Genomic DNA, 72089 nt, shown 5'->3' on the forward strand with positions numbered 1-72089 from the left:
ACTCACCCCTCCCCATCCACCTCTCCCTTCCCCCTCTCCTTCTGCCTACCCAGGCACTTTTCCTTGTAACCGCAGGAGATGCAACACCCTCATTCAGGGATCCCAGCAGCCCTTCCAGGTGAGATGGGTTTACTTGCACCTCTCCTAATTCGCCCAATACATGTACTCTTGAGTGGCCTGCCTCCTCTACATCAGTATGACCAAACATAGACTGGATGACTGACTGTCTTGCTGAACACTTGTCCTCTGTCAACCAGAGACAGTTGGAACTCCAAGTTGTTGGGAGTCCGAATGGCATATTGAAAAAAAGTAATCATGGAGTATGTCCTGATCACAACATGTTGATAGCACACATATTTAAATATACAGTACATCCTATTAGTTTTAAGTGTAAAGCTCATAATTAGCTGTTTACTTCGACAAGTTAATAATGGTACACACAAAACTAGTTTCATGAGCGCATGTTGTTTTAATGATCATTTGGATAAAGAATCTTGCAGGACCTCACATCAGAGCTTTCAATTTCTGTATCCATTATCTGTGTTGCAGACTGAATCACTTTTTTTCCTTATTCCAAAGGTTGACATGCTAAAATCTGTGCTCAATTTGGAATAAATATTCATTCATAACCACTCCCTTTGCATCTGATGCTTAGGTGAGGAATTTTGGCATTTGCCATAAAATAGTTACTTCCCCAGGAAGTTTAACACAATTCAGTATTTGATTGATTGATTGAATGATACAGCACAGAAACAGGCCTTTCGGCCAGCTGAGTCCACACCTACCATCAATCACCCGTTTACACTAGTTCTATATTATCCAACATTTGCATCAACTCCTACATACTAGGACAATTTACAGTTGCCAATTAACCTGCACACCCTTGGGATGTTGGAGCTAACTGGAGCATCCAAAGGATACCAATACTGTTACAGGGAGTACGTGCAAACTTCAAACAGAGAACACCCGAGGTCAGGATCAAACCTGGGTTTCTGGCACTGTGATGCAGCAGTTCAACCAGCTGCACCACTGTGGTACCCTCCACCATCTTCATGGAGGATAGAACCCCTTCAGATCTTCATACAATTAATTTGGAAGTCATCAAAACAGGCTTTGTGCATTTGTGAATACTTAAACTATCCAATAAATCCACCACTAAAAGTGATAAATAGTGTCACCTCACAGTAGGGATGAGGGTTGGAGTGGGTGGGTTAGTCACATTTCCCGAAAAAGGACGACATCTCAGATGCTCTAGAGTGGAAAATCCTACCTTGTGAACAGATGCAGCAAAGATGGAGAAACACAAATGGACAAGAGACAAGGTGTGAGGAGGTGTAGTCTAGGTAACAATGGAATTCAGTGGTTTTGTAATAAATGATGATGGATAATTTGTCTCCTGAGATGGAGACAGTGAGAACAAAAAAAGGGGAGAGGTGTCAGAAATAATCCAAGTCAATTTGATTCATGGGTGGAAGTTTGCAGCCAAGTTGATGAAACTGATGAAGTCTGCATGAATGCAGGAGGCAATGTAGTTATTCAGATCACAAGGAGTGCCAGAGTAGGTTTAGAACAAAGACTTCCATGCAGCCATCGAAAAGGCAGGCATAGCTCGGGTTCATGCAAGTGCTAAGGGCTATATTTTGATTTGTAGAAAGTAAGAGGAAAAGAAAGATTGTTCAGAGTAAGAACAAGTTCTGGCAGACAGAGGGAAGCTGGTTGGATCCATGTTTCAGGAATAAATGGAGAGCCCCTATGTTTTATTGATGTGGAATGTAAAGGGACTGGACATACATGGTAAATATGAGGTAGTAGGGCCAGGAGATTGGATGTTGTTAAAAATGTTGGAGAACATGCAAGGTGTCCTGCATGTAGGTGTCAAGATAGAGTCCAGGTAAGAGGAGATAGGTTCAATTGGGCAAGAGCAGGCAGAGGCAATGGGACTACCAAGGCAGTCCTGTTTGTGAATCTTGGATGGGAGTTAAAAACTGGCAGTACAGGGTTGGGGAACTCTCAGGTTGGAGGATATGGAGGAAAGATCTCCTGAAGTGATAAGATCTGTGATGGTATGGGAGACAGTGCCTGGTGATTGTTGGTGTGGTCACAGTCCAGGAGGTGTCCAAGAGCTAGTCTGGCCTCTGCAAGGTAGAGAACAGTCAGTCAGACCACAACAGCTCCATCCTTATCTGTAGGCTGGATGACAAAGTTGGGATTGATGCAGAGTGTGAGGAGAGCAGTGCATTTTTCTTTTCTATTCCTTTCTATTATGTTTTTATTACACTATATACTGTGTATTATATAATTATATTTTTAATACATTCTTTTCTGTTATATTTTTCAGTGAACTGCAAGAAAATTATTTTAAATACAAAACTTCGGCTAGTAATATCCATTTAGGTAGCTCACTTTCAATAAATATTTAGTTAATTTCTTAAATGATCATCTGTAGTCGCATAGGAAAATCCCAGAAATGCACTTGTGGCAGTTGGGCTATTAATAGTGGAGTCAGGAATGCGTCCAACAGAATTAGGGACAATTTCTTGTGTGAATTCAGGATCAATGTGTCGTAGATCAGCAGGTCCAGCCTGAAATAAAATCAGAAATAAATCAGTGAAGCTAATTTTCCCAATGCATATAGCCAAATTTAAAAAAAAAAAAAATGTTTTGAAGTTGTTTGACATGATCCTTTTCTAGGAAAGAATTACCTTGGCAATGTTATTAATGATGGCAAGCCAGATATTTTGAGTATCATATTTGGGGTAAATTGCAATGCCTGTAATGTCTGTCACATATTAAATGGACAATCTAAATTGCACTTTGATTCTTACATAGGCTGGCTGATGCTTTATTTTTCCATTCATTTCACGATTTTTGGCCTTCAGAAAATGGTGGTGAGCCATCTTCTTGATTCACTGCATTATTTCTCTTCAGTGTACCATGGTGTTGGGTGCACGGTGCAGATTTCAGGATTTATAACAAATGACAATGAAGGACCAGTGAGGCATTTGCAGGTATGCATCTTGGAGGGGAACCTGCAGGTGGTGTTGTTCCCATGCTTCTGCTGGCCTTGTCCTTAATGGTAGAGATTAGGGGTTTGGGGAGTACTGTGATTCCATTCCTAGATCTAATAAACCTGAACCAGATATGACACGAAAACCATGGCTGATTCTTTGATCTCTTTAAGTCTTTTTATATATAAAGGATGTTAAAGGATCTGTGCTATGGAATTCATCTTGATAAAGGTAAGAAAATATAACATATGTTTGTAAAACACTTTGCCACCAACAAACACTTGAAAAGCACCTCAGAACATTCACAAGTAGCAGCGAGTTTGATCTGGCCCTTATCTAAAGCTAGAACACCAGTAGAAACTTTCCTCCTGTTCCTATAGGAGCCTACCAAAATCTTATTCAACACAATACAGAAACAGTTGCTGCTGATCTATATTATGCCAAGTGAAAATTGGGTTGTGAGGGATGACCTGACTAGACCAAGAATAACAACTCAATTTTCACTTTGTACAAAATAGATCAGCAGCATCCACCTCTGTATCTAATAGATCGATATCTTGATCCTCATTTCCATCAGTTGGACTATTACAATACTGAGCTAGATTTACTGGAGGATTGTTTTTCTCTAAAAAATGTCACACAACAAAATAAACAAAACTGACAGAAGCCAAAACACCTACCACATTGGGATTATATGGTGGGGGAATTCTCTTATTGTAAAGATCCTCCCAGGAAATTGATGAAAAGAATGCATGTTTTTTGACATCAAGCTGTGATAGAAGAATGGAAAAATTAATCAAATTTTAACATCACTTCATGGGCCATGCTTGATCTTAAAATTGTGTTTTGTGGATTATAGGATATGATCAGCACTTTGATCAGTGTAAAAACAGTTTTCATTAGTATAATTTAGGTTCTTACATGTATTGTTAATTAACCGTAGTATAACACTGAGAAAACAAGACACCGGTTTATGAGACTACCATTAAATACTCAGCAAGTTGAATGTACGCTAGCTGATTTTATTATTATTTATTGATAGACTTTGATAGACTAAAATCCGTTTTTGGATTTTTGATGGGCTGAGTTTTGCTGAGTTTTCACGGTTGACATTCTGGCTAAATAATTATTCTGTTCTTTTGAAAAGGGGCTATGGATTGACTTTGTGTCAGTTTAATTCAGTTTGAGTGTTTGATTGTCCATTGTGTTCAACATCAAAAATGGCAGTAGATTAGAACAGACACTTCCTGTGGCAGACTGAGCTGACAGAAAGGGTGAGGAGCAAACAGTGAAAATAAAGAAAACCAAAATTGTACACAATACTCTGTGTGGTCGCACCAAGGCCTAAAAAAATGGTCATAAAACATCTGTATTCTTTTGCTTAGATCCTCATACATATATTGGCTTTCCTTAATGCCTGTAGTACCTGTAAGTTAGCTTGCGGAGAATTGTGTACTAGGACAACCAAGTCCCTTTGAACATCAATATGTCCCTGCCTTTCATCAGTTTAAAAAAAATACTCAGCACTTATGTTTATTATTAGGAGCAATTTTACGAAGGCCAATTAACGCCTCGTCTTTGGGATATGGGAGTGAACCGAAGCACCCAGAGAAAAGAAACACACAGGGACACGAGGAGAATGTGCAAACTCCACATAAACAGCATCCGAGGTCAGGATCGAACCCCAGTCTCTGAGGCAACAGCTCTACCAACTACACCACTGTAACCAAAGTCTTTGGTTAATTTTGATTTTTTAAGATTAGATGCTCAACTTTTCATCCACTATTGGGTGTCCAAAGCTGAATATCCTTTTTATAAATATGGAGTTCAGACCTAGTCCACATATTTCGAACGTAGCTTCAGATCTCCTGATATATGTATACTCTGGATAATGCTTCTATATATTCAATTGGCATTTTCTTACCAGCCAAGGAACATTCGGTTGATGGTTTAGATGGCCCATCCATGAAAATTCCAAGATAGTTGTCCTGCTCCTTTACCTGAGTACCTGTATATACCAATTTAGTGCAATCTTCTCTCTGCCAAATCTCACTCAAATTTCCTATTAAATTGTATCCAGCATCTGTTCATTGTTCTAGCTGATCAAAATCTTTTTGATATCGTTTGAACTGATAATCATTCTTTGCTATTTTTCATTATATGATATTATCTGGACATTTTGGATCATTCCATGCCTCTCAATCATGGTGGGGGTTGCGGGATTAAAATGCTGTGTTGTATTGGTTGTCGGAGAGGGATTTTCCTCGGGCTGCTAGCTGATGAAGAAAAATCGTTTAAGCTTCCCTTCCTGGGTTTAAAAAAAAATGTAATTGCTGCTTTGAAGTTAAACACGACCTAACGCCTTCAATGCCTTCAACATCATGGATCGCAATATCAGGACAAAACACAAGGTATGTTGTTTATTTGACATATTATCTTGCTTTTTGGTGTGGCTTAATTTTAATCTTATGATGCGAAAAATGTTATTTAGGTCCACATACGAATTGGCCGTGTCTTGCCTGCCGATATGGGCTTAAAATTTATGGCAACGGCAACATTCCAATCAATCACATTCCAGAAACACCCACTCTCAAGATAATCAAATTCATTCTTTTTTTGCACAATCATGTCACAAGAACATCTAAATCATCTATATTTTGTGTTATTGCCTACCCATGATCAATATTTTCATACTAAATATCCACAGTACAGTTTGTCAGATGTATTGTGCAACAAATAATGATTTTGATTATCTTGAGAGTGGATGTTTCTGGATTAATTTATGGGAATTAAACATTAAATTCCTTCCATTTGGCATATAAATTCATGACAAAGTGAGATTTAAAAATCATGTTATATTGTGAATTCTTGTGTGAATGGGATCAGTTTGTTATTTGTTATTTGGATACTTAGTAATTGAATTTAGATTAATTTAATTGATTAGATGAATTTAATTGATTTGATGAAACTGATGAATATTAATTTTTTGTTGAGTATTTACTATTTGTTTTAGTGTTTAACTTTATAATTTCTACCTTTTTTTCTAAAACTGCAAATAATAACTTGTTTCTGTTAATGCTGTTCAGTGTTTTTTTTTCCTTTACATTTTAAACAGATGTCTCCGAAGAAGAAATGCAAAATTGTCAATCCAAATGCCCAGCAAAAGAGACTGATTTAGACAGCATTCGCAGAGATTATCCGAATTTGGACTACTCTAAATGTGATGATCTACAGGACATTCTTAATGGGAAAGTAGTGGGCAGAAAGGCATGTCATGCATGGTTTGAAGAGCAAAAAACTTGTAGTTTACAATGCCAACATTGAAAAGTTGAGGAAAAACAAGGTGTACAGAGTTGCTTAGTGGTTACAATCTGAGGAGTATGATGATGGTACTGATTATGATATGCCAATGTACCAGCTAGCAACTGATCTTCTCCATAAAGACTTGGTCTTTTTCTAGAACTTGTGATTTCTTTACCTGTCTGTTACGGACTGACAGCATATAATACAATAATATTAACGTTTTTGAGAATATCACATTTTTGAATTTTCAAAGCAGTCTGGGTGTTTATAGGTCTATTTCCGTCACAACGGTCAATTTTGAAATTAGCTACAATTAGGTAACTAACTAATTATATGCTATAATTTCAGGTCATCCAAGTAAGATGCTTTATATTTGTTTCAGAATGCTTCAATCTATAATAACTGAAAATGTCATTCAGTTCTTACTTTTTAAGAAAGTTATGGGCTTTCGACTGTCCTCGATCACAGCTTTTGTGTTAAGTCAATGGAAAAGCAATAGGGAACAAGATGCTAATTTCCGAGTATGAAAATGGCCATAACCTTTTTAATACTGAAGATATGAAAGTGAATTAGGTTTCAAATTAAAGTTCTGTTTATGCTTTATCTGATGGGATAAATTACAGGCTTGATTTTTAAACTCAAAATTTCGTAACATTCCTATTTTATGGCAAGTTAAGACCTTTGAACTTGAAGGGTACAAGATTGTAATTGAAACGTGGCAATGCTTATATGCCGTTTCAGTGTAATCTATTCTTACTCTCTTGTACTTGAATATGACTGTGCCTATGTATAGTAAAATATTTACTGAACTGTATGCAAAAATCATTTCATTGTACTGTACTTAGGTACATATTAAAATAAAGTACCATTCAACCATTAAATACTATAATACTAGTACTCATGCTTCTACCAAACACATGATTGTATTTTAATATATTTCTTTGTTCAAAGGCTTTGAGCTTATTGAGTGGCTTATTATGTGAGTGTCAAATAATAACAGGAAGTCTGCAAGGTGATATTCAATGGCTCTCTCCTATGTACGAGTCTGCCATCTGTCAAAATAAAACAGTAAGTTAGTCAAGCATGATCTGCCTCATCTAAAACCATATTGCCAGAATCTGATTAGCTCTCTTTCCAGCAAATGTAAGGTATTGTCAGATTAATTTAACTTGGTGTTTAGACACATACAAAATGTACACTCACAAAATCTGCTTGAGCTCCTAATCGTCTCTTTTGATCTTTTTGTAGAAGTCCTGTCAGAATGTCACGAGCAGCTGTTGATATGCTCATTGGCAAGTGGAGTGGCTTGTGGAGAATGTTATCATACATCTCAGCTACATTCCGACTGTAGAAGGGTGGCTGCCCACAGAAAGGAAAAAAAGTTAACTTCTTGACCCAATCCTTGCATGTTTCTGTATCAGTCACAAATCTAATTGCGTTTAGTTTAGAGGTACAGTGCGGAATCAGACCCTTCAGTCCACTGAGTCCACACCGACCAGTGATCCCCGCACACTAACACTATCTTACACACACTAGGGATAATTTACAATTTTACCAAGCCAATTAACCTACAAGCCTGTACATTTTTGGAGTGTGGGAGAAAACAAAAGATCTCAGAGAAAACCCACACTGTCATGTGGAGATCATACCATCTCTGTACAGACATCAACCGTAGTTGGAACCCAGGTCTCTTTAAGCGCTGTAAGACAGCAACTCTACCATTGTGCCACTGTGCCACCCTAATCTGTTATTTGACAATACTACAAAGCAAATTTATTTATAACTTTACTAAGATTTAACTGAAGTAACTAAAGAAAAATTGTTTCCAATGGCTGAACGGTAGTTAATCATAAAGCCAGATTTAAGGCAGTTGGGGAATTGACTACAGGTACAATAAGGATAATACATATTTACAAAATGGTTTAAAAGCACTGCTTTGGGAGATTTGGGTTCTATTCAATCCTTTCAATGAAACAGTATCATTATTCGACAAAGAAAGGAACTGTAGAACCATGTGGAAAATGTGAAATATTATGGTTGTGGGCATAATTGGATTTCTCTTTGGAAGAACAGCATTGAACTGGTTGGCCAAATTACCTCCTTCAGTACTCAGTGTGTATCCAAATATCCTTTTCATCTCTTTGGGGGTGGCACGGTGGTGCAGCAGTAGAGTTGCTGCCTTACAGCACCAGAGACCCGGGTTCCATCCTGACTAGGGGTGCTGTCTGTACGGAGTTTGTATGTTCTCTCTGTGACCGCATGGGTTTTCTCCGGGTGCTGTGGTTTCCTCTCACTCCAAAGATGTCCAGGTTTGTAGATTAATTGGCTTTGGCAAAGATTGTAAATTGTCCAGAATGCATAGGATAGTGTGAGTGTATGGGGATCACTGGTTGGCGTGGATTCTGTGGGCATGAGGGCCTGTTTCCTTGTTGTATCGTCAAAAATTTTCCTTTACCTCCTCAAATCCAGGACCCCTCTGCAGCTTTGTCTGTCACTTCAGTATGGAATGGACATTTAGATACAAGAGTAGAAACTCAAGAAAGTGCTGACAATGAAGCAAAGAATCTTGGATTTATAATCCTAAATGGTTCACCTGGTTCACCAATCAACAACCAGCCCACATCTCTCCCCACCCTCTCACCTCTTTATGCAGGCTAGCTTTCCCTCCACACTCCCACTGCTAATGCAGGGTCTTGACGTGAACTGCCGACCATCCCTTTTCCTCCACTGAGCTTCTCTAGATATTTGTTTTTAATTTGATTGTCATGGTTTGGATTTAGTTTCTGGCTCATAGAATGGAATCCATTACTTACTAATCCAAGCAGCATCTCATAGAGGACTGCCCCGAAGCACCACCAGTCAACAGTACGATCATATGGATGTTTTCCTAGTACTTCTGGGGCAAGATACTAAAAAAGCAAAATGCATTTAGAATGGATGCGTGTCATTTTTTCTATGAGAAAAATCACTTCCATCAAGTATGAAATTGAACCAATAAACATTTAATAGGATAATAAATTTGCGCAAGATCAAAATAAGCCAACAATTAATTAGAAATCTGTTGACCATCTCTCATGAAAGTTCCCAATATTCGCAAAATTTAAAGGAGTTGTGCCACAGAGGTAGTCAGGTGTAAGGGCTGGTGGTAGAGGCAGACGCAATAGTGGAATTTTAAAGGTTTTTAGATAGGCACATGGATATGCAGGGCATGGAGGGATATGGATCATGTGCATTCAGATAGGATTAGCTTAACCTGGCATCATGTTCAGCATGGACATTGTGGATCAAAGGACCTGCTCCTGTGTTGTACTGTTCTATGTTCTAATATCCTGTGCAGTCGGTGAGAAAATGAAATTTATAATCCTAGGGTTCAAGGTTTTACCCATTTTCACCTGTGTAATACACGTGAAGAATGAAAAACAAGACACTTGATAATGTTCAGATGCTATTTGAAGAGGCAGGTTTGGGAAGTCTAGATACCAGACAAGAGCCATTAAATCTAAAAGATCTAAAATCTAATAGACAAATATCTGATTTATACTTCTCTGAAAAATACTCTTTGATGGTTGAATTTTTATTATCAAAAGCACTTTTGTAATTTATTTTTCAAGGAGTTGTGTGTCTATTATATACTTATAGGCCAAGTTAAATAAGACTCTGCTAGTCACTGAATCACCTCGGGAGTTCCGCAGAAAGTAGATGTTGTTCCTGTTGGTTCTATGACTTCTTTACATAGACCAAAGTCTGTTAATACAATATGACCCTGAAATATCAAAAAATATCATCATCAACTGGATGTCATGACAAAGTTTGAAAGTAATGAGATATTTGTGCATAAATAATACCTGAGAATCTAAGAGAATGTTTTCAGGCTTTAAATCCCTGGAAGACAAAATGATCTAGCACTTAACTGCAGATCCTTTGAACTTTTGCAATAAATATATAGGATTTTTGCAACAAAACTCACCGATACACAATATTGAGGGAGTGTAGGTATCCTATTGCACTGGCCACCTCTGATGCATAAAATCTCGCTCTGGGCTCAGGGAACGTGTGTTCTTGTTGCAAATGGAAGAAGAGCTGCAATTAAAAGTCACTGGTGAAAAGTGCTAAATCAAGACTCTGGATGGAAGTCAGGTAGCGTTACATGGGAAAAAAGACACATAGTGTTGAAATAACAGTGGGTCAGGCAGCAACCTTGAAAAACATGGATAGGTAATGTTTCTGGTTGGGACCCTTCTTCAGATTTAAACAGGTTAAACCTTGAACACTAGAAATGGCCACCTAGGATTATAACTCTGCAGTTCCTTATTTCTAGCATTATGTAGATATGCTTCTGTTGGCTTCTGGATGGAAATAGTCAATCTGCTTAGTAGTTATGGTGTATAAATTACATCTCCTGGAGGCAAATTTCTTTTCAATATGGTCTTTCTAGAATAACATGAACAATCGACAGCTTCTACCTCATATTTGAAAAGAATATCATCGCTTTGCCTCTCCCATTACTTCTTTTCTTTTACCTTGATCCTGATTCAAAGGATAAATTGTAAACCAGAATCTTCATTAAAACTGTACATTAAATGTTCCACTCTGCACATGCATATGTACCTGTCCACTAAACCCAATCATATTCTGCTTCATGGTTTCTGCCCTATCTCAGTCTATCTACCTGCAAGATCCTCAACCATATTTTGTTTATTCCAATGTCCTTTGATCATTTGCTATAATCATTTGCTATAATTCATCAGAAACTCCACTCTGATAGCCACAACAAGCATATCATGTTCAGCCCAAGTTTGGTCCTGCTCCTCAGAACCACAGTTTCACATTTGTATGCCATTGTTTTGCTCTTCCTATATCTTTCTAACTTCTTTCCCCTTGCAATCTTTGCTGAACGGTCTTTTGCTGAGTCTGGCCTCTTAAGCCTTTGGTTTAGCTCTGGAATTCCCTGCCTCACTATTTCACCTCTTCACCTTCATCTTCTTTAAAATATTGTGACTCGTCCTGTAATGACAACTGGGGAAGACAAACGTTCAAAGCACCACTGTGACACTACTCACTACAGGGTCTACCAAGCACCTGATTTATAAAGGTAGACACAAAATGCTGGAATAGCTCGACGGGTCTGGCAGCTTCTCTGGAGAAATGGAATATGTGACGTTTTGGGTCAAGACTATTCTTCAGATTGAACACCATCTTGTCCTTTTCTCCAGAGATGCTGCCTGACCCGCTGAGCTACTCCAGCATTTTGTGTCTATCTTCGATGTAATCCAGCATCTACAGTTCCTTCCTACACCTGATATGTAAACCCTAGGGTATCAATGAGTGATATCTCTTGGAAACCAGGATGATGAAATGTAAATTTAATGTCAAACCTGTTGGAAAAGTTTCCAGCCTCTGAAGACTTCTGCTTTTGTGCCATGGTCAATCACCTTCCAAGTTTCGCTCCATGACTGTTCCTTGAACTATACACAACGCATTCTACTTTTATTTCAGACTTTCAGATCCGCCGAGTTTTATTTTTGTATCCACTTCATGGTGTTTGCTATTTATTTTGTCGGTGACTCCAGGAAGTAGATGATCAAAGCAAATCGGGAAACGTTTTACCAGTACATTCAAGATATGGATACATGGATCAGTACATGGATAGAAGGAATGTATTCATGAACAAAGCATAAAAGTAATATTATGCCACATTGAACAAGACAAATAATAGAACACAAGGAAGCAAGCGAGAATAGCAAAGAAATTGATTCACCTGTTAAGTATAAATACTATAATACATTTCTAAAGGATTATGATCTGCTCACCTCACCACCATTCACATAATCCAGGACAAAATAGAGCTTTTCAGTTGTTTGAAAGGAGTAATGAAGCCCAACCAGAAAAGGATGCTTGAGATTTTTCAGCAGCACATTACGTTCTACCATTATGTTCCTTTGCTAATTTAAAATAGGTAACATTAGATTCAGGGTAAACAACCACATAGTACGTTTATACAATCTTTACTTAGAACACTTAAAATAATATACGTTTTTTTCATAGATTTTGTAATCATGGGAATCCATACAATTAGTTCTAAATTTATCTTACAAATTGTAGTTCTATTTCTAAACATATTAAATATATGTATGAAAACAGATCCCTTGGATCTGCCTCAGGGGGAGGAGTGGGGAGATGGATCTTTGTCAGAACTCTTGAGAAAGAACTGGTGGAACAATGAAGGAGTAATTGTTTTCATTCTGGGCTTTACCATTCAGCAATTCTAAGAAGCTCTTACCGGTGTTCTGAAAAGTTCCACTCCCTCAGAACAGATCTAGTCATCGTTAGATAAATACAAAGTGCCAGTGAAACTTAGCAGGTCAGGCATTATCTCTGTAAAAAAGGATAGGTGATATTTCGGGTCGGGACTCTTCATCAGGCTGGAAGTAGGTGGGGGAGGGGAAGGGGGGAGGTAAGGCGAGAAAGACCAGGGCAAATCTGGGCTGACAACAGATGACCTCAGGCTGGGCGTTTACCTGGTAGGTCAATTGTTGGCTAGGGACGGTGTGATCTCAAGAGGCATACAATGTTCATACGGCTGGGTTGTAAGCTACCCAAGCGAAATACGAGGTGCTGTTCCTCCAATTTGCGTGTGACCTCACTGCCAATGGAGGGGGCCCACGACAGAAACGTCAGTATGGGAATTTGGTTTTGACATTATGTTATGCACAATTGGTGCTGTTTCCTCCATTTTAATTACATTACATCATTGGTTATAAAGCACATTAGAACAGCCTACAGTAATGAAAAATGCTAAGTAAATGCAAATTCTTCTTTCCTACTATCTTTAACAATTTTCCTCAATTAAGGTGACAAGCCCCGAGAAGCAGGTCCATTTAAAAAAAAAGTTGGCATTACTGCTGGTGTTTGCATACGGCACCATTTTAAATTGGCTGCTTTAGTCCCTCAAATCATTGAAAAGATCAATATAATTTTTGCTTATTCTTCAGCTCAGCACAGTGGTGCAGCTGGTAGTGCTGCTGCCTCTCATTGCCAGAGACTCAGGGTTCGATCCTGACCTTGGGTGCTAACTGTGCGTCATTTGCATTTCTCCCTATGACCATTTTCTCCTACATTCCCAAGATGTGCGGGTTTGTAGGTTAATTGGCTTCTGCAAATTGCCTTGTTTGCAGGGAGTGGATGAGAAAGTTGGTCAACGTCGAACTAGTGTGAAGAGGTAATTAATGGTCGATGTGGACTCTGGGGGCCAGAGTGTCTGTTTCCATGCTGTATCTTTCAATATTTCATTAAAAATGTTAACTTTCTGTACCAAAGTTCGTAAATTGACAGTAAAACTGTGTTAATCTGGCATGCTCCAGACTTTGGTAGTGCAGACTAGCAGATGTTACAGATATATAATTCACTATTTTTAGATGTTATGAACCAGTATAATAAATTTCCTAGTGAATTATGATAAAAATAATCCAGTAAGTTAAAAGTCAGCTCAGAAACAGAGAGCTGGTGAGTTTAAACTGATTATGGGTTTCAGGATTTTACAGGAAGCATGGGACCAGCATATGGTGAGTTAGGCCAAACCATTGGGACTTCTGACGACTTGGATAGAGGATTATCAGAGTCTAACTCCACTTATCAAACACGTAGCCATCTCTCCTGTTTGTGAATTCCTCATTCTGCCTCACTCCTGTATCAATGTTGGATTATTTCTCATCATGGTTTGCCAATGTCTAAACAGGTCAGTAATCAACCTGTGACTGTCAACACAATTGTGCCAATGGTTAATGAGAATTATCATCAGGAAGCAAATACAATGATATTGGTTAAACTTCCAAACCTTGTCTACACTGTTACCGTTTGATTTAATTAAATATTACATATGATCAAGTAAACTTGCTGGATTTTGATACCTTTGGGAGTGGGAAAAATCCTTAAGCCCATAATAGTACAACAATTGTAGATTTCCAGAATAATATTTCAGTGTATATATTGATTTATTGAATAGAATAAACACAACCTTTTTCTCCCATGTGAAAATGTCAAAGACCAGAGGGCATAGGTTTAAGATGAAAGGGGCAAAGTTTCATGAAAATGTGTGGGGAAGTTTTTTGTATAGGGAGTGGTGGGTTCCTGGAATGTACTGCCAGGGGTGGTTGTGGAGGTAGGTATGATATGGACATTTAAGAGGCTTTTAGATAGACACATGGATATGCAGGGAATGGCAGGATATGGATCACATACAGGCAGAGGAGATTAATGTAACCTGGCATCATGTCTGGTACAGACATTGTGGGCCGAAGGGCCTGGTCCCGTGCTGTGTTCTCTTATGTTCTATGTTAGGAGAGAGGCATTGATAATAACTTAGTACATACCTCATTTTTTTTAAGGATCATTTTCTTCTGCAAAACTTTGATTGCATAGAATCTGCCATCAGATTTACGTTTTGCAACGAGAACCTAAATCAGCATTAATACATTAGGATTAACGTCTCAACTCCGTAATATAAATTAAATGCTAATCACTTTGCAACATTATACGCCGGGACTTTGCATGGCCCTCAAGATGCATTCTCAGGAATAGTTGCACTATTAGAAACAGCACTTAAATGTGTTATTATAACACCATAAAGAGACAATAGTTTACTTTAGTTTTGGGATACAGTGTGGAAACAGGCCCTTCGGCCCACCGAGTCCGCACCGACCACAATTGCCCATTTACTAGTTCTATTCTACACACTAGAGACTATTTACAGAATTCAATTAAACCACAAACATGTATGTCTTTAGAATGTGGGAGGAAACCAGAGCATCTAGAGGAAACTCACGCAGTCACAGAGAGAACGTACAAACTCCATACAGACAACACCCATGGTCAGGGTTGAACCAGGGTCTCTGACGCTGTAATGGCAGCAACTCTACCGCTGCGCCACTGTGCCACCCCATTACTGACAGCACTGCTGTAATGGAAATCTGGTTGAGAGCACAGCACTCTTGGTATTTGCACAGCTTTGAAATGGTTAAAGTGATCACGCCGCTGTGTAGCTTGACATGGAGTGAGCCGCTGAGGCAATGTATTATGGGTGTCTGTGTGGGGTGATGAATGGGATTTGGCAAACAGTGCAGCCAATCAACACTGAGGCGAGGGGACTGGCAGTATCAACTTCATGTGTAAACAGACTGTCTCACCCCTGTGGTCTCCCACCACTAGCCATATCCTCCCATCTCCGCTCCTTTCCGTTTTCTGCAGAGACCGTTCCCTCCACAACTCCCTGGTTAACTCATCCCTACCCACTCAAACCACCCCCTCCCCAGGTACCTTCCGCTGAAACTGCAAGAGATGCAACCACTGTCCCTATACGTCCTCCCTCGACACCATCCAAGGACCCCAACAGTCTTTTCAGGTGAGGCAGAGGTTCAACTGCACCTCCTCCAACTTCATTTACTGTAGCCGCTGTTCCAGGTGCGGACTATATATCGGCGAGACCAAGCGCAGGCTTAACTATTGTTTTGGGGGACACCTCCGCTCAGTTCACCAAGGCCTACGTTGTCTACCAGTTGCTAAACCCTTTCACTTCTACCCCCCCATTCTCATAATGACTTTTCCCTCCTGGGCCTCCTCCACTGTCAGAGTGAGACCCAATGCAAATTGGAGGAGCAGCACCTCATATTTCGCTTGGGCACCTTACAACCCAATGGTATAAATTTTGATTTTTCAACTTCAAGTCACCCTTGCTTTCTCCGTCCCTCTCCCATCCTAGCTTTCATACTAGTTCTACTGTCCTCCCGATTAAATATTATTGACAATATGCCATGTTGTCACATTTCCTTATCGGCATCTGCTTTGATCAGTCATTTTCACACCTTCTATATCTCTCCCCTGACGCTCTTGAAGAAGGGTCTTGACCTGAAACGTCACCCATTCCCTCTCTCCAGAGGTGCTACGTGTCCCGCTGGGTTACTCCAGCATTTTGTGTTTATCTTCCTGTGGTCTCCTTTGTGGCCTCCTGCTGGGTGTAATGGAAGCTGCCATCCCCCTCTCCCTTTGCTTTGTTGCACATCTCTCTTGACTCCCAGAGATTTCTCGATGGTAGGCCACTGGTCGTTAAACTTGTCATCATAGAGAAATGGCAGAGCCAAGGACAGCTTTGCAGACAAACAGAGGGAGGAGACAGCAGCTTCCAGCACACCTAACAGGATCATAGAATCAAGGTGTTCTGACTGCACATGGAGCAATTGCTGCCGGTACCCAATAATGCCTGGCACGCACTGTGCTGGCCAGGGTTTAGCACATTTCAGTTCCGAGTTCTGAAACCACAGTCTTATCTCTACTCACAGATTCATGCAGCAATGAGATCTCGATGTCATTGCAGCAAAAATGTTATTGCAGCAGAAATTGCAAGGTTCCCAGCACAGCAGCATCAGCTGGATCGTATGTCTTTTCCACAGGTTCATTTGGTATTACAAACCAAGAGCATTATAATAAATCAGTGCTCGGCAGCTCAGTGCCAAGCATGGTGCTAATGTATTGACTACTCTGTATGTGTTATTTTTGGCTAGGTTTGAATATACATAAAGCCAGATACTCATTTATGTGGCTTTTGTGTCTGTCATGATGAAAAATGCACACCTTTTTCAATGTAATTCTATCAAAAGTGGGTGAAAAAAATTATAAATATTTAGTAAATATTTAGTAAAACTGCTTCAAAATTGCTTTTGAATGAGAAACTTATCAATTTAGAGATACAGCATGGATCTTCTCCGTAGATTGTCACCTTGTCGTGGTGGAGAAGCTTGTGTGGTCCTGAGATCGTGAGAGCGATGCTGTCTGGAGCTATGCTCCTGGTAGGGTCACCCATGTGGGGAAGGTCGAGGGGGAGGACTCTGACAAAGAGCAATCCAACCAAGACCTCAACGGTGGAACAGGCAGAGGATGATGGCTGACCTTAGTGGAGCATCACAACGGCTGGGAAGGCGGATGAAGGCTGCAACAGAAAAAGGTCTCCGGTTGTCTTGGACTCCATGCCACTGGATCCTGACCCAGATCTGTCAAGGACCATGTGGTGGCTGTCTGTGCACCAGACTTAAACAAAGTCACGCACTGGCGACCTCCAACCCTGGAGACACCCATGGTCAGCCATGACCAAAGGGGGCCTACGAAGACAGCATGGAAACAAGCCCTTTGGACATGAGTTCATGCTGACCATCAATCACCCATTCACACTAGTTCCATATTATCCCACTTTCTCATCCACTCCCTACACACAAGGATCAATTTTCAGAGGCCAATTAACCTATAAACCTGCACATCTTCAGAATGCGGGAGGAAACCAGAGCATCCGTAGGAAACCCACGCTTCCCAGGGAGAGTGTGCAAACTACACACTTGAAGTCGAGATCGAACTTGGGTCTCTGGCACTGTGAGGCAGCGTCTCTACTGTGGTAGCCCTCCATCTTTGTCTAGCATGTTTGGTTTATTGCACAACAACCCTTCCACCATTTCCAATTTGTACATCAGAAGACACAACCGGATGAGGGAGAAATGAAAATGAGAAGATTTGATGTGAACATATCAGAGAATTCAATGACCTCTACTACTCCTGGACACTGGGTCTGTGGCAGTTGAATCAACTCAGGGTGGCACAGTGGCGCAGCTTTTTTTTTTGACATACAGCATGGAAACCGATTCTTCAGCCCACCGAGTCCACGCCGACCATCAATAACCCGTTCACACTAGTTCTATATTATCTCACTTTTGCATCCACAAATTAGGAGCAATTTGACCGATGCCAATTAACTTACAAACTCGCATGTCTTTGGGATGTGGGAGGAAACCCACACGGGCCACAGGAGAAACGTGCAAACTCCATACAGAGAGCACACAAGGTCAGGATCCAATCTTGGTCTCTGGCGCTGTAAAGCATCAGCTCTACCAGCTGATAGTATAATTAAGGTAAAATAGAAAGGGAGTAAAGTAATAGTAATAGTTTACTTACTTTCCCAAAACTCCCTTTTCCAATAACTTTTAGAAAATCAAAGTCTGTTGGTTTGGCACTGCGAACAAATAATCATTTTAAGTGAAGTATTTTCATGTCTAATTGGTTGTTTTTCTGGTTTCAAAATTAGGTTATTATTCTGGTAACAAAATATACTTACAAAGGATTGGCTGAAGGGCCCAAGTTGATGTCACTTTGCTTTGACATACTCTGTAAGAGAAAGATTAGGTAGTGTACTTAGGGTAAGGAAATTGCTTGTTAAATTATGATAATAAGGATCGCTAAGTTTTGGTATAAAAATGCAATTATAAAAATTAATTTCTCTTACCGAATTTCCCCTATTGTTGTGAAAATGATCCATGTCAGTTTTCAAAACCTTTATTTTCTAAAGTCTAGTCCTGAAAAAGAGCAGCAGCCTTTTATTATTCGAAATCTAATTTTTTACACTTTCTCTTGCTATTAAAGTACAACAAAATATAGCAGCAACTTCAAATATTTTGATTGCAAAGTAACACGTAGAATTTTTGGAGGAAAGGCATTATATTTAGGGTCTCGACCTGAAACGTCGCCTATTTCCTTCACTCACCCGCTGGGTTTCCGTCACTCACCCACTGCCTCACCCGCTGAGTTTCTCCAACATTTTTGTCTACCTTCGATTTTCTGGCATCTGCAGTTCCTTCTTAAACATTTTTATGAGGTGTTATTCATAAGGGATGTGATCTGGGAACATATTTCTAATGCTATTAATTATTATTTTCTGTGGGGTTACGCCATGCGAGACATGTGTACCTTTGATGTCAGCAGTCCCAATGTATTCATATGATATTTTATAAGCACATAAAAAACAGGAATATACATGCTTCTTCAAACAGCTCTGCCATTTAATAAGGTAATGGCCAGTCTCATTATTGCATCCACTGGTCTTCTTTTTAAGATTCAGGGGGTTTATTGTCATGCCAGTTCCATACATGGTACAATCCTGTGTGAAAATCTTGTGCTGGAGGATTCCGTACAGTAAATTTAACATTAAATTATAAAGTGCATCCATTATATTTTGTAAAGTGAACATTAAGTTATAGACAGAGTCCATTGTTTCAACAGCCTGATTGCCTGGGGGAAAAAGTTGTTTTGAGTGTCTGGTGGTACGGGAGCTGATGCTCAGGTACCTTCTCCCTGAGGGCAGCAGGCAGAATAGACTGAGGTGGCTGGGGGGGCTCAGGGCTTTTCCAACGCAATACCTCTCCCCCCCCCCACCTGTAGTCGATGATTACCTCCTTGGTCTTGTCGACGTTGAGAGAGAGAAGTTGTTGACCTGGCACCACCGGGTCAGGCCCAGTACCCCCTCTCTGTAGGCCAACTCATCCCCGTTGGTGATCAGACCCATGACTGTAGTGTCGTCTGCGAACTCGCCACACAGTCATGGGTGTACAGGGAGTAGAGGAGGGGGCTGAGGACACACCCGTGAGGTGTGCCAATGTTGAGGGTAAGGGCTGTGGAGGTGTGGTTTCCGATCCTCACCACCTGGGGTCGGCCCGTCAGTAAATCCAGGATCCAGGTGCACAGGCCTGGGTCCAGGAGCTTGCTGATGAGCTTAGAGGGCACAATTGTGTTGAATGCTGAAGTGCAGTCTATGAACAGCATCCTAACATAAGTGTTCCTCTTGTCCAGGTGGGTGAGGGCGGTGTGAAAGGTGTGGGAGACGGCATCGTCTGTTAATCTGTTGGGGCGATAGGCAAATTGGCACACACCTCGCCGCCATTCCAAGGCTTCCGGTTTGGAAACATCCGGATCCTTTTGGACGGAATAACGTCCTCCACGCACGTCCTCCAGATGAACCTGGTGACTGTGTCTGTGTACTTGTCGATGTTGCCGTTCGAAGCAGCCTGGAACATCTCCCAGTCTACCTGATCAAAACAGTCCTGAGCTGTGGAGTCTGCTTGGTCTGTCCAGCGTTGAACTGACCTATAAGCGGGGGCTTCCCGTTTGAGCCGAAATAGCCGAATGGAAACAAAGCCGAACCGCCAAATAACTGAAAGCATACAAAGCCGAAACGCCAACGAACCGAAAGGCTGCATTGCCTACAAGCTAACTAATCGAATACCATCATGCCGAGAAGTCAAATAATGGACATGACGTCGCCGGGTGGCGGGACTTGTCAGCGATTGTTCCAGACCCCCGAGTCCATCACATCACTGGCTGGTGGAGACGGGAGGGTGGGGGTCATTTTCCCACACAAGCCATTATTTGACTTTTCGGCAGAGCGGCATTCGGTTAGTTGGCTTGTAGGCGACGCAGCCTTTCGGTTGGTTGGCTTTTTGGCGTCCTACCCTTCCGGTTATTCGGCGTTTCGGCATCGTTTCCATTCGGCTATTTGGCTTTGACTTCTTCGCTTCGGGTTCTCGTTCTTCAACTCTACGTCCACACACGGACTAGGTGGGCCGAAGGGCCTGTTTCCATGCGGTTTCTCTAAACAAAAGTAAATTAAACTAATATTAGCAGGATCTCAGCGGGTCAGGTAGCATCTGTAGAGGGAATGGATATGTTACGGGACTATCAGTCTAATGAAGGGTCTCGACATGAAATGTCTGTCCATTCCCTTTACAGATGCGGCCTGAACCGTTGAGTTCCCCCAGCTCAAGATTCAAGCATCTGCACTTTCTTGTGTCTCCAAAGATGAATATTTAGTGGAGGCTTTTGATGTTCAATGTTAGATTCACTTGTGTTCCCAATTAAAAATGTACACTTTATTTCAAACTTTCAGTCAATTAAAAAGGAGAGCATTGTGAGAACCATGAAGAGAATGTTAACTATGGTACATTGGCAGTGAGTGCATGAGATAAAACTCAGTGTGGATAAATGTGAACCAATAGTTTGAAAGGAAGAGAGGAAAGAGGATGAAGTAAATATTGCCAAAACTAGGAGAAGAAATCAGCTTATCAGAGAAATGGGGGCATTAGCTACATGAAACGTATTTGGAATGATGGCCAAAGGCTACCATAAAAACAAATTGGGGATTTTTTTTCCCCAATATATTTTAGCTTATACACAAACATATGCATAAGGTTCGACCCTGACCTTAGGTGCTGGGGAGTTGTGTAGTGTCTGGGTGGAATTTGCACATTCTCACTGTGACTGCAAGGGTTTCCTGCAGGTGCTCCAGTTTCCTCTCACATTCCAAAGACATGCAAGTTTGTGCGCTAATTGGCCTCTGGTATATAGGGAGTAGATGCAAATGTGGGATAACATAGAAGTAATGTGAAAGGTTGATTGATGGTCGGCATGAACTCGATGGGCCTGCTTCTAAAAGCCAAAAAGCAGCAGCAATCCATGGATGGAAATTAGATGTCAAGGGGCTGTCCCAACTCCACTTATCTGTGTTAGGGGCCTGGATGGAACACACAACACAGGCTGAGTTAACAGTTCATTGCCTGCACACTGACACCATTGGGTTTGCCTGTGAAACAGGGTGGGAAGGGGCAAGGGTAGGTGAGGGAGTGCCAAGTTTGGGTCTCTCCATATTATTGCTGTTGGGGCACCAGCCCTTTCGATGGAAACAGCTACTGCTTTAGGATCTATATAAAAGGGACACAAAGTGCTGGACACCTTCCCATGTCCTCCAGAGATGCTGCCTGACTCACCAAGTTACTCCAGTACTTTGTTTCTTTTTTGTCTTTTTTTGTAAACCACTGTCTGCAGTTCCGTGCATCTCTCTAAAGATTTACATGCAGTTGCAGCACAAGACTGGCATGTGTATTTTGTCTAATTCTAATATTAGTTTGTTCTTTTAGGAAGGAACTATGCCTTTATGTACTTACAAGCACACAGAGTTTCTGCCTGTTAAACAAATAAAATATTGAACATTTTCGAATTAGCTGGGTGGGTCCTCTCACGCGCCTGAGCCATTGAACAAACTTTGGCTAAGACTTTTTCTTAAGATTATTAGGGGATTCAAAGGAACTGTAAAACCAGAATTTGTCATCCATTTAAGTGAGACTTCTTCCAAAAACATGAAATAAAAGATTTTCAAGAGTGCTTCCTCTGAAGTTAGAGAGGTGGTGAAGGACTGAGAGAGAAACTGGTCTTACATCAATGCCTTCCACAGTGAAGTCAAGCCTGGGTTACAGAAACAACTTCAGCTTTGTAGTATAAACAGAATTAATGGATATACATAAACAATATACCATGACATTTAGTTTCAACACAATACTCAACAAGATGATCTGTAGATATTTTGCTACACGTGTATATATGTCAGCAATTTAGAATTACATGTATTCTTGACCATTCACTCATCACTGACTACGGGTGCTGTCAGTATGGAGTTTGTACGTTCTCCCTGTGATCACATGGGTTTTCGCCGGCTGCTCCAGTTTCCTTCCACATTCCAAAGACGTGCAAGTTTGTAGATTAATGGTAGGCCTTTGTAAAATTGTCCCTAGTGTGTAGGATAGAACTAGTGTAGGGGTGTTCACTGGTCAGGCCTGGATTCGGTGGGGGGAAGGGCCTGTTTCGGCATTCGGTGGCCGAAGGTCCTATTTTTAAACTAAATCAAAATCTGCACTCTATTCTTGGAAAGATGTTGTTTAGCAGGAAAGGGGACAGAAACGATTTACGAGGATGTTTCCAGGACTCGAGGGCCTGAGCTATAGGGTGGGGCTGAGCAGGCTGGGACTTTATTCCATGGAACACAGGAGAATGAGGGGTGATCTTATGGAGATGTACAAGATGACGGGCGGAATAGATTGGGTAAATGCACAGAGTCTTTTACCCAGAGGAGAGGAATCGAGAACCAGATGACATTGGTTTAAGGAGAGGGGAGGAAGATTTATTAGGAACCTGAGGGCAACTTCAAGACATAAAGGATGGTAGGAATATGGAACAAGCTGCCGGAGGAGGTAGTTGAGGTAGGTACCATCACAACATTTAAGAAACATTTAGACAGGTATATGGATAGGTTTAGAAGGATATGGGCCAAACGCAGGCAGGTGGGACTAGTGTAGATGGGACACATTGATCGGTGTCAGCAAGTTGGGCCGAAGGGCCTGTTTTCACGCTGAATGACTATGACTTTATATGTGTAAAAAGTCGCAAGTAATTAACCTATTACTAAAATAAAAATGCTGAAATAAAACCATGGATACAAGGCACAAAGAAAACATTTGTTGGCCTAGTGTGATAACTCTTTACAGCCCAGCTAGAACTCAAAACAATTGAGATTAGGTATCTTACAATCCAACCCCCACCCCATTCCCCCCTTCTCGCCATTGTGCGCTACCCGGATGCCCAGCTATTTCACCTACTATTCTGCCTCCCTGTCCCCTTCCACTTGAATCCCTTCCTCTGGCTTCATATTTCACACCTCTTCTCTCCTTTTCTTATGGCTGTGTGTCTGGTTACATCTCTGCCTTTGTTCACCCATCTACTAATCAAAATACCCCTCATCTGTGTCCACTTATCAAATAGTTTTAGGTATAGGTTTAGATTTATTACAATCATGTGCGAAAATGTACAGTGAAATGTACAGTGGACATGCTATCCTAACAGATCACATATATTTGCCTGGCCATGTCCTGCCCCTACCTCTTTTCCAGCTTGCTCATGACCTACCACAGTAAGTTTGAAGAAGGGTCCTGACCTGAAATGCCACCTATCAATGTCATGCTGTCAGACCCAGTTACGCCAGCTCTTTATGGTTTTTTTTCATGGAGACAAGCATGAGCAATTCCTTGTGCCTACTTTGAGATTAGGTACCGGTTTGTTGCCTAATATCATCTCCCCATTGTGTTAGTGATGACACAGCACTGTTTCCATGCTGAAGAAACCTTGGAGCCAGTGTTGTTTGAATCCTCTCTGAGGATTAACAGTTAGTTGTTGTTTTGCCATTTTATAGCTTGTAATCTCCGGGGAACTATTTTATTATTACCTACAGAGGTTTAAACTACTCATATCCGATTCAACATAGAACATACAGCCCAATAACAGGCCCTTCAGCCCAGAATGTCTGTGCTGAACATGATGCCAAGCCCACCTCTTATCAACCTGCATATAATTCATATTCCTCTATTCCCTGCACATCCATTTGCTTATCCAAAAGTCTCTTAAATGCCATTATCACATCTGCCTCAACCACCAAACCTGGATTTGGGTTCCAGGCACTCGCGACCCTTTAACTTTTGCCCCTCTCACCTTAAAGCTATGTTAATAAATTATCTAAGTTTCATGGTGACATTTATCAGAGGGTAATTATTTTGGAAAGTATTATTACCAACTATATATTTTGTAAATATGCCATTTTATAAAAAAGTGAACCAAAAATCTTTGTTTACAATTCAAACCACCTTTACTCATGCAGTGAACCAATCACCGTTACGATGCATGGAGCTGATCCTCTTTAGAGCGATTAACTATCAATGGCATTTGGTTTCAATCCTCATCAGTCTAAACAAGGAACTGCAGCTGCTGGTTTATACCAAAGAAAGACACAAAATGCTGGAGTAACTCAATGACTGTACCTGTACATTGACAAAAAACTAAACTAAACTGAACTGAACTGAAATGAACTGAACAGAGGCCAGGCAGCATCTCTGGAGAACATGGATAGGTGACGTTTCGGGTCTGGACCCTTCTTCAGACTTCAGACTAGTGATAGGAGAATTATTCTAGCATGTTAACTGTCATTATCACTGCAACAAAATGCCACCTCAACATATATGTAAGCAGCTAAACACAAAGCTAGCAAGCATGTTAAAAAATTCAATCATTGAGGAAGTTCTGCTTCATAATTACCAAAGCACAGTTGGCAGAAAGCTTTAATCATCAGGTCACAATAAAAAAATATATTACGTCTTTAACACTGTAGGGCATCTCAGGGTGGTTCATGGTACCATCATCAAACTAAAATAACAAGTGACAGTCTGTAATTAGATGGTGCGTTGTAGACTGAAGATGATTGAGTGTAAAGGATATAATTTAAAGGCATGTACCTTTAGTGGATAAATCTTGTGAAAGTGGGTCTTCTGCTTTCTGACTTGAGCTGCTGTTAATTTGTGTTTTGCCCATCGAACTATGTGAATGATGTGCAGGCAAAACAGGCTGTCTGACAAGGACAGGGGAACTATTTACATAAACACAAACCAGAAAAAATAACATTGTTCCACCCCTGCAAAATGTACATTGCAACCTTCAACAGTTGTCTCTGTAAACACACTAATAGAATGTATTTTAAACCCACAATTTGCTGCTCCTGTAATTTTATACTACTAGCTGCTTAGTGGCAATTTCAATGTCTGCATGTTAAAGAAATTTTTCATTAACATGAACTAATTTAATTACATTTTATAAATTTTATTCTTTAAATTAAAGATGGTGCAAGTAAGATGCCAGTGAACAATTATTGGGTAGGACAATATGAGAGAGCTTGCGAGATAAACAGTGAGGACAAACAGTTGTTACTGAGTTTTTCTTTCAATTGTACAGAGATAAAAGCATGTCCCTAGAGTGCAGTGAAGATTTACGAGGATGTTGCCAGAATTTGGGCTGAGCTATAGGGAGAAGTTAGGCAGGCTAAGACTCTATTGCTTGGAGCGTAAGAAGATAAAAGGTGATCTTATAAAGGCGTATAAGATCATGAGGGGAATAGATAGAGTGAATGCACAGAGTATTTTACCCAGAGTAGGGGAATTAAAAAACAGAGGATATAGGTTTAAGGTGAGAGAGGCAAAATTTAATTAGAATCTGAAGGGCAACATTTGCTCTCAGAGGGAGGCGAGCATACGGAACGAGCCGCCAGAGGAGGTAGTTGAGGCAGATACGATAACAAAATTTAAAAGACACTTGGACAAGTACATGCATGGGAAAGGTTTAGTGGGAAATGGGCCAAATGCAGGAAATGGGTCTAGCATGGATGGGGCACCTTGTCAGCATGGACGGGTTGGATAGAGGGGCATGCTTCTGTGCTGTTTGACTATGACTCCAGGAAGAGAATTATGGCTAATAGTCTGTAAAATATAGTCAATTTCATATGGCTGGTCAACCTTCACTTAAAGGTCCCATTGAAGAAATGCCTTTCAGTATCAGGGTACACACATTAGAAACTCAGAGATTGATTTTTGGAAGATCACTGCTGAGGATTTACTTTTGGGCGACAACAAAATCCAGGCAAAATATACGTACGTAAGTAAGTAAGTAAGTAAGTAAGTAAGTAAGTAAGTAAGTAAGTAAGTAAGTAAGTAAGTAAGTAAGTAAGTAAGTAAGTAAGTAAGTAAGTAAGGAAGTAAGTAAGGAAGTAAGTAAGTAAGTAAGTAAGTAAGTAAGTAAGTAAGTAAGTAAGTAAGTAAGTAAGTAAGTAAGTAAGTAAGTAAGTAATTTTTATTTATATAGCACTTTTAAATCAAATCACTTTGAAGCCAAAGTGCTTTACAGAGAAGAAATCAGATTACCATATAAAATTAAACAAAAAAAAAGTATATGTACATTATTCAAATGGCATCCATGATAGGTGCTTCATGTGACATAGGGCAGACTTACATCCTCTTCTTGCAATAGTTTGTGGTAAACAACTCAAGCCTTCGGTTATGGCTTGAAGGAGGAAACATAGCCTGTTCGTTGAAGATATACATAAATTGTCGGAGTAACTCAGCAGGACAGGCAACCTCTCTGGCGAGAAGGAATTGGTGACGTTTCAGGTCTAGACCCTTCTTCAGATTTCATCCTGTTCTTCATCAGCTAAGGAATGAAACAATCTATTGGGTAAATGTCACATTCTATTTGGTTTATGACACTGTCTGGTCTGAATATACTTAGAACATAGACCGGTGCAGCACAACAACAGGCCCTTTGGCCCACAATGTCCATGCCGTACATAATTCCATCTCTTAATAGCCAGCGCATAATTAATATCTGTCCATTCCCTGCACATCCATATGTCTATCCAAAAGCCTCTTAGATGCCACTATCAAATCCTCCTCAAACACCAAGCTTGGCAGCGTTTTCCAGGCACTCACCACAAAGGTTGCCCCACATATCTCCTTTAAACCTTAAAGCAATGCCCTTTGGTATTTCATTTTTTTATCCTGGGAAAAAGGTTCTGACTGTCTACATTATCTATGCCTCTTGACATCCTGGTTATCTTTGTTATTCCCAATGATTCTGCTATCCTAGGTGAAGCAATTATACAGATGATTACTACATAAATATTGACTAGTTTTAAAACTGTGGCTAATAACCACAGTTATGAATTACCAGTTTATATTCTTTGCAAAGGAAAACTGCTGCCTTTACTCAGACTGATATATCTGTTGTGTTAAAACACAATAGACACACCACAAGCTGATATACGTGACACAGAGCTGAAAACAATGCGGTTGATTCCGAATTGGCTGAACATAAAAAATGGCACAAAGTGCTGGAATAACTAAACGGGTCAGGCAGCATACCTGGAGAACATGGATAGACGACTGAGCATAACACTTGGTTCAAGGGCAATAGGGGATAGGCATTTAGCGATAGCTTTATGACGATTTAAACAAAAATGTTGCATTATCCTTACCTGTGATAATTATGGTCCTTCTAGGATAATGTAGTCATTTTTTTGCAGTGAACGACTACTGTTCCAGTTTCAGATCCTTTCCCAATATAACCCGCTGAGGAAGCTTCATTTGATAAGATAAAACATCAAAGTTACACACTCTGTGGACCAACCAGATTAGCTGTACAAAATCACAGAAAGACCAGGGGTTTCAAAGAACCTTATTTGCATGAACCAACCATCGGTAAGATATTGCCAACACTAGTTTTAACACAACCAAGCTGACTCTGAACCGAAATATTCAGAAGATCAAGATTAATCTTGTTTCTGCCTGCTTTTGAAGACAATAAACAACCTCACATGAGCTGCATGCGCATTATTGGTTATTGCTATCTATTGTAACTGTTCAACATAATCAGAATTGATAATCATTCCCACAACCAATTAGCTGCAGCTGCAGCAACATAGAAAAATATAAAACCATATGAATAAGAGCGCCCTATTTAATCATTCAAATCCATTTTGCGATTCAGTAAGATCATGGCCAATTAATGCATTTGGCTGTCCTGATCCATATTCCTTAAAACCTCAGACTTAAAATTAATAATTTATTCAGCATCAATTTATTCAACATGAATTCTAGGCAAGGTGCTGATGAGTGAGTATTTTGAAAATTGGGAACAAATAATTTAAATTTATGGTGTTTTCTGCTTTTGCTTTGCTTTGCTTTGGACTTTAGAGATACAGGATGGGAACAGGCCCTTCGGCCCACCAAGCCTGCACCGTCCAGCAATCACTCCATCCAACAGCACCATCCTACAGACTAGAGATGAATTACAATTTTACCGAAGCAAATTACAAAGCTTTTGGAGTGTGGGAGGAAACCGGAGCACTTGGAGAAAACCCACGCAGTCACAGGGAGAATGTACAAACTCCGTACAGACAGCACCCACAGTCAGAATCGAACTCGGGTCTCTGGTGATGTAAGGCAGCAACTCTACTAGTGAGCCACTGTGTTTAATGTCTTTGAATCCTCCATTCCCCAACCGGCAAAATTAATTTTTCTCCACCTAAGCATGTTAGGTCCACTAGGTCCATCTAGGAAACTTGGAGTCACGAGTGATAGTCAGAAATGGCAAAGAAACAATGAGTTCAGACCAACCACATAGCATCCATCCACACCAATCCCAGTCATTTCATAACGTCACTAATTTCAAGAACTAGTATCCTCATTTTTATAAAGTTTGGACATTAACAGAGAGTTCATCTTTCTTGTCAAAGCTCTGATTGTGGTAGGATGATTTAGTTGCTTGATAATACAATACAATACAATACAATACAATACAATACAATACAATTTATTTGTTGTCATTTGAACCCAGAGGTTCAAACGAAATTTGGTTTGTGCAGTCATGCAAACATGAAGAAGAACCAAGACACAACACAATTTACACGAACGTCCATCACAGTGAATCTCCTCCTCACTGTGATGGAAAGCAAAGTCTTATCTCTCTTATAACAGCTGAGAAAAAACTGTCCCCGAATCTGGTGGTGTGCGTTTTCACACTTCTATGCACAGCTGGTAGAGCTGCCAACTCATAACTAGGGCCGCACAGTGGCAGAGTCGCTACCTCTAGTGACCTGGGTCCAATCCTAACCTCCTACTTTATCTGAGTGGAGTTTGCACGTTATTCCCCCAACCATTCCTCCAGGTGCACCAGTTTCCTCCCATATCCTCAAGAATGAATGAGTTAGTTGGTTAACTGGCCACTATAAAATGCCCCTAGTGCATGCGCGTGGCAGAATCTGGGAATAAACTATATTAGGATGGATTAGTGGAAAAATGGATGTTGTTGGTCAGCGCAGACTTAGTGGGCTGTATGCCCGTATGTCTCTCTCTGCACTGGTTAAGCCAGGCACTCTCAAACAGTAATTAGTGTTGGATCAAAAATTACTGATCTTGCCAGTAATGTTCATATAAAATGTGAATAAATAAGAAGCAATAATTTTCTGATTAAATCAGATCATAATGTGCACCTCGATCATAATGTGCACCTGGTACCTGTATTGTTCGTGTGTTTCTTTGCATCCATTCTGTGACTTATTTAAGAAATGTATCAAAGCACACCAAACACTGTGAGTTGGAATAAAATTAATTTGCTGTTATGGGACAAGGTAGAGTTTGAACCTTTAGTTTTTGATTGCACCAACTACACCAGCCCTCACAGACATCACTCTCCACATTGTACGGTGGGACAATTCACTGCTGAATTTGCAACAAATTTCCAGGAAAACAGGGTTTCTGTGCAGTGACAGGGAGGGCAGTAGTTCAAATAATATGGTTGTGACAGTGCTGTCAGGAAGGCATCTCTCCATATAGAATGTTTTATTTAAGTTTAGAGATACAGTGCGGAGACTGGCCCTTTTGGCCTACTAGTCTGCGCCAACCAACAATCCCCGTACATTAGCACGATCCTACCCACTAGGGACAATTTACAATTTTTACCGAAGCCGATTAACCTACAAACCTGCACGTCTTTGGAGTGTGGGAGGAAACCAGAGCACCCGGAGAAAACCCACGCTCTCATGGGGGGAATGTACAAACTCTGTACAGACTGCACCTGTGACCAGGATCGAACCCTGGTCTCTGGCGCTGTAAGGCAGCAACTCTACCGCTGTGCCACCATGCTGCCCATGATAGAATGCTGGAAAGACTTATTTTAGTGACAATTCCATGAACACCTTTGTTCCTGAGAATGCATCCTGAATTCTAGGGAAGGTGCAGGTGAATCAATATTTTGCCCCCCCCCCTGGAAATGAGGGTCAGGCTTAGAGAGGGACATCAGATTATGGGACAACCAAAATGGAGACGATGGCTGCAATTGGGCTTCATGGCCAGCTGCAACTGGGACTGTAAAACGGTGCCAAAAAGGCACCTCTTGCCTATGGACTCAGTGGGCTGTTCGGTACATGCTGTACTGACTGGGGGATTGTGATGTACGTGGATAATCTTGCTGATGTGTATGCAAATAATATATTTTACTGTACCTGCTACACGTGACAATAAGAAACCATTGAACCATTTACAGGAGCTCCTCTAAAGGGGGTCAGTTTTGGATGTGAAATAAACTTTTTAAATATTTACATCTTTACACAAATGCGAATTGCTCTTTCACAATGTTGAGGAAGCTTGTGAGATGTGCAGCTACGTGCAGTCAGTCATTGAGTCAGAGGCTCCGTGTCTGTTGCTCCGGCATCTGAGGCGACGCCCATGAATTATTCTGTGAACATGAATGTAAACAGAGACTTGCAGCGACCAAGTGGATGCAACAGTAGCACAAAGACATGCCAGCTGCTAACGCCGCGCAATGTGAGAGAAGGCAACTTATCTATTCAGCCTTGACCACCACGAAGAGCAGCCACACACATGTAAGGCTTTGACATTAATTTGTGCTCATGATATTTCATTTTCCTTTCCAAATAGGAAAGTTTATTTTATAACTAACCTCTTTATTTGTCTTATTTTCCACGCCATTAGACAGAGAAAACTATTACTGTTTCACCACCTTTAGGAAAGACACAAAAAAACCCCGAAATGATTGGGCAGGGATAAAGATAAATCTAGCATATGGAACCCAATCCATTGTAACTTCTAGGGGTGGTCTGATTTTTTTTACCCCAGATATTCCAAAGATCAAATGCAACTTTGATTCAAAGACGATTCCTGATTACTCACGCAATACCAAGGCATTTAAACATAATTTGTATGGGCCAATGTTTAGATCAAAAGGAAACCTGCTTTAAAAAAAAAAAATCATTACCCGAAGTAATGCTGTAGCGTCTGTACAGCAGCCACTACAAGCTGCTGAAGAGAGGTCCCGACCCGAATAGTTGCCCATCCGCTCTTTCCACAGATGCTGCCTGACCCGCTGAGTTACTCCAGCACTTTGTGTTCTACAGAAGCGACCCTTGACTCAAGGTGCAGCTTTTACAGTCAAAAGCAACTGAGGTTTCCTCTTGTGGATGTAATAATCCGGTTTCCTTCGTAAAAGGAATAGGTGTTCTGCTTGATGTTCCTGCAACGAACATTTAAATGCAGAACATTCGGACATTATCGCAGAGTGCTTGCCGTGCAAAATAGTCGCGGGTTTGAAGAAGGGTCTCGACTCTCGACCCGAAACGTCACCCATTCCTTCGCTCCACAGATGCTGCCTCAGCCGCTGAGTTTCTCCAGCATTTTTGTCTACCTGCGGGTTTTCCTGCATCACTTTAGTGAATAGACTTCGAAGTCATTTGAGAAGTCACGACCATCACTATATTTGTGTCGCTCTTGCTTTCCTGTTTTACTTTCAGTTATAACCAAATAATAATATTTAACACTAAATTTATTGTTGGATAAAGTTGTGACAATAGAATTGGAACTATTTGGATTGACGGAACTGTTGTTCCCTCAACGCCACTTAATCTCTCTAACCGGGAAAAGAATGGGAATTTATTTAAACTGTGACTCTTGTTCCTGCAGAAAGTAAACACTTACCACGTAGTTTTCATTTTCGTTCAATCTCCTTATATTATTCTTTCTTTATTATCTTTCTGGGTCTGTCTTAACTTTAGTTCAATTGACTCCATAGTTTTTCAATTTTTTTTTTCGACATCCTTAAATGTCATTGGTAAGTGTTACTGATTTTTAGTCATGTTGTTCATCTACGTTAATGACTAGAATTCCAGTGACTCCCACGGTGAGGGGGGAATTCTAATTAAGGAGGCTTGATGTGAGATACATTGACTAATTACTACTGCGGGCCAGTGATAACAAGTTCGGTGCCAGTTTAATGGGCGAATGCACCAACGCCATGAGGATAAAATAGTTTTAGGATTAGTGTTAGGATTAGCGTTGTGCAGGTTGGTTCAATAAATCGATAGTTGTAGGGAAGTAGCTGTTCCTGTACCTGGCGGTGTGGCCCTTTTGGCATCTATACCTTCTGCCCGGTGGTAGCGGTGAGAAGATGGCATGACCTGGATATTGAGGACCCTTGATGATAGATGCCACCTTCCTGAGTGAGATGAAAAGTGAATGGAGAATTATTCTTAGAGATCAGTGGGTGCTTAGTGGTTGGAGGAATACTGGAGGCTGAGATCGATAGAAGGTGAATGAAAAGATCTGGGGATTGGGAGGGGAAGTAGATTTGTCTTAGAGGACCACCCGGTGCCCCACCGAGTAGTACAAACGCTGGAGGGGGAGTCTGGATCCCAGCTTCAATATCAGACGTGACCTGCAAGAGTTCCATGGTCCTATCTGGGTCCACGTGACAATAAACTCTCTCTTGACTCTCTCTTGGCTCCTGATCTAAACACCAAGTGCTAGAGGAACTCAGCGGGCCAGGCAACAGTTGGAGAGGGAATGGGAGAGGGCGCCGTTTCGCTGCTGGCTGATTACCGGCACATTTCAACATAAAAAAATTCAAAAATCTTCCTCGCAGCAGAATCACTGACAGTTTAAAAACACATTTTAAAATGTACATACATTACACATACGATTTCTAAAAGAAAGAAGGTGACAAAACAAAGTAAGACATTTGCGCAAAACACAAGTTAGAAAAAAACAAGTCCCATGGCAGTGCAGGAGATGGGACATCGTGTTCCGTTGTCAAGGTAGGATTAGGGTTTGTAATAGGAAGGAATTGCAGATGCTGGTTTATACCAAAGACAAACACCAATTGCATTGCCTGCACCAACGGCGGCGATGGGACTTGATTTGCAATTCACTGAAGCAAAACGACGCGGGTAGATGAGTTCGGGATACTGTGAGGAGTTAACGCCAGCCTCTGTCGCTCTCTTGTGGCCATTGTGCACAGATGCACAAACTATTTCTGAGAAACCCCTTCCTTCCAAGTTAAAAACTCCTTTTGCCACGTCGACTTGGCGATGCAGAAAACACGAGGCTCAAATTCAGCGAAATGTAACGGTATCACTTTCATATTCTTCATCAAAAATACTCTCGCGGTTTTATCTGCTCTGACCGGAGGCAAAAGTAGTCAACTTTGCGGAAAGGAACGCTTATATTTTACTCCATGTAACATGACCGAAGTTTGAACGAAATAGATGGAGAGGGAAATAATTTTTTTTGGGGAGAAATGCCTTAAAGGCCGCGAATATTAAACAGCGGGACAAGCCAAGCAAAGATACTCTCATAGAGTTAGGCGGCACATTGAGATTTCTGCCTTATCCTAATATTGTCCTAAAGTTCTGATGCCGATGATCTGTTTATAGACGTTAGCAAACAAAACCAAATTGAAATGTTATTATGTGTATAGGAAGGAACTGCAGATGCTGGTTTAAAACGAAGACAGACACAAAATGCTGGAGTAACTCAGAGGGTCAGGCAGCGTTTCTGAAGAAAAGGAATAGGTACTTGGGCGCACACACACCCACACACACACACACACACCCACACACACACCACACACACACACACACCCACACACACACACACACACACACACACACACACACCCCCACACACACACCAACACACCCACCCAGACACACACACCCACGCATACACACACCCCCCACACACCCACACACACACACACACACACACACACACACACCCCACACACGCACATACACACCCACACACCACACACACACACACACACACACACACACACACACGCACACACACACACACACACACACACACACACACACAGTTGAAGCGGTAAGGAATGATGTTAAATGTTTACCATGCCTGCAGTGATGTATGAAAAGCATTTGTTACAGCTCATTACTTTCAAGGAAGGAATGGGTCAGAACATTAGACAGAAACAAGGAACTGCAGATGATGGTTTATACCAAAGATAGACACAAAGTACTGGAGTAATTCAGCGGGTCAGGCAGCATCTCTGCGGACAAAGGATGGGTGAAGTTTTGGGGTCGGGATCCTTCTTCATTGTTTGGACCAATGCTGCAATGTTAAGAACAAGATGCAGCTTCCTGAAAGGCCACATTGCACGGGAATTATTTGCCATTGTTCCCCTCTGTTAGTGTCTTTTGCCGTTAGAATTTGTTTTGGATGAGTGGATGAACATAATTCAGAAGAAATTCAGAAATCGGAAGTGCTAAAGGACTTGGGAGCGCTGGTGCAGGATTTCCAAAAGTTTAATTTGTAAGTTGGATCGGTAGTAAGGAAGGAGAATGCATTTATTTCGAGAGGACTAGAATATAAAAATACGGATGTAATGCTGAGGCTTTATCAGGCCACGTTTCGAGTCGTATGAGCAGTTTTGGGCCCTGTTACTGAAGAGGCTTGTGCTGATATTGGAGAGGGTGCAGAGGAGGTTTATGAGAATTATCTCAGGAATGATTGGGTTATCATATGATGAGCGTTTGACAGCACTGAACCTGTACTCGCTGGAGTTTAGAAGGATGAGGAGGACTTCATTGGAACTTAGCGAATAGTGAAAGGCCTGGATAGAGTGAATGTGGGGAGGATGTTTCTACTAGTGGGAGAGTCTGGGACTAGAGGCCATAGCCTCAGAATAACAGGACGCAACTTTAGAAAGATGAGGGGGAATTTCTTTAGTCAGAGGGTGGTGAATCTATGGAATTCATTGCAACTGTGAAGGCCAAGTCAATAGATATTTTTAAGGCAGAATTGACACATTCTTGATAAGGGGGTCAGAGGTTATGGGGAGAAGGCAGTAGACTGGGGTTGAGAGGGAAAGATAGATCAGCCATGATTGAATGGAAAAGTAGACTTGAAGGGCCAAATGGCCTAATTCTGCTCCTAGAACATGACCATTTAACAAGAAACATCATATTTTGCTGTATTAATCCAATCATTTTTTATACTTTTGGAATCGGTCAGATGAAGGGTCTCGATCCGAAACGTCATGTGTCCATTCCCTCCACAGATGCTGCCGGACTTGCTGAGTTCCTCCAGCACTTCGTATTTTGCTCAAAATTCCAGCATCTGCAGTTCCTTGTGTGTCAGCTTTTGACATCCAGACAGTTTTAATCTTAGTTACTGTAGACATAAAGTGCTGGAGTAACAGCGAGCCAGGCAGCGTTTCTGGAGAAAACGGATGGGTGATGTCTTGGGCCAGGACCCTTCTTCAGATTGAAAATATGTCTCTCAAGACTCTGACCTTGGTGCTGCTGCCCAATTGTCTCTCATTTTATTCTGTTTGGGAGCATTTGCATGAATACCGACAGCCATCTTGTACCCTGGCATAATGGGTACTCTGGTACCTCTGGGTATGATCCCAGCAGGCTGGGGAATCAGGGACATCCTTGCCAAGCTCAGGCCTGTTTTGTAGCTGAACACTTTTAAAAGGCTACGACTTCTATACTGGGCTCCAAGAATGGGGTGAAGGTCAATTCACTATTTCTGCCTGAGTGATACATTGTGAGGTTTCAGAATTGGATACACTGGGTTCCTGAGAGCAGAAAGACAACATTACATTATTTTTATTTATGAATGCAGGGGAAATTTCCCTGGTGCAGTAAATGTTTTTTTAAATTTAATTTAGAAACACAAGGAATTACAGATGCTGGAATCTTGAGCATAACGCAAACTGCTGGAGTAAATCGACGGGTCAGGCGGCGTCTGTGGACGGAATAGATAGGAGATCGTTCGGGGACCCCTGGTCGGACTGATTGTAGTGGAGGGAAGAAAGCCGGAAAAGATCTGACGTGACTGGTGGACAGGGAAAGTGAGAAGGTGAGGCAAAGCATCGCACAGCAACCAGAACCAGACCAGTAAGGCGTTTTGACATTAAATCTTAGGTTTAGATGAGGTTTAAGTTTATTATTATCACATGTACCCCAAAGTACAGTGAGAAGCTTTGCTTTGCATGATATTCAGTCAGATCAGATAGTATTATACATACATACAATCGTCAAACCAGTGCATAGCAAAAGGATTTGAGTATAGGAGCAGGGAGGTTCTACTGCAGTTGTACAGGGTCTTGGTGAGACCACACCTGGAGTATTGCGTACAGTTTTGGTCTCCAAATCTGAGGAAGGACATTATTGCCATAGAGGGAGTGCAGAGAAGGTTCACCAGACTGATTCCTGGGATGTCAGGACTGACCTATGAAGAAAGACTGGACAGACTTGGTTTATACTCTCTAGAATTTAGGAGATTGAGAGGGGATCTTATAGAAACTTACAAAATTCTTAAGGGGTTGGACAGGCTAGATGCAGGAAGATTGTTCCCGATGTTGGGGAAGTCCAGGACAAGGGGTCACAGCTTAAGGATAAGGGGGAAATCCTTTAAAACCGTGATGAGGAGAACTTTTTTCACACAGAGAGTGGTGAATCTCTGGAACTCTCTGCCACAGAGGGTAGTTGAGGCCAGTTCATTGGCTATATTTAAGAGGGAGTTAGATGTGGCCCTTGTGGCCAAGGGGATCAGAGGGTATGGAGAGAAGGCAGGTACGGGATACTGAGTTGGATGATCAGCCATGATCATATTGAATGGCGGTGCAGGCTCGAAGGGCCGAATGGCCTACTCCTGCACCTAATTTTTATGTTTCTATGTTAATAGGTAGAGCAAAGGGGTGATACAGAGTGCAGAATATAGTTGTCAACATTATAACACATCAGTTCCACAGGCAGTTATCAGCATTATAGAGCACCAGTCCCACAGACAGTTCCTAGCACTGTCGTACACCAGTTCCAGACAATTCTCTACATTTTAGCACACCAGTTCCATAGACAGCTCTTCACATTATAGCTCACCAGTTCTGTATACTTTTCTCAGCATTATAGCATCAGTACCAACAATTATTTTCTCTTCATGCAGGTGTTGCCTGACATGCTGAATATTTTTAGAGGTCACCTATGAGATCATTCATTCCTTCGAGGCACTTCATCCAAGTGCTGGCACTACACTCCCAGTGTTGACCTTTATGTATCTGCTAAGGAAAATACCAGCTCCAGACTCGCCCATCCAGTGCAATTTGTCAGCTTTTGGCTCCAACTTTCAGCCTCAGTTCTTAACATTTGAGATACTCCAGGCTCCCAATTTTCTTCTGTCAAACATGAGTCAACATATGTATTATTTCTCATATTTATTTGAAAAGTGATGCTGATTTGCACATTAGCAATAACTCTTAAAACAACAATTCTGTGCTGTTTTACATCAATATGTTTTACTAACCTCCAAGGGTTTCTGGTCAAATGTGAATGAAATCAGTACTGATAACGTCTCATTATTACATATTTTATTTTTTAAATGAAGTGGCTAAATAAATCAAACTTTGCACTGGATTGTTCCGTGTTTCTGTTATTGGTTTCCACGGAAACCCTGTAGCCTCCAGCAAAAACAGGTGAGGTTGGAACATTGATGTTTACCGATCCTACTGCCATTAATGAAGTCCATGCATATGACAATGTTTCGATAATCCGCTGTATTAGTTTGTCCTCAGTGGGTTTTTAATGATACTCTAATTAATGAAGTCTTAGTTGCCTTGGCAATAAATCTCTTTGATGTCCATCAAGGGTTTTTCTAGTGGTTCCCAAAGTGTCAAATGCATCTAATTGTGGACTTCTCATTGTGGAGCAGCTGCTAGTAAACAGCAACAAGTTAAATCTGTACACATTAGTAATGATTGTCCGTACATTGAGCAGGGACATTCTGCACTGTCCAAGTATCAATGACAAAAGGGTCTTCAACCCGAAACGTTAACTCTGCTTTACTTTCCACAGATGCTGCCTGACATGCCGAGTTTTCAACATTTGTTGCTTTTGTTTCAGATTTCCATCAGACTACAGAATTGTGAATTTCATTAATGAAAGAGTAAAGGCTATTAGAGGGACAATGTCACCAGCATATTTGTTCGGGTGAAATGGTACTGCTCTCATCCAGAGATGGGTGAGTGAAATATTTTTCTCTGAGCTGTTTCACTGTTTGATTTTGTTAAATGTCATGGTATATTTGTGTGTGCCCATAACAAGATGTGCACACTGTGTTTCCCTTGTTACTCTAAATAAGAGGAACAAGCTGTTTCTGCTTTTGATTCTCGAGCATTAGAAGAGTTATTTTGAAGGTTTATCAGCGCTTCTTTGTGAAACTCCATGTGTTTTCCACAAGGAGCAATGGTTATGATCCTTATTTAACTAATGAAAGAAGCAGAGGAACAAAATTAATGAGTAGAAATAAGTGCATCTGTTCCCATTCTTGTTGTGCATTTGCACGTCTGATGTCATTTGTTTTTGGCATAGCACATCAGATAATCACTGACACAAAATTAAAATATTGCAAATGTTGCAAACCTGACATAAAACAGAACATTCGAAAAATATACAGTAGATCAGGCAATGTCTGTGTTGAGAGGAAATAATTAATATTTATGGTTAAAAAGATCTTTCTGGTCGGGCTCAGGTTGCACTGTGATTCCAGTCTTTCCCAGCACATTGGCGCAGCGGTAGAGTTGCTGCCTTACAGCGCGTTGACCCGGGTTCGATCCTGACTAGGGGTGCTGTCTGTACGGAGTTTGTACGTTCTTTCCGTGACTAAGTGGGATTTTTCCAGGGAGCTCCCATTTCCTCCCACACTCCAAAGAAGTACGGGTTTGTTTTCCTTGTTATTAAAGGCTTGATAAAATTGTAAATTGTCCCCAGTGTGTGCAGGATGGTGTTCGTTTGCAGGAATCATTGGTCAGCACAGACTCGGTGGGCCGAAGGGTCCGTATCTCCGCGCTTTCTCTCTAAACTAAACTAAGCCGATATGTGCCAATAAAGGGGGCTTTTTCTGTGTCGGTGACTAGCGGAGTTCTACAGGGGTCGGTGCTGGGGCCGCTACTCTTCACGTCGTATATTAATGATTTGGACGAGGGGATTGAAGGCTTTGTCGCCAAATTTGCGGATTATTCGAAAATATGTGGAAGGGCAGGTAGTGTAGAGAAAGCAAGGACTCTGCAGAAGGACTGCTTGGGAGAGTGGGCAGAGAAGTGGCAGATGGAATATAGTGTAGCAAAGTGTGGAGTCATGCATTTTGGTAGTAGGAATAAATGCATAGACTATTTTCTAAATGGGCAGAGAATCCAGAAATCAGAGGTGCAAAGGGACTTGGGAGTGCTGGTGCAGGATTCCCAAAAAGTTAATCTGCAAGTGAATCGGTTGTAAAGGAAGCAAACTCAATGCTACCATTTATTTCAAGAGGGCTTGCGACGTGGAGGTAGAGTTTCTGCCAGAAACCCGAGTTCGATTCTGACTATGGGTGCTGTCTGTACGGAGTGCCGGACAGTGATCCCCGTACACTAGCACTATCCTATACACTAGGGGCAATTTTACAACAACACCAAAGCCAATTAACTCACAAACCTGTACGTCTTTGGAACGTGGGAGGATACCGGAGCACCCAGGGGAAACCCACGCAGTCACGGGGGAACATACAAACTCCGTACAGACAGTACCCGTAGTCAGGGTCGAACCTGGGTCTTTGGCGCTGTAAAGCAGCAACTCTACTGCTGCTGCCACCATGCCACCAGAAGCTCACAATGCAACTTGCCTCAGTCCATTAGGTTCTTCAGATTGTGACATCCCCATTCCAGTACATCAGGTAGACATCTTTTTATATCAGTGCAGCCACTCACACACCACAGTTACACCCCTACACTCTGCCGAAGTTGCAAATAGGGATCTCATTGTATTGTGGCAATATACAAATTAATTGGCGATTAATCTGTGATTGAAGCAGAGTTAAGAAAAAAGGATATCATCAGATACTATTGTCAGGACATGGGGGAACTGTACTATTGTGCACGGACAGATAGAGAAATGAATAGAAGAAACATCTCAGGGGAAGTTAGACACAAAATGCTGGAGAAACTCAGCGGGTCAGGCAGCATTTCTGGAGAAAAGGAATAGGTGACGTTTCAAGTGGGAACCCTTCTTCAGACTGAGGAAGTTAATCTCCACCAAAGATTCCACCATCCGTCCCCTACCTCTCACCCCAACTGATGCAGGTTACTCCTCACTATCGTCCTGCATCACCAGAGACTGCCGATGGGAAATGTCCCACAATTCTGTCAACGTTATGCAGCAGTCTAATCTCATGTGGCCAGCTTCTCAGAGAGAGGTAATGAGCAGATTCCAGCCACCTGTAAGTGCTTAATGGCGGACTCGATGCCGGGCTTATATTCACTGGAATTTAGAAGGATGAGAGGATATAAAGAAACTTAAAAATTGGACAGCCGAGATGCAGGAAAAGTTTTCCCAATGTTGGGGGAGTCCAGAACCAGTGGTCACATTTTAAGCCTAAGGGGTAAGCCATTTAGGACTGAGATGAAGAAAAACTTTTTCATTCAGAGAGTTGTGAATCTGTGGAATTCTCTGCCACAGAAGGCAGTGGAGGCCAATTCATTGGATGTATTCAAAAGAGTTGGATATAGCTCTTGGAGCTAACGGAATCAAGGGATTTGGGGAGAAAGCAGGAAAGGGGTACTGATTCTGGATGATCAGCCATATTGAACTCTTGATTCGAAGGGCCGAATGGCCTATTCCTGCACCTATTTTCTATGTTTCTATGATTGATCAATGGCCTAGTCTAGGCACGAGCATCAGTCTTGATGCCTGGATTATACCAGAGCACCATGAGTTACAGTTATAGACCACAGACAGCAATGACCTACCAGTCAGCAAATGGAGCAGTCTCGATCTTGAAAAAACTTGGCACAGCTACATTGGCTTAGGAATGCACAGGGCTCCTGGGAGCACTGACATTGTTATGCAGAAACTTTTATTAGTGCAGGAATTCCATCTGTGTATTAAAGAAATGGTCTGATTCATGTCAGCTGTGGTGCTCAGCTGTCAGATGGTTTATGACTAGGTTGCTCTTCCCAATGATCTTTGCCTCTATGGCCAATCTTGGCTGCACTAAGAACGTAGTTTTTTGCACTAGTATTACGGTTATTAAATATGGAAAATGATTACATATTATCTGTGTGTGTTGCGTTTACAGGCCTGTAAAAAGGCTTTCACTGGACCTCGGTCCACGTGACAATGAACTAAACTAAACTAAACTAAAACTATTAAGTTGTTGCAAGTAAGAATTTATCATCCTACCACAACCAAAGGGCAGCGCTGAACTATTATCTACCTCTTTGGTGACCCTCGGACTACCCTTGATCAGACTTTGCTGGCTTTGCCTGGCACTAAATGTTATTCCCTTATCATGTATCTATACACTGTAAATGGCTCGATTGTAATCACATATTGTCTTGGATAGCATGCAACAAAAGCTTTTCACTGTATCCCGGTACACGTGACAATAAACTAAATGAACTAAACTTTTGTTGTTTTATTAGTTGGTATATCCTGCCCCTATTTTTTTCAAGAGAGAGTTAGATTTAGCTCTTAGGGCTAAAGGAGTCAATGGATATGGGGAAAAAGCAGGAACAGGGTACTGATTTTGGATGATCAACCATGATCATGTTGAATGGCGGTGCGGGCTCGTAGGGCCGAATGGCCTACTCCTGCACCTATTTTCTATGTTTCTATATATGATAATTAAACCCTCTTGATTCTTGAGGTCTGAATGTTGTCAGTCGCATGGAATTCTGCTGCTTCGTTCAATGGTAAACAATGCCTGATGATTGCCCTGTCAACTTGTTCAGAATCAGAAGTGGCACATTGTCATTGTATATCATTCTCCTAAGGCCGAATGGATTTCCCCTGCACCTAATGTTCTTTGATCCACTTCAGCCTTTGTTTGTGTTAAGGACAGGCAGAGGTTTAAAAAAAAAATTGCACTGGTTGCAGAGGTGCTAAATGATGCTAAGAGGATACATGTTCTATGAAACTTTCTGCTTATGTTTCTTTATCTTTCTCCTTCAATACTGCGGGGCAGCATGCAAAACAAAGGCAGGAGTTGTGTCCATAAAGCATTTCATGACTTGAAATTGTCCCGAGACCCTATACAGCAGCTGAAGTATAATTAGTGTAGGAACCATAGTAGCCAACATTTACAGAGCAGGTTCCCCGAACACCAATGAAATAAAATCACATAATCCATTGGACGGAACTGTATGGTTGATTGAGGAACAATTTCAGCTAAAACACTGGAAATAACTCCCACTTCTGTTCTTAAATAATGGCTTGGGATTTTTGTATGCCCAGGGAGCTCAGTTTAACATCAATAAGTATAAGAAGGAACTGCAGATGCTGGTTTAAACCGAGGATAGACACAAAATGCTGGAGTAACTCAGCGGGTCAGGCAGCGTCTCTGGAGAAAAGGAATAGGTGACGTTTTCGGTCGAGACCCTTCATCAGACTGAGGACGGGTCCTATTCCTTTTCTCCAGAGACGCTTCCTGACCTGATGTGTTACTCCAGCATTTTGTGTCTTATCTTCAGAGTTTAATATCAATTTTCTATCAGGGCCAAAAGGCGATTGTAATCAATGCAGCACTCCTTGAGGTACTGCATTGAAGCAACAACGAAGGGTTTTCAGGTCAAAACTTTAAACATAGAATGTAGAATAGTGCAGTACATCCGCTGCCGGCCCTGTTGGCTCTGGCCTTCTCTATCTTTCAGTCTGAAGAAGGGTTCCGACCCGAAACATCACCTATTACTTTTCTCCAGAGGTGCTGCCTGACCCGCTGAGTTACTCCAGCATTTTGTCTCTATCTTCAGAAGACCAGTACATCATAGGAACAATCTCTTCGGCCACAATCTATGCCAGCAGGATGCGAAGACAAACATTCTATCAATTAAAATGGATCAGAACCAGCTATTGTAACTCCTCTTCCTTGATAGTAACTATAGTTGTTGATGTGATGAATCAATTGCCTGATAACAACTGGAAAGAAACTGTTCCCGAAGTGTGCGTTTTCACACTTCTGTACCTCTTACCTGATGGGAGAGAGGAGAAGAGGGGGTGACTGTGGTGAGATTTGTCTTTGTAGGCCAATTATCATAGCCTCTACTGTCTTAGCTTAGGTTGAACCTCTACTGGTCATGTGGAGGAAGGAACTGCAGATGCTGGTTTAAACCGAAGATCGACACAAAAAGCTGGAGTAACTCAGCGGGACAGGCAGCATCCCCGGAGAGAAGGAATGGGTGACGTTTAGGGTCGAGACCCTTCTTCAGACTAGTTGGGGATAAGGGAAACAAGAAATATAGACAATGATGTAGAGAGATAAAGAACAATGAATGAACGATATGCAAAAAAGTAACGATGATAAAGGAAACTGGCCATTAGCTGTTGGGTAAAAACGTGAAGCTGGTGCGACTTGGGTGGGGGTGACGGGGTTACTTGAAGTTAGAGAAATCAATATTCTTTCCATGGGTCATGTACATTTTTAAACCATGTCTCTTGTGTGGCCTTGTGGTGTGGGCCAGTAGTCTGCGCTCTGCAGATTCCACTATTTGTGTATCTATCTGTCCATTTAATTTTGGAGCCGATAACATTTTGTCGTTTACATTTGAACAGGGTTATTAAAGACTGGTTCTCGTTTGTATTAATGCCTGCTATCAACATAATTCCTGAAGAATGTTCTTTATCTAACAATCCGTAACATAAGTAACATTAGCACTTTAAGTAACATCTTAAAGTCCTTTCAAAATATGGAATTGCAGATGCTGGTTTATTAAAAAAAAAAAGATGCAAAGGGCTGGAGTAACTTAGCAAATCAGGCAGCATCCTTGGAATACAAAAGAAGATACAAAGTGCTGGAGTAACTCAGCTGGTCAGGCAGTACCCCTGCAGTACAGAAAAAGGCACAACGTGCTGAATAATTCACTACATTAACTTTTAAAAACACACTGAAAATTACAAAAAAGACGAAAATATGGACCCGGTGATAAGTAACTCAGCGGGACAGGCAGCATCCCTGGAGATCTGAAGAAGGGTCCTGACCCAAGACGTCATCCATCCACGTTCTACAGGGATGCTGCATAACCCACTGAGTTACTCCAACACTTTGTGTGCTTTTTTTTCTTAACATTCTTTGCCTGTTCTCGAGGACTATGGTGATGCAGTTCAAAGCATAACCATGTTCATTTCAGTGAGAGACACAAAGTGCTGGAGTAATTCAGTCTTAATTCAATGATGAGCTGTTCATTACATTAAGAGAGATAAAAGCATTGAAAATATTTTGTTTTACATTTCAGACCAATATTCGCACATCCTACTGCTATCATCAACAGTGGCCTTCGTTGGCGGACTAGTTTTTGGGTATGAATTGGGAATCATCTCTGGTGCTTTACTGCAGCTTCAGGAGGTCTTCAGCCTCAGCTGCTTGCAGCAAGAAATCGTGGTCAGCGCTCTTCTGATTGGAGCCTTCTTGGCCTCACTAGTTGGAGGGGTAGTTATCGATTACTATGGACGGAAAAACTCGATAGTTCTGAGCGTGGGATTGGTGTGTGTGGGAAGCAGCATCCTCCTACTGTCTTCCTCGTTCGCCCTGGTAGTGTGTGGTCGGATAACCATTGGATTCGCCTTGTCCATTTCATCCACTGCCTGTTGCATATTTGTCTCTGAGATGGTCTGGCCCCAGAAGAGGGGGATGATGGTGTCGCTTTATGAGGTGGGGATTACAGTCGGCATCTTGAGTGCCTATGCACTAAATTACCTGTGGTCGGATGTACGACATGGATGGAAGTACATGTTTGGCTTGGCCATCGTGCCCGCTATTCTGCAGGGAATCTGCATTTTCTTCCTTCCCTCGAGCTCCCAGAGGGTCAATAGCCAAACGGACGAGTCCGAGAAAGTGCTGTTGCAGTTACAGAACGGGGAGTACGACGTCCCTGAGTCAGAGGAGGTGACCTCAACTCAAGGATCCCAACGCCAGTATAAATTCCTTGATATGTTTCGGGCTAGGGATAACATGAGGGGTCGATTACTGGTGGCATTGGGTCTGGTGCTCTCGCAGCAGCTGACAGGCCAACCCAATGTGCTATATTATGCCTCAACCATCTTTAAATCTGTGGGATTTCAGAGTAATGCTTCAGCAGTGCTGGCTTCAGTAGGACTGGGAGTAGTAAAAGTCATGACGACTTTGGTGGCTATGGTATGTGCTGACAAAGTTGGGAGACGGACACTGCTCATTGGTGGCTGTTTAGTTATGTCCATCTCCGTCACTGTGATTGCATTCACCAGCCAAAGCATCACAACGGAATTCCACAACGCCTGTAAGACCAAAACACACAGCAATGGATCACTTCACCTAGTTAACTCCAGTGGATCTGTCTCCAAGCCAACATTCACCAGTGAAAGGCTACTGAACACAAGTCAAATTTCATCCTTATCCACCCAGGGCAAACAACATTTAACCATTGACGAGCAGAAAAATAACAGTGAGGCGACAATTGAATTTCACAGTGTTACCGACTTATTAAGCACTCCGAGTACTTTGGATAAAAGACTCCATTCAAGAAAAACCAGGAGTCATGGCATACAAATTCCAGGAAAGACTATTCAGACTTCTAAACAGTTGGTTTTAAATTGGATTACACTGCTTGGCATGATGGTCTATGTCAGTGCTTATTCAATTGGATTTGGTCCAAGTAAGTATGGTTTTATTTCTCATGTTTTATGGTTATGAGCCAGTGTTGATAAGATGCACTGTATAATAGGCTCAACGTTAAAAAGCAGGGGCGGTATTGGCCACAACAACCATTAAAGGTAAGATGGCTAGAACCAGGAAGCGGAGCAGACCATTCGACGTGCCTGTTTTGGCATCCGTCAAACATACATCTTAGTTCTAGGTGTAGATACAAAGAACTGCAGATGCTGGTTTATACCAAAAATAAACACAAAGTGCTGCAGTATCATAGCGGGTCAGGCAGCATCTCCAGAGAAAAAGGACGGGTGACGTTGGGGTTGGGACCCTTTTTCAGGCTTAGTGTGGTGGGGAGTCTGCGAGGGGGGGTGGGGGTTGAAGAGCTGGAAGTAAGGAAAGACCAGGATAAATCAGGGCTGGCCACAAATGACCAAAGGCAGAGTGGTGCCTTGGTAGATCCATTGTTGGCTAGGGAAGGTTTGATATCAAGGGATATAATGTGGGGAACTGTGAACTAGTTAAATGACTAGGGTGGAGGAAGGAGGCAAGGGGGTAGGGGAGGTGAGTGTAAGTAGAAGTTACTTAAAATGAGTGAATTCAACATTCAAACCGCTGGGTTGTACACTACGCAAGCGAAATGTGAGGTGCTGTTCCTCCAATGTGCGTGTTACGTCATTCTGACAATGCAGGGGCCCAGGATGGAAAGTTCAGTAGGTAATTGTAAGGGGGTTAAAATGGTTAGCAACTGGGAGATCAGCGGACTGAGCGTAAGTGTTCAGCGAAACGGTTGCCGAGTCTACGTTTGGTCTTGCCATGTACAGGAGCCCACACCGGGAACACCAGATGCAATAGATAAGGTTATAGGAGGTACATGTGGACCTCGGTCTCACTGGGGTCCCTGGATGGAGTTGAGGGAGGAGGTATTAAGACAAATGCAGTTGCTCTGAGACCACACCCTTTAGTTTCTAGGAGGAAGCAGTCTTTCACTTCCATCCGGCTGAGCCCCTTTGAAGTTTAAGGTGCTTCAATACGACCCTCTCTCATTATTTTATTTCCAATGACCATTGGCCAATGTTAATCCATCTCTTCGCACATGTCATCCCAGAAATTGGTCTAAGCTCCTTGGGAAGTATTACCTTGATTGGGTGTGGAGCCCTAATTAGCAGACAGAATAGGGCGGCACGGTGGGGCAATGGTAGAATTGCTGCCTTACAGCGCCAGAGACCCAGGTTCGATCCTGACTATGGGTGTGGTCTGTATGGAGTTTGTACATTCTTCCCATGAACTGTGTGGGTTTTTTCTGGGAGCTCTGGTTTCCTCCCGCACTCAAAAGACGGACAGGTTTGTAGGCTAAATGGCTTGGTAAAATTGTAAATTGTAAATTGACCCTAGTGTGTGGACTCGGTGGGCCGAAGGGCCTGTTTCCGTGCTGTATCGCTAAAACTGAGCTAAATAAACTAAACTAAACTCGAGATATAGATGAGGCTCCATTAAAGTAGAAAATGCGCAAAATGCATGTTAAAAGCAAAACAAATAATTTCACTGTGACATGTCACATGATAATAAAATATCATTCATTCATTCATTCATTCAACTATTGATGAACATATAAATTGCAATGTAATCACACCACTGGTGATTTATAGGAATGGATTAGATTAAGGGCCCAAGGAACTTCATTCATTCACTGGAAGATGGCTTTGTTGTTTGAAACAACCTTTGTTACCACTTTAAATTGTTTTTTAAAGTAATTTGCAATATCATTTCAGAACATTTTAAGAGTGAACAACATTGGTGTGGAACTAGAATCATATCAAGGCCAGGTTAATAAGGATGGCAGACTTTCCTTAATCATAGAAAGTTTCCAACACAAAATGACCAATGGCATTCATTGAGTCTATGTTGGTTAATGTAAAACTACACAAACTAATACCACCTTCCGGCACTAGGTTCATAACCTGAAGGTCACACCTTTCAAGCATTGTGTTTATATGTGATATGGGCCTCTGCCTCTATCATCCATTTAGGATAGGAATTCCAGACATTTACCGACCTCTGGGCAAAAAACATATTCCTTAGCTCCCCTCTAATCCTTCAACCACAGAAACAACACAGGAACAGGCCCCAAGACCCATAATGTCTGTGCCAAACATAATGCCAAGTTATACAAATGTCCTCTACCTGCATGTGATCCATTCTCTACATATCCATGCACCTATCCATAGGCCTGTTAAATGTCACCATTCTAACTGCATCCCTGGCAAAGCATTCCAGGCATCACCACTCTCTGTGTAAAAAAAAAACTTGCCCTACACATTTACTTTAAACTGTGCCCCTCTCACCTTTAAGCTTTGTCTTCTAGTCCTTAACATTTCCACCCCGGGAAAAAGATTTTGACAGGCCACCCTATCTATACCTCTCACAACTTTATATATTTCTATTAGGTCTCGCCTCAACCTTTGACGTCCCAGAATAAACAATCCAAGTTTATCCAACCTCTCCTCATGGGTAATGTCCTCTACCCCAGGCAGTATTCTGATGAACCTCTTCTGTACCCTCTCCAAAGCAAACGCATCCTTCCTGTAATGGGGCAACCGTTTATTCATTTTTTAACATGTTTTAGACCACAGGTAAGACTGCTCTCACTGTCCTCCAGCATATCAACTGGAACTTATCCAAAATTTCCGAACAGCTAAAATGGCAAAATCTTCATAAATCTCTCTGAGATATTAGAGACCTGCGTTGATCTTTTCATGGATCCGTAGCCACAATTATTGGTGTTAACTTTTCAATTTGTGAGTTCAGATCCCTATAGAGAAGGTAATTATAAGCCTAATTGGTTATAATTGAATTAAGTTAAATTAATTTAATTGAACTAATCCGCTGTCTTCGTAAGAAACAGAGGCCAGTGAGTGAAAGATACATCTTCTAGATGCGCTGGGACGCATCCTCAGTGATGTGACCTGGGGTAATCGGGTGTTTCGAGTCTCACAACATCAGACACCCTCGCCCAGGCGACCCAGCCGGGGTTGATCAAGCCCCGACTTGTGTCCCAGCAGCAACTGCCCACGGATCAGCCCTCTTACTCCAAAGCCACCTAGTGGCTTTCTCTGCGGCTTCACTTGCGGATTGAATGGCCCTCTTCTTTGCCAACCCCGTAATGCTCAACTGGTTGAGGACTTTGCAGAGTGAGCATCCTGCAAAGCCTCTACAGCCCACCTCTATGGGCTCATAGTACATCTTCCAGCCTCTGTCCTGGCACATCTCCACCAGTTCCTGGTACTTTGCTCGTTTCCTCTCATTAGCCTCTTCGATACGCTCTTCTTAGGGCACTGTCAGCTCCAGAATATTCAGCTGTTTTGTCACATCGGAGGTGATGATCATGTCTGGCCGCAGTGATGTTGCTGTGATGTTGCTGTGGAAATTTCAGCTGTTTGCCCAGATCGACGTGCAGCTGCCAGTCAGTGGCTGTGTAGAGGCCGCCCGTCCTTGTTTTTGGTTGTGGTCGAGGCTTCTCTTCAGCTTTGACAAAAGTGATTGGTTTCTTTGGGGCGTGGTGGTGGTTGCTGTTACCGATGGCAGTGGCTGTGCTCTCAGCAACCACCTTGAGCACGTGGTCATGGCGCCACCGATAGCGACTTCCCCAAGGGACTTTGGGCAGCTGCTGAGGAGATGTTCTAATGATCCTCTTCCAGAGCAAAGTGGGCAGGAAGGCGTCTCGCTCTTGCCCCAGACGTGGAGGTTTGCTGGGCTTGGTAGGGCATCGTAGACAGCTTGGACAAGGAACCGGACGCGCTGGAAGTCTGCCTGCATGATGTTTGACCAGGTAATCCTGCGCTGCGGTATGCTCTCCCACCTTGTCCACGCTCCCTGCTGCCTGAGCCCCACCGTCCTGCTCACACGCTCTTCCTCCACACCTGCTCGGACCTCTTCCTGGATTAGATGGTGTCTTTCCTTGCCCTGGGCCTTGCCAACCGGTGTCGTAGGGAAGTTGCCATGACTCCCACCAAAGCCTTTTGCCTTAGGCGTGACTCTGCCACCTCCACTGCTTTCTCCGCCCTCCATTTCCTCCTCACCTCGATGCCAGCCGATGACACGTTCTGGTCCCTGGAGTCCCTGGACTGCAGAGCTTCTCTTGTTCACGCCACCATAAACTCTTCCACGAGGCCACTGAATGGGAGCTGCAATATGTTGCTGGTCCCATACAGTGCTGCACTGTTGAGGCTGCGGGGAAGGCCGAGCCACCTGCGGAGAAAGCCGCTGATCTTCCTTTTGAGGGACTCAACTGTGGTCAATGTAACAGCGTAAACCAGCAGAGGCCACAGGACTCGGGGCAGGATGGAATGCTGATAGATCAAATTAATTTAATTGAACTAATCCGCTGTCTTAGTAAGAAACAGAGGCCAGCAAATCTGCCGTTCATGAATTGTAGCTTTGGCCAGATTTGGAACCTGATGGTGTTTTCCTAATAACACATTCTATGTGTATGTTGCTGTTGTAAACCAAAACAACCATATAACGTGTGTATTTTGTAGAAGTCATTGCACTACTTGTCATTGCAAGGTACTGGTGCAGAAGGGAAAGGGGCAGCAGAAATAAGGGAGAGGGGTGTAGAAGGAGTATCTGAACTTCATTTGGTGGACAGCAAGTCACTAATCTCTGCCTAGTCTCAACCTCTGCAACTATAACAAAATTAAAATGTGAAGCTTTTCAGAATTATAAATAGTTTAGGATTGTTCATTTCAATGACATTTCAATCCACAAACTGACTGCTGGTAGTTGATGTTCATATGCTCTTGGAGCAGAATTAGGCCATTCGGCCCATCGTGTCTTCTGCTCTATTGAATCATGGTTGATCTATCTTTCCCTCTCAACCCCATTCTCCTGCCTTCTCCCCATTATCCCTGACACTCTTACCAATCAAGAATCTGTTAATCCCTGTTTTAAAAATCCATTGACTTGGTCTCCATGGCCTCATCTGTGGCACCGAATTCCACAGATTCACCACCCTCATCTCCTTTCTAAACGTATGATCTGTAATTCTGAGTCCATGGCCTCTAGATCTAGATTCTCCCACTAGTGGAAACATCCTCTCCATATTCACTATCCAGGCCTTTCACTATCCTGCTATAACATGGTAGTTGGGCTCTTAATAAACCCTCATGGTACAGAAAATCACTTTATAAAGGCAGTTGTGTCAATTGAAGAAAGGTGGTTTGGGGAAAGAGGTTTTCAGACTTGCATTAGCAAAATTATTTTTCCCACAGAATTTTCAAAAATTCAGGCCTTCTCAAAGCAAGAAGTTATTTTTTGTTACAACAAATTAAAGATATGAAAGTCTGTATGTAAAGCCACAAAAGTCTGTATGTTACACTGTTTAATAAAGTCTAGTTGCACAAATGCTAATAGAAACAATTGCTTGTCACTTTCAATGGCCACCGCAGTTAAAGTAGCAGCTGTGTTCTTAAGAGACAGTGGTGTCTTGTTACTGCAGGGTGGGTATTTGGAAACAGGACAGCTTTTTTTCTACTGGTCTTTTTTCCAAAGTAACTTTTAAATGTTCTCCTTGATCGTGGATGAAAGCACCTTATAACCAATTTGGCCGCTTAATCTAAATAGCGTTCCCTAATTTAACACTTGTGTTGTACTCAATTCTTATTATGGAAACACATGTTGTAACAGAACGACCTGTATTACAAGAAGTAAAGTGCTGGAGGAACTCTGCGGGGAATGGGTAGACAATGTTTTTGGTTGGGACCCTACTTCACTGATGGGATATGGGTAGGGGGGAGTGGTGGGTATTTGTGTGTGGGGGGGGGGAGAGAGGTGGTAAATAGAGGCAAAGACTGACAAATGATGTGGATTCAACATGTGGCTCAGCTCCATCTCCGCTAATCTGTTGTTCCTGGATTGCCTGATAAATCGTTGATTCTTGTGTCAATTAGCGGCAATAATGCCAAATTCATAACATAAAGTTGTCTGATTTTTCAGTGACCTGGTTGGTTCTGAGTGAGATATTCCCCACCGGAATAAGAGGCCGAGCATTTGCATTCTCCAGTAGCTTCAACTGGGCGGCAAACCTAGTTGTCACAATGACGTTCCTAGATGTTATTGGTGAGTAGTTTTTACATTGGGCCTTATTCGATCAAAATGACTCAAAAGCATTTGCACCGAATGGATCAAGAGATCTCAGTAACTTAGCAAATCAGTGGGAAAATGAATACTTCATCATGATCGATGTCTCAAGATGGTAGTGGTGGGTGGATAGCTCCCAATAAGTTGATGTTGGTTCTTACCCCTAGTGAAGATTAACCATCAGAAGGTTCTAGGTTTAAATCCCCTTCCACTCACGATTTGAGTGCAGGAAGCTTGGCTGACACGTCAGTTCAAAACCGGGGAGATGCTGCACCGTCAGAGGTGATGAGTTTGGTTTGAGATGTTAAACCGCGGATGAGCATGTAAAAAAATCAAGAGAAAATATTCCAGAGAAATAAAGGGGAATTATTCCCTGTGTCCTGATCAGTGTTTACCCATTGATTATTTTAAAGAATAATTACTGATCTGTATCACATTGCTGCTTGTGGGACCTGCAGTGTGTAAACTGGCTGCTACATATGTTATGTTGCAACTCACTACATTGCAAAAACTGTATCAGTAGACTGCTATTTCAACAAAGATCTTTTGAAGAAACTGGGTAGCTTACAACCTAAAAGCCCTGTACCACAGTACGAGTTTATTCCAAGAGCTCTCCCGAGTTTAAAAAAAATCAAACTTGTGGTAAGCACGGAGAATGAACGTAGCGGGTACGTCGGAGCTCGGGGAAGTCTCTTAGCGCCATGGCAGGTAAGCACGGGAAGACTCGTGAAGGGATTTTCAACTTGATGAAAAATGTCCACGAGAGCTCCGAGTACCGACGAGCGGCCATTACCGCAAATCTCCGAGTTCGAATCAGGGCAAACTCGGGAGGACTCTTGGAATGAACTCGTAGTATCGTGGGACAGGGCTTTAAAGGTGTGAATTTTGAATTCTCCAACCAAATAATACCCATCCACCCCGCCTTCTTTCCCAAGCCCCTCACCCCCACTCTGGTGTGCTCCTATATCTCCCATCCCCCTCATCCAGTCACTCTGCTCCTTTCCCTTCCTTTGTACATTTGTCTCCCATTTCCCCCCCCCCCCCCCCCCCCCCCCCCCCCCCCTTTCCCGTCCTCCATGTCTCCTTTCATCCACATCCCTCCCTCCGGCTTTACACCTCACTCCTCTTCTCCTTGTCGGACATCCTTTTGTTTTCTTTTCAACTCTTGCCTTGGTCACTTACTCTGCCCGTCTGTCAAATAAACCCTCTTCATCTGTATCCACCCATCACTTGTCATGCTTTGTACTCCCCCCACATCTCTTTTCCAGCTTTCTCCCCCCACTTCTATATTAGTCCAGGTGGCACAGCAGCGCAGTGGTAGAGTTGCTGCCTTACAGTGCCAGAAACCCGGGTTCGATCCTGACTATGGGTGCTCTCCGTATGTACATTCTCTCTGTGACCACGTGGGTTTTCTCTGGGTGCTCTGGTTCCCTCCCAATGACCACAGATTTACAGGTTTGTAAATTAACTGGTTTCTGTAAATTGTAAATTGTCCCTAGTGTGTGGAATAATGCTTGTGTACAGGGTGATCGCTGGTCGGCGTGGACTCGGAGAGCCAAAGAGCCTGCTTCCGTAGGCTATATCTCTAAAGTCTAAAGTCTGAAGAAGGGTTGAAACTTTGCCTGTCCATTCATTCCACAGATGCTGCCTGACCCACAGAGTTCCTCCAACCCTTTGTGCTTTAGCTGGCATTAATGTGGCTCATTACATAACCACAGGAAGTTCCAATGCGTTTTAGAGCCTTTGGTTGTAATGTAATTTATTTTTTGAAATAAAAATGCTCACTTGCCAGTACTTCACTCGTGCCAACTCTTTCTCCATTCAGATTCCATTGGACTCGCTGGGACGTTCCTATTCTATGGATTGGTGGGATTTGCTTCAGTTGCTTTTATAAGTCTTTGCCTTCCTGAGACAAAGGGTCAATCACTGGATGAGATTGATAAACTGTTCTCTGCTAGAAGGTGAATATGTTTTATATCAACATTTCTGTATTAATGCTGTTGTTTAGATAATAGTTGGTCACATCCTGATGCATTGCCCTAGAATGACAGTGGTGCAGCGGTAGAGTTGCGGCCTTACAGTGTCAGAAACCCGGGTTTGGTCCTGACTATGGGTGCTATCTGTACTGAGTTTGTTCATTCTCCCTGTGATCGCGTGGGTTTTTTTCCAGGTGCTGTGACTTCCTCCCACACTCCAAAGACGTACAGGGGAGTAGGTTAATTGGCTTTGGTAAAAATTGCCCCTCGAGTGTGGGATAGTGCCAATGCGTGGGGTGATTGCTGGTCAGCGGGGACTCAATGGGCTGAAGGACCCGTTTCCATGCTGTATCTCTAAAGTCTTAAGACTGCATGCTGATATTTATCTGTCTCTTGCATTGTATATGGCCTGATGTTACATTGCACTCTATGCAAGGGCCATCTGTGTTATTGCACAAGGCAGTAAGTTTTTATCCTAGTGCACTATGTTTCTTATGTATAGATTCATTGCTCAATTAATCCCATTATACCCTGTCGCACCAATCGGGCAATGTATTTCAAGTACATTTTTATCAAACACGTAGATTGTTTTTACATTGAGATATTGGCTTCTAATGTATGTTTTAGAAAAACAGCTTCAATTTGGAAATAAAGGTACTGGGAGTAATAGCTCAGAAGACCTACGCAATTTATTGCCGGTCCCTAGAAAGTCACGGTAATTATACTTGCAATGTAGCTGTCTACATGAGGTATAAAGAATGTAAGCAGAGAGTTGCAGGCAGGACCTGAGCAGAGTAATTTTACTCTATTTTGCCCAACATTGAAGACAACTGGTGAAGTTGCCACTATACAACCTCTTTATAATATGTGTTGTCCACAGGGTCAATAGATTATATAGAGTGGAAACAGGCCCTTTGGCCCAACTTACCCATGCCGACCAACATGAGCCATCTAAACTATGACCGATCTATCAATCTTTGATAGTCAATCTTAGATGGATCTATGTAGTTCCATTGCATTGTATTGTTCATTCTCCCCGTGACCGCGTGGGTTTTCTCCGGGTAATCCCGTTTCCTCCCACACTCCAAAGATGTACAAGTTTGCAAATTAATTGGCATTGGGAACATTGTAAATTGGCCCTATTGTGTAGGATAGTGTTAATGTACGGGGTGATCAATGATTGGCGGGGAATCAGTGAGCCGAAGGGCCTGTTTCCACGCTGTATCTCTAAAGTCTAAAGATGACTTCTGTGATAAAATGTTGCAAACATGATGAATATGGTCACCGAGGGAAGCTTTGACCTCCAGATAGTTCTCATTGTCCCATGCCCAATCTGGAAAGTAGGTTTTTGGAGAGAAAAGGAAAAAAGTTGATTACAAAATATTGTATACTTGGGCTTGAGAGAGGTTAACGCAATCAGTTTCTGGTTTTCTATGATACATGTTATGTAGGAGAGATTGGAATCAAGAGTATTGATTGCCTCTAAAAGCAGCATATTATCACAAAAAAATATTTTTTCCTCTTTCTAGATTTTCAGAATTGAGATGCGGCTGTCTGAGGTCTGGTGGAAGAAGAACATCTGCGGGCCGTTATTACCGAGCCAGCAACTTGGTCTTCTAGACCTCACACTGATAGTGGACGGACCCATACATTGTAACACCAACCTAAACAATTCTTTAATTTAGAATGCTGGACCCAGAATTTGGACGGAGTATGTTGGTTGTGATGTGTGGATCAGTGCTAATTGGCTGCGATGGTCGGGAAACCCAAAAGGTTGGGATGTCCTGCAGAATTTGATGTTAAGGTTGAAAGGTCTGACTGACAGGTTGGAGGCCTTTCAGATGGGAAGTAGTCCGAGAGAGCGCGTTCATTAACGGGGTGGGTGGGAAGTCCGGAAGGGATGTGGGTGGCGTTGTGGTAACGGGAATGCTTCCACTGCTGGTTTAGGATCAAGGAGATTAAATTTTGTGGTATCTATGCCTCTCAAGTGGGAACAGAAGGATGGTTTAGTAATGGTCAAGGTTGAGTTTAGTGTAGAGATACAGCATGGAAACAGGCCCTTCGGCCCAACGAGTCCACACTGGCTGTTGATCACCCATGCACACTAGTTGTACGTTATGCCAATGCATTCTAGGAGCAATTTTTAAAGAGGCCCATTAACCTACGTCTTTGGGATGTGGGAGGTGACCGGAGCACCTGGAGGAAACCTACACGGTCACAGCGAGAACATGCACACTCCAAACAGAGAGCACCCGAGGCCAGGATCGAAGGGTGGAGCATTAGAGCTGATTAGAGCTGATTAGATCTGTTGATGGCCTGGGAATCTGATGGTGGTTGAGAGGGGATTCTGCTGTGGCTGGTCAGGGCAGAGTGGAGGTCAGTGGGGGGGGGGGCATGACGGAATGAGGAAGCTCTGTTTACTGGGGCAGGACTGAAGCTTGGTGTAACCGTTCTGGTCCTCCTGGCCTGGGAGCAATGGCGTAAAAGTACCCACCTCATGGATTTCGTTATTTTTGCCTTTCAGCTGCCAGGTTTCTTAAGAGCTGGACAACCAGCTTGTTGTGGTCAATGAGTGTAAAAAGAGGGCAGGCTGTTTTATTACAATATTTCATCTACCTGCTTCCCATGCAGGGATTGAGCAGCAACCTTTCATTTATCTCCATTCAAATAGCAAGAGGGCATGTTTGATCTGGGCTTCTGTCGTTCCTGATTTTTTTCTGATTTATGTCATGGAAGCAGAATTAAGCCATTCAGCCCACCAAGTCTGCCACACTATTCAAACATGGCCATCTATCTTTCCCTCTCAACCCCATTCTCCTGCCATCTCCGCATTAACACCTTTAATAATCAAGAATCTGTCTATTTCCGCTTTAAAAATATCCATTCACGGCCTCCACAGCCATCTGTGGCAATGAATTCCACTAATTCACCACCATCTGATTAAAGAAATTCCTCCTCGTCTTTTTTCTAAAGGTACGTCCTTTTATTCTGAAGGCTATGCCCTCAGGTCCTCGAGCTTCCCACTGGTTGAAACATCATGTCCACATATACACTCTATACCAGCCTTTCAATATTCTGTAAGTTTCAAAAGGTTCCTTCTAAACTCCAGTGAGTACAGGCCCAGTGCCATCAACCGCTCACCATACGTTAATCTGTGATTCAATCCAGCCTCATGTCTTTTGGGAATCGTGAATTAGTTCTCAGTCCAGGGAGCATGCACTTAGGCCTGAGTGTCTTCACCATCACTACCTGTATAGACACTTTGGTGCTTGCAGGATTTTTCACCAGGGACAGGGTACATTGACACAGTTGTGGATTGTGCGTTCATTCATTGGGAGAGTAGCAAAGGGAAGACCCTGACCGTCAATGGTACAGGGGTAGCACCATGCATCAGTTTAGCATTGCTGGTTTTTATGTGTTCTATGATTATCAGAGCATCTGTCACAGGTAGGTCAGGGAAAGCCGTTAAAGGGGATTTTAACAAGATTTTTTTAATCGTAAGTTACTAGAGTCTTATGTATTTTTTATATTTAGGAAGATATGATAACCTGTAGACTTTACTTTTGGACATTAAAGATATAGTGTGGAAACATGCTCTTTGGCTCACATGCCGTACACTAGCACTATCCTACACACTCAGGACAATTTACAATTTATAGCAACCAATTAACCTTCAAACCTGTATGTGTTTTTAGTCTGGGAGGAAACCGGAGCACCCGGAGAAAACAGGGAGAATGCACAAACTATGTACAGACAGTGCCTGGAGTCAGGATCGAACCCGGGTCTCTGGCGCTGCAAGGCAGCAACTCTTCCGCTGCGCCACTGTTCTACTTTTGTGATTGAACTCAGATCTGCAAAGGTCATTGTCTTTCCTTCTTTCATGGTTGGAATAGCTGGAAGATTCATTTGGATCTATTACTGGGTTATTTGTACTCCAATGTTAATTTTCTTTTTAAGTGATATTCATCATCATGACTGAAATGTACACGTAGCATGAATTGTTAGTTACTGTTTGGTCTCTCTATTAAGAAGCATGTAGCTTTCACTTGTGGCACCGTATCACAGGCAAGCCTCCCTCAGCTCATGCTAGGACAACGCTTCACCTAGCTGCTCCCGCACTCTGTGTTGGTTCCGCCGTCTTTGTCAGTAATGTGTCGCATAAACTGAACTATAGCTTAGATCCTGATTTTTGAATCAAGAAAAATATTACCAAGCAATATGAAGTTGGGCCCATTTTACCGTCTTTTCACCACCATGCTAGCATACTTGTTGCGAAAGACTGTAAAAGTATAGAACGTGGTGTTACCTTGGGTCATTCCCAGGTTGATTGTACATGGCTCATACTGTAATATTTTTGACCGAAGTCAATGATTCAATTCAGTTCAATGATTCAATGATACTTTATTGTCACATGTATCAAGGCACAGTGAAATGCATTGTTTTGCACGCAACCTGGTAAAATCATACAGCAGACCTCACTAGGCAGCACACGAGTATCGCCACGTTTCCTGCACTGACAAAGTTACAAAAGTTCACTGAACAGTCCTATCTACTATTGCCTGCCGCTGCTGGTGGAAGCAGGTTAGACAATCCCCCCCCCCCCCCCCCCCCCCCCCCCCCCTCCGCTGCAGGGTCCAGCTTCCTTCTCGGCATCTCCCCCGTGTGAACAAAGATTTGTGAACTAGATGCAAGTGAGATTATTTTGCTGCTGATGTTCCTTTACAGTAAGATAGACACAAAAAGCTGCAGGCAGCATCTCTGGAGAGAAGGAATGGGTGACGTTTCGGGCTGATGTCAGGATAGTGGGCGAGACAGAGATAAAATGTAGACGGAGCCAGTAAGACTGGCCGGAGAACTGGGAAGGGTGAGGGGATGTCGAGAGAGGGAAAGCAAGTTTGCACATTCCCTCCTCACCCTTCTAGCCTCAATCTTTTGGCCTTTTCTCAAATTTCTTACTTTCATTTTAGCTTTTCCTTATGGTTTTTATTACAGTTGATAAATGCAGAAATCAGAACCAAACCTTTGCAACTCAGACCCGTGTGTGTTAGCAAGAGACTTAGACTTAGTTTTATTTTGTTTTAGATATACAGCCTGTAAACAGGCCCCTCGGCCCACTGAGTCCAGGCCGAACAGGGAACCCAGACGCTAACACGACCCGACATACTAGGGACAATTTCAAATATTACCGAAGCCAATTTACCTACAAACCTGTACTGCGGAGCACCTTGGATAATACATCTCACCTCCTCCATGACACACTGGTCAACCTGAGGAGCACCTTCAGCAACAGGCTGGTCCCACCAAGGTATAGCACTGAATGCCACAGGAGATCCTTTTTCCCAGTGGCTATCAATCTGTACAACTCCTCCGATTGCTGTTGTGAGGTAGACTGACTCCCTCCCTCCCCCCCTCCACCCCCTCCCCCCCCCCCCCCCCCCCCCCCCCAACCCCTCCCCCCCGCCTCCCTCCCCCCCCCCCCCCCCCCCCCCCCCAATCCTTCTTTGCACATCTCTAATCCAGGACCTTTGCACTCGATAATTTAATTTCATATTTGTGCAATATTACATATGTGCTGTGCAATAACTGGTAATTTAAATGTCATTATTATTCATCATTTCATTATTATTTCATTATTATTATTATAATGCATGTGACGCTTTCAAAGCTTTGTATCTTTTGACTGATGTCAGACTAATGTCCCTCTGGGATAAATAAAGTGGTATTGTACCCTTTCGTACGTCTTTGGAATGTGGGAGGAAACCGGCGCACCCGGAGAACACCCACGTGGTCAAGGGGAGAACGTACAAACTCCATACAGACAGCACCCGAAGTCAGGATTGAACCTGGGTCTCTGGAGCTGGGTATACCGCTCCGTCACCGTGCCGATGTGTGTCAATAATTTCACAGCTATCTCATCCATCAGGCATGGGCAGTTAGATGCGGGTTACTGACTGCTAGTTTTATACTTAAAATGGCACGATTTAGGACTGCCTTAATTTTCAACAAAAACTCTCAGGGTTTTGCATTCCAGCACGCAACCAGCTCACACAGCAGCTGAATAATTTTACAGTTCTGTTGGTGCACCTTACAGAAGTGAGACTACTTTATTATAATAAAACCCATAATAGCAGGAATGAAATGTGGCACACTCCCCCACTACATTTTTAAAATGCATTGTCTCCTCCCTGACAGATGGCACCTCCATTAGTTTCAGATTATATTTAATTGAAACATCTGTTCAAAGCAGTTGGCTGCATATTTTCAATGATTTCTCATGGGTGGTCTTCTTATGGATGAGGGGATGGGGGGGGGGGGGGGGGGTTTGATGGGGGAGGGTGTGAGGAGACATGAAAGGCTACTGTGATAGCAATGCAATTACTCATCATTTTGGGTCAGCTTTTGCAAATATATATGCTTGTGCTGTGTAAAAAAGGACTGAAAAGTGTTAATGTTCTTTTAAAATATATTTAAGACTGGTTCAGGTTTCTGCTGTTCCAGTAGGGCTGCAGGGTGGCATAGCAGTTGAGTTGATGCCTTACAGCGCCAGGGACCCAGGTTCAATCCTGAATAAGGGTATTGTCTGTACAGAGTTTCTACATTCTCCCCATGATCGCGTGGGTTTTGTCTCTGTGAAATCTCTATAATACTAAAAGTCTTCCTATTGTTTGCGTTTGGGCCCACGTTCTGCCCACGATGTGTCTCTGTGTCAATCTGGTTTTGCAATCTTCTTCCAAACACTAGGCCACAGCCTTCCCATTTTCACACATCCAACTCACATTTTTCCCATGGTGGCGATAAACATCATCCCGTCGCATTCCCACCTATATTTCCGAAGTTATTAATCCTTGAAATTTTAAAATTAGCCGCAAAAGCTCTCCCATTTCTGCAAAAAAAATCTGAATTACGTCACAATGCACTCCCCCACTCTGGGGGGGAGGGGCGCTCCAGCGCTTCAACAGCAGTTCGCAAAGCACAACGGCCACTCTGGACGGGAGGGCCACGCTAGTGCTCGCAGTGAACTAGGAGAGCCGGCGGCTGTCAGTGCTCGACGCCCGACGACCGGCCGGTACCTGGTGGGGGGGGTGGTTGCCACGGGCCGAGCCCGGGGACTGGGCCTGGGCTGGAGCCGAGCCTGGTGCTGGAGCTGAAGTGAGGGCCGAGCCCGGGTCTTGGGATGGGACCAAGAAAGATGTTGCCGTTGGAACCAAGGACAAGCCTGGGTCCGGGGTCAGGGACGAGCCCAGAGATAAAGCTGGGGCCTGGACTGGAGCACAGGCAGCGGCCGAGCTGACGGCTGGAGTCCGCAGCCAGGGCTGGACCGAGTACAAGAACTAGGCCGAGTTCCATTCCCTGATGCTGCTCTACAACCTGAGTAGGTGCTGGGGTATGGAATGGGAGTGAGAGGAGGGGAGTGAGGAGGAGGAGGAGGAGGGGAATGAAGAGGAGGTGAAGATGGGGGTTGGGGGGGGATGGGGGGGGGGGGGGGGGTGGAGAGGGAAAAAAAAGGAGGGGGAGGTGGAGGGGAGTGGGGGGATTGAGGGAGAGGGGGGTTAGAGAAGGGGCCACACATATAGGGTGATTTCACGAAAGGTCACTGGAGCGTAGATCCGCACCCACGTGACCGAAAATCTGGAGTACATGCTATACATCCGGTACATGTTAGTGAATGGGAAAACACGCACTTTCACACCCGTTAAAAACATCGAAAACGGCCAGTTTTTTTGCCGTGGAGATTTAAAGGTCCAAAATATCGGGAATTATCGCGTTTGCTCGCTGCATTTCATCAATAAAGATAAAAAAGTCAAGAATGCCTTACTTTTGATGAAATGCAGCGAGCAAACGCGATAATTCCCGATATTTTAGATCTTTAAATCTCCATGGCAAATGTCCGATAAGCATTTCCGCTGGATTTGCACCTTCAGCTCCCTCTTGAATTTACCTTAGTTTCTATCTTTTTTTTTGGACTGACAATCTAGGTAGCTGTGCCTCCCCCGACTGGCACACCCAGCTCAAAAACTGGCCGTTTTCGATGTTTTTCGGGTGTGAAAGTGCGTCCCATTCACTAACATGTACCGGATGTATAGCATGTACTCCACTTCAGATTTTCGGTCACGTGGGTGCGGATCCACGCTCCAGTGACCTTTCGTGAAATCACCCTATACCCCCTTACCCCCCTCCCTCCCCCTCTCTACCCCCCCCTATCTACCCCCTCCCTCTCCCTCCTTGTCTCCCTCTCTCCCCTCCACCCTCTCTACCCCACCTCCCCTCTAACCTACCTCTCTACTCCCCTCCTTCTCCACCCACTCCCCCCACTCCCCCTCCCTCTCCCCCTCCCTCTCCCTCTCTCTACCCTCTGCCTCCCTCCACCCCCCCTTCCCTCTCTACACCCTTCCCCTCTACCCCCCTCCCCCCCTCCTCTACCATCCTTCCCTCTCTACACCCCCTCCCTCCCTACGGATTGAAGAGGGAGGGTGAAGAGGAGGAGGAAGGAGTGCCGGGGGATGAGGAGAAATGAGCCGCACCTGCGCAGTTGGGGGCGATGCATGAGTGGTGCAATATTGCGTTGGGGGAACGGGGTCTGCACTTGGTCCAGTTACCCCTAAATGTGCAGGGAGTGGATGGGAAATAACATAGAATTAGTGTAAATGGATGATTGATGTGTGGACTCAATGGGCCTGTTTCCATGTTGTATATCTAAATTAAACTATTTAGATATACATGCTGTATATCTAAACTAAAGGCATAGGTTTAAGGTACAAGATAAAAGTTAAAATAGGAACCTAAGGGACAACTTTTTCCAATATGAAATAAGCTGCAGAGGAAGTAGCTGAGTATTTTTAAAATCCCCTTTTGAAAGTTACTAGTGAATCTGCTTCTACCACCTTTACTGTCCATAATGACACCCCTGCATGATACTTAAAAAAACATTTTCTGTTACTAGTAGATGGATGGCACGGAGCGTCAGTTTCCTCCCACACTTCAAAGACGTACAGGTTTGTAGGTTCATTGGCTTTGGTAAAAATTTTAAATTGTCCCTAGTGTGTAGTCTGAGTTAGTGTAATGCGGATCGCTGGTCAGCGTGGACTTGGTGGGCCATAGGGCCCGTTTTTACGCTGTATCTCTAATCTTAAGTAAACTAAATAGATGTGTAGGAAAGAACTGCAGATGCTGGTTTAAATTGAAGATAGACACAAAACGTTGGAGTAAAGTGGCTGTCCCACTGCGGTGACCTAATTGGCGAGTTTAGATGAGTTTGCCTTCGACTCATACTCCCAGCATGGTCGACAAAAAGTCCTAGAAGGTCTTTGTAACTCTTCTTCATGCTCGAGAGTAGTCCCCGTGTACTCGAGGCCTCAGCTAGGTCGCGGCGTATTTTTCAACATGCTGAAAAATGCCCGCAATGGAAAAAAGGTCGCCATGAAAAAAATATATATTTTTTTACTCGTAGGTTTAATCGAAGTATGTCATATTATTCGTAGGTAATCGAGGGTAGTCGAAGGTAATCAAAGGCAGTCATAGACAGTCTTCAACATAGTAGAAGGGAGGTCGAAGGAGATCGAAGGAGGTCGTCTTCACTCTCCACTATTCGGTGTCCAATTTTCCCGGAGCTAGTCGAAGCTAGTCTTCAACATTGTCGTAGGAGGTCGAAGGAGGTTTTCTACATGACACTTTTTCAAACTCTCCTAAACTCTTCTAAACTCGCCAATTAGGTCGCCGCAGTGGGACAGCCCCTTAACTCAGTGGGACAGGCAACATCTCTGGAGAGAAGGAATGGGTGACGTTTCGGGTCGAGAGCCTTGGTTAGCAGTGACTTTGGGTACCAATCTTCCTTCACCAAATTTTACCATTAAAAGAAAATCTCCCTTAACCTTTGCCCCAGAAGATCAACAACCACAGCTTTTAGTTTTGTTTCGTTTAGAGATACAGCGTGGAAACAGGCCCTATGGCCCACTGAGTCTGCGCCAACCAACAATCACTCGTAAACTAGTTATCCTAGTTTCACAACCTACGCTCTAGGGACAATTTAAAAAAACCAATTAGCCTAAAAACCTGCATGTCTTTGGAATGTGGGAGGAAACCGGAGCACCTGGAGGAAACCCACGCGGTCACAGGGAGAATGTACAAACTCTGCACAGACAGCACCCGTAGTCAGGATCGAACCCTGGTCTCTGGCGCTGTAAGGCAGCAACTCTACCGTTTCACATTTCTTTTCAGAGTAACTTTTATCGAAAATACACACAGTGTTTGTAATTTTGCACATCCAAAACAAAACAAAAATCCCAACAACAACAACAAATGGAATTAAAGGCAGAATCCCCCAGTCATTTACAACAACCCTTCATAATCACCACACATGTTAAGGATATACTTCCAAGTGCTTATGGTTATAAAATGTACATCTATTTTCAATTCCTGTGTGAAATGTAAATCAAAGTCAAATGACTGCAGATGTTGGATATCTGAAATAAAAACAGAAGTAGCTATAAGTAATGAGCAGGTTAGCATCTGTTAATTCTGATTTCATACCACTCTACTGCCTAACCTTTCCAACATTTTCTGCTTTTATTACTGTGCTCTTTAATGTGTTTAATATGCGTTTCAAAAAAGCCATCAGGTTCAAATTCCATGTCAGTTCTGATGAAGAGTGTTTGACCTGAAACGTTAACTGTTTCTCCTTCCGCAGATGCCCCCTGACTAGTGGAATGCTTCCCACATTTTCTGTTTTAATCTCGGATTTCCAGCATCTGCAGTTTATTTTTGATTTTCATTTTATTCCTTATCAACAGACTCCCACCTGTCAGTCTATGGATAGTTGATTCAATCGTTTGCGATCAAGTGCAGTTATCTTTGATATTTTTAGCCACACTATCTTTCTTCGGGTGGTTTGTTGCCAGTATGTGCAATTATCTCTCTCTGGTCTTGAAACTTCATCACAGCTCGACTTGAAAAGGGTTCTCAACCCTCGAGTGAATAAACCTGAACCCTGATGTCACCAGTAATTTTCTAATCAAAGATAAAAGCGGTGACTTGAATATAACTATCCACATTGGATGTCAAGAAAATAACCCAAGGTTAAATACATATAGTCAATTGAATCTACAATCCTCAGCATGCTCTATGAATAATTCCCCGGTTTGACTTCATAATTAAATGAAAGAAGAATATTCAAACGTTGCATGGATTGTTCGGAACTTTGGAGTTTACATTTGCTTTTTCTGGTGTTTGACTAATGAATTATTGCGGGTGCTTTTTCTGGGCTATGTTTGATTGAATGCACTACTTAAGCAATCACGATTCAGACTAATTTAATCCGTTATAAGTAGCAGAAAGCATTTATAGACAGTATTTCCACAAGTACATACAAACGACAATCAGTGGTCTGTGATTTGCAAGTGCTTTTATTTATTTTTGCAGCAGTTCCGTGTCCAGAGTAATTAATTCTGAGCAAGCAACCTCTCCGGTCTGATGCAGGGAATCTGGAATAATATTATGACACAATGTTGGAACTCTGCAATAATATTTTTGCATTATTTACATCAACAAACATCTGCAGATCAGAGCTAGCGGTTCTATAATTGGTCCAAAAGTCCCACTAAGATTGCGTGAGAGTTTGGCTGCTTGCTTCATGCCTGATTTATGTGTTTCATGAGGCCTAATATATTGACCTGCAGAACTGCTGGTTTATTTAGGCTGTCCCCTGGCAAGGAGGGTTTCCTCCCTCTTCTAATCCTTCCCCACAGAGCGGTGAATGAGGAAAGAGTCTGATACTCATGCGGTGAGAAAGAAACACTCAGTCCAAATGTTGGTGCAGTGGGTCAAACCCATGGAACATCTGTGTTAAATGAAGTCCGGAGAGAAAAATAAGGCCACATTGCTGTTCTAAACCGCACGCTACTAGAGCCTCAGTGATTTACAACAAAGATCCTATAGCGAAACAAGATAGACCACTCCTTCTAAATGCAATGGGCTGACGTCTAGTGCGCAACGGAGCGGAACGTGGGCCTTTTTTTCATCCATTTCAGTAACCCGAACCGACCCGATCCGACTCGCAGTGTAATCAACATTGCGGGGGAACTGTTTGTGTTAATTAATTATAATCCTGAAAATGAGGAGAAGATTTTTACCAAATAACTTTTATTTTTACCAGGATGTTTCCGTAACCGGCTTCCGTCTCCGCACTAGTATCTTTGCTCCGCTACGGGATCTTTGGTGCTGAGACGAAAGCCGGTTACGGAAATGGGGCCGAAAATATCCCATGAATTTGCCCATGACCGTACTACGTCTTTTTCGTCGAGTGATCTATCTTGCTTGCTATAGGATCTTTGATTTACAATGCAGTGAGTGGCCCAACCCATTCTGATCTGAAACACAGCATGTAGTGTGAATCCACTCTAACCCACTGCAGACACCCTATTCCATCTATCTTCTATATATATATAAAACTCAAATCCGTCCGTCCGCCTGCAGTACGGATCCCTTCCTGCCTTTCGATTCGTGCCCGATACTCGCAGATGTCCAATCGGAATGGCCGATGCTCGCAGATGTCCAATCGGAATGGATTCATTTGCATGTACGGCTGCCGGCTGCATTTCTTCCTTTGTTTCATTGCCACGCCCAATCCAGACGCTCAATCTCCGAGATATTTTCCATTTCGGTAGAGATTCCGCTTTTCTTTCTAAGTATCCGCTCCTCATTTCATTTTGTCGTGTTGAAGTACATGTTTTTAATCAAATCCTTCCCCCCCCCCCCACCCACCCCCAAGTATTTCAAAAATAAACAGGCTTCTCCATTTACATGTCAGCTTCCAACACACTTCGAAACAAAGTTGCAAGAGAGGAACACTGAACTTTTCACTGCTGCAGCAGGCAGGGGAGGGCTGCAATCTTACATTTGGGAACGGGCTCAGTTCCAATGGAGGAGACGGGTGCATGGTGGAATATTGGGTTGGGGGATCACACCATTGGGGGAGCAGACCCAACGGGTCTGCACTTGGTCTAGTTTACTATATTGTTCACTCCAGCACCTCCCTGATTCACCACAGGCCACACCATGATAATGGGATTTACTTTACTTTAGAGATACAGCGTGGAAACAGGCTCAACGATCAGCGATCACCCCATACACTAGCATTATCCTGCACACTTGGGACAATGTTGGAATCTTTACCAAAGCCAATTAACCTACAAACCTGCATATCCTTGGAATGTTGGAGGAATTCGGAGCACCCGGAGAAAACCCATGCGTTGACGGGGAGAACGTACAAATTCTGTACAGATAGCACCCATAGTCAGGATCGAACCCTGGTATTGTAAGGCTGTGCCACCGAGCCGCCTCAAACGCAAATGCACGAGGATGTAAAATGCATATTGAACAATCACACAATATTTTACAAAACGCTCACGGATGTGTCACAGATTATGCTCAAAGGCTTGTATGGTCTCTAATGTAGCTTACTGCGCCCCCTTGTAAGTGAGTCAAGGGATCTAGGGGGTGCTGCCTCAAAAAGGCAGCCAGCGCCATCAGAGACCCACACTCCTCTGACCACGCTCTCATTTCACTACTGCCATCGGGAAGAAGGTATACGAGCCTCAAAACTGTAACGTCCAGGTTCATGAGCAGCTTCTTCCCAAAAACCACCAGACTATGGAACACTACAACAATGATTCAATGATATTTTATTGTCATGTGTACCTAGGTGCAGTAAATTTTTATTTTTGCATATAATATGCAAAGAGTCGCCACATATCTGGTGCTGACAAACTTACAAAAATACTCATTAGAGCCCCCCTAGTTGTTCTTTGTTCCTCGCTGGCCCCAAAAATAAGCTGCAAACTACATAGGCATGGGGGTATTGTTTTTGTTTTGTATTATTATTGTTTGGTTTTATATACTAAGCTTATTTTTTGGTGTTTATGATGGTGTTTACAAAGTATTATGTTTACATATGTGTTGTGCTGCTGCAAGTAAGAATTTCATTGTTCCGTTTTGGGACATATGACAATAAAACTCTCTTGACTCTTGACTCAAGAGCGTTTAATGATCCTATGTATCAACAACAGAATAATGAAATTCTTACTTGCAACGGCATAACAGGCCAGTGGACAATATACAATAAAATTAGATAAACCAATAACCCCCAAAACCAGTGCATTTTGGATAAAAGTTACTCTGAACGGAGAGGAAAGAAATGTGGGGTGGAAGAGTTGCTGCCTTACAGCGCCAGAGACCACAATCCTTGGTGCAACCACAGACAGTCTATAGTTGAGGTTAGTGTTGTGTAGTGTTCAAGAGCCAGATGGTTGTTGGGAAGAAGCGATTCTTGTACCTGGTGGTCGTAGTTTTCAGACTCCTATCATTATGGACATAACATTACAATGTATCCGGTGTGTGGCAGAAACTGTCAGGTAACTTCACTAATTGTGCTGGTAATCACATGGCAGACAGGGATCTTTGAGTATCATAGAACAAAGAACAGCACAGCACTAATATAGCCCATTCTGCCCACAATGTCTGAGCTGAACATGATGCCAAGTCCAACCCTTATCTGCCCGCCCATAACCCACATTCCTCCATTCCCAGCATATCTATGTGCTTATCCAAATGGCTGAAGAACGGTCCCGACCCAAAACGTCACCCATCCTTTTTCTCCAAAGATGCTGCCAGTTACTCCAGCACTTTGTATCTATCTTCAGAGCCAACCAGCAGAGTTGAAACCATGGACGCCCTTTACCTAAAGTAGCAAAGAGAAAAAGATTTTGGTATTAGGGTTCGTTGGAAATGTTAACAAGATGTTATTATTATTATAGTTAATAACGAGTAGTTGAAGATATGTCAAGGAAACTAGATTGGGGGACTGAGGTGGGGGTGGGCGAGGGAGGCAGAGGATATAGTGGGGGGTAATGGGGCATGGAGAGTGAGGGGGGGGGGGGGTCAAAGAAGAATTGCTAAGGAACAGGATGTGGGCTACATTGTATGTCTGTGTATGATCAGAAGGTATATGTGCCAGCTTAGTGTGTGTGTGTGTGCGTGTGTGTGTGTGTGTGTGTGTGTGTGTGTGTGTGTGTGTGTGTGTGTGTGTGTGTGTGTGTGTGTGTGTGTGAGTGTGTGTGTCTATGTATTTTTTATGTGTGCTATGTCTGTGTAGTCAATCCTGATCCTTAATTATATTAGCGATCAGGTAAAATACAGCCATTCCATATGAAAATAACTCATGAACGGACATCTTCCCCTCCACAGATCTGGAATGGATGCAAGTCATCCTCAGCCCCAACAAAAACGCAAAGTGCTGGAGTAACTCAGCGGGGGTCGGTGGTATCTTGGAGAATTTGGATGTGACGTTTTGGGTCAGGACCCTTCTTCAGAACTAATTATTTGTGGGGTGGGTGGGGGGGGGGGGGGGGGGGGGAGAGAGGAGGGGCAGGATAAAGCCTGGCAAGTAATAGGTGGATACAAATGAAAGGTGTTTTGATAGGCAGATGATTGGACAACGGCCAGAGATGAAAAGACAAAAGGTGCGAGACAAAAGGATTGAAGAGATGCGGATTGTGAAGCTAGAGGAAGGGATGTAGGTGGAAAGGGAAGGGGAGAAATAGGTGTGGGCCCAGGTGGGGAGTGGCAGGGAGGACAGAAGGGGGGGGGGGGGGGCGTGGGAAGATAGGGGCAGTGGTTTGGTTAATTATCCAAAATTGGAGAATTCAATGTTCTTACCATTGGGTTATAGGCTACCCAAGCGGAATATCATGTGTGGCTTCTCCAGTTTGTGTGTGGCCTCACTCTGGCAATGGAGGAGGCCCAGGACAGGAAGGTAAAGGATGCTGCCTGGCCCGCTGAGTTACGCCAGCATTTTATGTCTTTTTTCTGAACCTGCTTCTGCAGTTCCTTGTTTCCACTCAATCCAGCCGAAGGGTCTGAGAAGAAGACATTATGATAAAACACACGTTGTAATTTTCAATAATAAGTACAATTTTAAGAGCCCTGCCTTTAAATTTAATTTGTATAATATTGGGAAAGGAGAACAGCATCAAAAGAATATTACTACTCAGACATGGACTTACAGTTCTGTTAAGCTGGCACAAGTACAAATTACATTATTCCATTGTCAGTGCATGACAATAAACTAATTTAACCCCTTTGACTCTTGAGAACTTTTTAAAGGGAGATTTAAAATAAACTTTTCAGAGGTTGAATTAATCTAATGCAGATTGTAAACGCTCTCAAGATGAAAAGATAATATACTTATTTTGATCAAAATCACCCTATTTTATAGCAGTAATCATCATCACCGTTGAAAACATCAACGGGCATGCACGGTGCCTTACAATGCTATGTATGACAGTGATCGCAACTTCTACTCAAGTGTGGATGGCCGTTGGCTCGCTAGAAGCTCATCTGCCCTTTGACAGGTCTTGTTTTTGGTCCTGTTGGGGGTCCACAGCCCCCTCCTCACCTGGCAAACCAGGTGGGGGAGACGGTTTAGCCGCCGACTATCCAACCATGGAGCAGGTAGCACGGGATTACATGGTACCCGTGGCGGGGGGGAACTCCCCCCGCCCTGACCTCGGATAGAGTTGCAATTTGTCACAAATATGCTGAGCACCATCTCCATGGATCATTTAAGGATCTATTTACATTTAGTGCTAAAGTTAATAATTTTAATAATTTTAGTTAAAAGGGTACCTGGATCTGTGTACCGACTCTGAATGTTCACATCCTCACTTGATTCTAAAATGATAGGGGAGATGCTTCTTGTTCAATGAAATGGCTTTAGCTGTGTAACTGTGCATGGACCTTACTGCTGCACATTCTCCGCAACAGTAAAGCTAAATGTTAAAAAAAATCTTTAAATTGATAGCCTCATGATGGAGGAAGACTTTAGATTTTAGTCCTTTCTATTTTCAGAACACGAGCCTCAAAACACTTTCGAAGCTACTGTGGTTTATTGGATCAATGCATCTGCTGCAGTCAATCTGACCATACAATAGACCTCACCTCGGTAGATTCACATCTTACGACACAAATCGCTGGAGTAACTCAGCAGATGAGGCAGCATCTCTGGAGAACATGGATAGGTGACGTTCCAGGTCGGAACCCTTCTCCAAGAAGGTGTCTGAAGAAGGGTCCCGACCTGAAGCGTCACCTATCCATGTTCTCCAAAGATGCTGCCCGATCTGCTGGGTTACTCCAGCACATTTTGTCTTTTTTTTTTGTTAACCAGCATCTTCAGTTCCTTGTTTCTATGCTCACATCTTAACTGAGTGAAGCAGTCAACAAACTCTGCACACTATAGTTTACTCCAGATGTTGAAACTGTGCTGTATCTCTCCAACATCTAATCATGATGCGAGTCATAAAAGCACTCTAAATATAGGGTTCCTCCAGGCAAAATCTAACATCATGAATGCCCAGCCTTTTCAATGGTTCAGGTTAAGACATGGCTGTGATGACTGTTATGGCAAGAGTGTGGGCCTACTGAAAATATTCAGTAATAAAACTTGAAAACTTGCAGAGGCATTCATATTTCTTATATGTTCATATTAAAAAGTTGTTCATTCCCATTATTTTCTGCATTTCCTCTCCAGCATTATGGATATTCAACAGAAGACTAAACATTACAAAAATGAACAGGAAGGAATTTAG

The 72089-nt window shown here is 42.7% G+C and overlaps 2 protein-coding genes across 8 annotated transcripts; one reads left to right on the forward strand and one right to left on the reverse strand.

The window, feature by feature from the left end:
* Positions 1 to 449: 449 nt before the first annotated feature.
* On the reverse strand, positions 450 to 28124 carry LOC129707252 (serine/threonine-protein kinase Sgk1-like). 7 transcript variants are annotated; one of them, XM_055652139.1, is made up of 16 exons: positions 27847 to 28114; positions 26826 to 27023; positions 25283 to 25413; positions 25086 to 25193; positions 18628 to 18697; positions 18460 to 18509; positions 18300 to 18357; positions 14681 to 14764; positions 12122 to 12253; positions 10279 to 10391; positions 10157 to 10193; positions 9988 to 10074; positions 9125 to 9220; positions 7515 to 7670; positions 3689 to 3778; positions 450 to 2582 (listed from the first exon to the last, which is right to left on the reverse strand). In XM_055652139.1, the coding sequence occupies exons 5-16, from the start codon at positions 18658 to 18660 to the stop codon at positions 2421 to 2423; spliced, it is 1098 nt and encodes a 365-aa protein (XP_055508114.1). In that variant the 5' UTR covers positions 18661 to 18697; positions 25086 to 25193; positions 25283 to 25413; positions 26826 to 27023; positions 27847 to 28114; the 3' UTR covers positions 450 to 2420. The 7 variants fall into 7 exon arrangements, with proteins under 7 accessions (XP_055508114.1, XP_055508117.1, XP_055508115.1 ...); XM_055652142.1 differs by lacking the exon at positions 26826 to 27023; XM_055652140.1 differs by lacking the exon at positions 25086 to 25193.
* Positions 28125 to 34503: 6379 nt separating this feature from the next.
* slc2a10 (solute carrier family 2 member 10) lies at positions 34504 to 59065 on the forward strand. The gene is made up of 6 exons (XM_055652146.1): positions 34504 to 36553; positions 38593 to 38710; positions 44952 to 46346; positions 52334 to 52456; positions 54303 to 54438; positions 55983 to 59065. Exons 2-6 carry the CDS (start codon positions 38707 to 38709, stop codon positions 56071 to 56073), a joined length of 1749 nt encoding a protein of 582 aa, XP_055508121.1. The 5' UTR covers positions 34504 to 36553; positions 38593 to 38706; the 3' UTR covers positions 56074 to 59065.
* The last annotated feature ends 13024 nt before the right edge of the window (positions 59066 to 72089 follow it).

The sequence above is a fragment of the Leucoraja erinacea genome, chromosome 21, assembly GCF_028641065.1.
Source record: "Leucoraja erinacea ecotype New England chromosome 21, Leri_hhj_1, whole genome shotgun sequence".
NCBI lineage: Eukaryota > Metazoa > Chordata > Chondrichthyes > Rajiformes > Rajidae > Leucoraja > Leucoraja erinaceus.

Coding starts and splice junctions, on each gene's coding strand:
- LOC129707252 (XM_055652142.1), bottom strand. CDS start 18,660: ATGGATCATTTTCACAACAATAGGGGAAATTCG. Junction 7,671..9,124: donor ATGAGATGCTGCTTGGATTA/GTAAGTAATGGA, acceptor TTCTGTGGGCAG/CCACCCTTCTACAGTCGGAA. Junction 3,779..7,514: donor TAGGAGCTCAAGCAGATTTT/GTGAGTGTACAT, acceptor CTTCTATCACAG/CTTGATGTCAAAAAACATGC.
- slc2a10 (XM_055652146.1), top strand. Junction 52,457..54,302: donor GACGTTCCTAGATGTTATTG/GTGAGTAGTTTT, acceptor TTCTCCATTCAG/ATTCCATTGGACTCGCTGGG. Junction 54,439..55,982: donor AAACTGTTCTCTGCTAGAAG/GTGAATATGTTT, acceptor TCCTCTTTCTAG/ATTTTCAGAATTGAGATGCG.